The sequence below is a fragment of the Macaca fascicularis genome, chromosome 2, assembly GCF_037993035.2.
Source record: "Macaca fascicularis isolate 582-1 chromosome 2, T2T-MFA8v1.1".
NCBI classification, from domain to species: Eukaryota; Metazoa; Chordata; class Mammalia; order Primates; family Cercopithecidae; genus Macaca; species Macaca fascicularis.
In genome coordinates this window covers 170,700,984-170,773,072 of record NC_088376.1, presented here as the reverse complement: position 1 = coordinate 170,773,072, position 72,089 = coordinate 170,700,984, and the positions used below count along the sequence as shown (strand labels likewise).

The following is a 72,089-nucleotide window of genomic DNA, read 5'->3' as shown; positions in this document are numbered from 1 at the left end:
CTGACCTCGTGATCCGCCCGTCTCAGCCTCCCAAAGTGCTGGGATTACAGGCTTGAGCCACCGTGCCCGGCTTACACTCTTTTTTCAAACTTTCTTTATCCATTGTTTAATCTATCATTTTTAAACACTCCATTTAATATAGTTTTTACATACCGCTAAAATAGACAAAATTACTTTCTCTTTTTAAAAAAACTACATTTCCATTTCTTTTTATAACCCTTTTAATAAAAACACATTCTCTTTTTCTTATATACTTTGTGTATAGAATTGTTTCTCTTATATCTAGTAGTTTTAATTACAATGTTATCTCTTAGTAACACTTATTTTTATTTTTAGTGAAAAACCTAGTAAGTAACAAATTTTAATTATGTACTAGATGCAGAGTCCAAGACAATGAACAATGTCTGAGGCTGGGCCTTGACATGGCCCTACAGGCTCAAATCTAAAGACACATTTATAGGCAAGTTAAGTAAGTATCAAAAGTATTAGACAAGAAAAGTTTTATATCTAGCAGAGACAGTATCTGACCTTCCTTATTCAGACCAAATGTCTACATTAAATTTTAAAGACACCTCTGTTTTATTATACCAATAATTTAAAAACTGTCTTTATTTACTAAAGATTATTAAAGTCACATACACTAAAAGACATATTTTTATTTTCCTGATAAAATATTTGATTTAAGCACTTTCTTTCTCCAAGCCAGTTATACAGTTCTTTTTTTTTTTTTTTTGAGACGGAGTCTCGCTCTGTCGCCCAGGCTGGAGTGCAGTGGCCGGATCTCAGCTCACTGCAAGCTCCGCCTCCCGGGTTCACGCCATTTTCCTGCCTCAGCCTCCCGAGTAGCTGGGACTACAGGCGCCCGCCACCTCGCTGGGCTAGTTTTTTGTATTTTTTTTAGTAGAGACGGGGTTTCACCGTGTTAGCCAGGATGCTCTCGATCTCCTGACCTCGTGATCTGCCTGTCTTGGCCTCCCAAAGTGCTGGGATTACAGGCATGAGCCACTGTGACCAGCCCAAATGTTGTTATTTTATCTTCTATTTTATTGAGTTTTGCTCTTGTCTTTGTTACGTCCTTTCTTCTACTTTCTGTAGTTTTGATTTCCTGCTGATTTACTAGTATCTTGACATAGAAGCTCTGATCATCAATTTTCTGCCTTTTTCTTCGAATGTGTGGATCTAAGGCAACACATTTTCCTTTGTTCACTTCCTCAGCTATATATCACAAGTTTTGATATGTCACATCTTCATTGTAATTCTGTTCAAAATATTTTCTAATTGGTTTATCACTCTTTTTAAAGCATGAACCTCCAGAGCTTCCAATTGTGAGACTAATGCGTATTTGTCTCCTTAGCACTGAGAGACTATGAGAATTTTTTCTGAGCTGTTGAGAGATTGAACTTAACTCTGTGGTTTTTTTTCTCTGCACAAAATCAGAATTCGGTAATGTTTTGAGGGGGAAGGCAGCTCTATGCGTGAGTTTCTTCAAGTCTTCAGTTTTGTTACTTTAGCCCAAGAAATCACCAAATGCTCTTTTGATTTATTTGTTGCTCATCAGCAGAGTTCTACATAAGGTCAAAGCTGGATTCTTACAGATATCAACAGGTATCCTCAGAAAAAAGGTGTTGGCAGCTTTTCACTGCATGAATTCAACACGCTTTTTTAGAGTTTTTAATCTCTAGGCCGCCTTCCTAGAGATTTTTATCTTCTAAGAACCTTAGGTCTGGAAAAATTCCACTCTGACTTCCTGAGATATTGATTTACCTTTTAACTTCCCACCATATCAGATTTGCAGTTCAGCAAGATGCTAAGGGAGAAATTGGCATGTGTCTGAAGCTCTACAAAGTCTTCTATTTGTCCCTCCGCTCACTCTAGGGCTGCAAGATTCCAGAAAACTCCAAGGGTTTATCTGTTTCCTGATTCTCAACTTCCAACCCACAAAGGACTGACAAAAATAACCCCAGGTTGTTGCTGCTGACTCTCAGCTGTCCTCTGAAAGACTCCCTCCTCTCTGTATTTTACTCCCTCTAATTCTTCTTGGCTTTTCAGTTGTCTGATGCCTTTAAGTAAATTCTTGTGTCATTAATTCAGCTTATATTATTATTCTCAATAGAAGTATTCTCCTCCTGCAAACTACTCCATCTTATCTAGAAATGAAAGCTTTGAAAATATAATTCTAATTTGTCTTATTTTTGTATATTTTGACACCTTGAAAACACACACACGGAGGCATACACCTACATATATACATGTCACTTAATAGATTTTCCAAAGCCCTTCTTTCCTATAGCAGGAAAATTAAAAATTTCACTTTAACTTCCTATTAGAGAATAACCTAATCAGATGCCCTTTTCTGCTACCATGTGGTGTCAGGGAAAATTATTGGAATTTTTTCTCAACCAACAAAGAAATTGTGGCCTTCTGCCAATCTTAACATACTATAGCAGAGGACTGAGGAAATCAATACTTTTGAAGATCTCAGGAGAATTATTTGCTCTTATCATTAAATTATTGTGCCCACAATCACCACACCCTTAGTTTAGATCAGTTAGTAGCATTCTTACCATGAGTAAAATTTATGAAGGACTTTCACACTGGAGAGTTGAGAAATGAGAGAAAAAGAAAAAGAGGCAGGAAAGAAAGAAGAAGGATGAAGACTCTAAGAGAATAGGGGCTTCCCAGTCTTCAAATTAACACAAAGTTACAGGAATAGTTATAGTGTCATAGTGTCTCCTCATGATGTTGACATGCATTTAAAGTGTTGGGGGTTTATGTAAGGTTGAGTGAAAGTTACGACATCAACTATTCTTCTCAAATTGGAGGGCCTGTCAGTGGGTACAGGAAATGGTACTGTGAAGTTTTGTAAAATGTTGGGAGAAATATCTGAGAGGGATATGTTTCCTATACTTTGGCTTCATATAAAAATTTGGCCCCGTCTCTACTAAAAAATGCAAAAACCAGCCGGGCGAGGTGGCAGGCGCCTGTAGCCCCAGCTACTCCTGAGGCTGAGGCAGGAGAACGGCGGGAACCCGGGAGGCGGAGCGTGCAGTGAGCTGAGATCCGGCCACTGCACTCCAGCCTGGGCGACAGAGCGAGACTCCGTCTCAAAAAAAAAAAAAAAAAAAAAAAAAAAAAAAAAAATTTGAGGAAGACCAGTCTTAGGCATCATATAAATCTAGCATGACATACTTTTATATTCAATTTTGTTTCTCCTTTTTTTTTTTTTTTTTGCCTCAGCTGTATCTGAACTAAGAACTGAACCCCAGCTGAATCTGGACTTTGAAGATTTTCTTAGCCTTAATTATTCATCTGTGAAAAAATCTGCTCCTCAAATATCTGTTTTCCCCTCATAAGTATTAATTAACTCACCAGAGGAATATCTTGCCCAGAATCCAAATGGCACAATAACTGTCATGAAATACGCACCATCTCTATGGAGACTGTGAGGTCCCTGGTACTCCAACGCCGGATTGTGTACATGAATCATCCTCTAATGAATAATGAGAAGATTGTTCCTCTTTTAGTAAAACAAGAATGTAAGTAGAAGTGATACATCAGTAAGGAAAAATATTTATTTTTCTTCAAAATCCATTACCAGAAGTGTTTGTATACGTCACGTATTTTTTAATATGTAAATCAGTGTATTATACATGCATGGTGAAATGAATCAAATAATGAAGGCACCTCTACCCTGGTCCTGCTTCCCGGGGCAACTGTTCTTATATGGCAAATGTTAAATTGATCTACATTATATGATCTCCACTGAATTTTTGCCACAATTGCTGAAGACTGAGCTCTTCTTACACCTTCTTCAAATTTTCCTCCACCCTTTTCCTCCCAATATAGCTTGTTTTTTCTTTCCTGCTTACTTCTACAGCTTTGAACAGCCTTGCCAAACCTGTTTTTTGTTTGTTTGTTTGTTTGTCATCCACCATACAATTTAGGGAGAAAAAAAGCAAAAAGTTAGGTAGACAGCTAAGGCTAGTCATTGGAGAAGCAGCCTGAAACATCACAGCTACAGGCACAAGTAGAGCAACCTGGAGAAAACTCAGGCTGCAGCTGCACAGATAAGGAGGCAAGGTCCAGCATAGAAGCCTTTTGTTCTTTTTGTGATTGGTGGGATCCCAGGAAAAAGTTACCTCCCCTTTTCAGACATAGACATGGTGGGCTCCATGGGTGCTTTCATGGGGAGGGGAGGGGGGCTTACCTAAAACAAACCCACAGTTATACAAACAAGAGAAGCTGTGCTTTGTGCTTACCTAGAGACAAATCTATAGCTGCATAGATAAGGGAAGTTACACAGACAGCTGTACAGATAAGATAATTTGCTCAAGCAGCTGCAGAGCTGACAGGTGTTTCTTAAAAAAGCTTCTGAATTCAACTGTAAAACAGCAGCCCACTAGGGCTCCCCTCTCTGTTGCCGAGAGCTTTCTTCTTTCACTTATTAAATGTTTACTTCAACCTCACCCTTTGTATCCATGCTTCTTAATTCTCTTGGTGGCAAGACGACAAGCTTGGATAACACCTCAAACAACAAGACCACTGACCATTGACCCGGTTTCAGAATGTCTCTCTTAGTTGCCCATTTCTCTTTGCTCTCCTTCCTTCCAAGCTCTGTCACCTATATTTATCTTCTGTTTTATAACAACCATTTAATTATAACAATAATTAAACAGGGTATAATTTCCTCACAGGATATTTCTAACAGTAGAAGCCAATAAACAGTATTTAAATAATTGTTTTCATATTATAGCAAATAATCTTTTAAAATTAAAGTATTTATTCTCCATATAGTCACTGTAAATACTGATATTTTGGGGTTTTAATCTACCACATTACTATTCATTTTCTATTATCTCTCACCTGTTTAATGTTCTTTTCTCTCTTTCCTTGATTTTGAGTTATTTTTTTAAAATTTTATTTCCCCCAATTTTTAATTTATTAACTAATTTTTAGATAAGATTTCTTTACTCTTCCTTTAGTGGTTGACTTGGGCATTATGAGATATATCCTTGTTAAAATTACTTATTTATTTATTTTAATTGACAAATATAATTGTACCTTTTTATGGGGTGTACATAGTGAAGTTTTTTGATACATACGAGGTATAGCGATCTGATTAGGATAATTAGCATATCCATCCTCTCAAACATTTATCATTTCTTTGTGATGGAAATATTCAATATCCCCTCTTTTAGCTATTTGAAACTATGTAATATATTGATGTTAAACATGGTCATCCTGTAGTGCTATAGAATACTAGAACTTATTCCTCCCACCTAGCTAAAATTTCATAACCTTTAAGGAATCTCTCTCTATTCTCCTTTCCTACAACTCTTCCTGTCCTCTAGTATCCTCCTTTCTTTACTTCTGTGAGATCAACTTTTTAAGCTTCTGCATATGAGTGAGAACATGTGGTGTTTAACTTTTTGTTCCTGGCTATTTCCCTAAACATAATGTTCTCTAGGCTCATCCATATTGCCATAAATGACAGGATCTCATTCTTTATTATGTCTGGATAGTATTTCCATTGTGCATATATACCACATTTTCTCCATTCATTCATCTGTTGTTGGACACTGTGGTTGATTCCTTATCTTGGCTATTGTAAATAGTGCTGCAATTAATGTGAAAGTCACCAGCCACAGTGGCTCACACCTGTAATCCTAGCACTTTGGGAGGCTGAAGTGGGCTGATCGCTTGAGTCTAGGAGTTCAAGACCAGCCTGGGCAACAGAGCAAGACCCTGCCTCAGTAACAAATAAAAAAGTTAGCCAGACATGGTGGTGAGCGCCTACAGTCCCAGATACTCAGGAAGCTGAGGTGGGAGGATTGTCTGAGCCTGGGAGTTTGAGGCTGTAGTCGGCCATGATCATGTCACTGTACTCCAGCCTGGACAACAAAGCAAGACCCTATCTCAAAACAAAACAAAACAAAACAGCCAACATGAGAGTGCAGAAGATATCCCTTCAATAAACAGATTTCCTTTCCTTTGGATAAATATGAGCATAAAACACAAGGATCCATTGACAAGCCAAACAGCCTTCACCATTCTCTAGGGTTAAAGAATAATACATCCTCCCCTTCCTACTTCAACAGGGGATCTAAGACAAACTTTGGAGCAAATACTCTTAATTCCTTTATCCTGCAGCCTAGAGTTTTGGTGACTATCTTGCCATGAACTATACAACTTGAATATATTAATGAATTACTAGGAGCCCAAAGAAGGTATCCCAAATACCTAAAAAAAAGTTTTTCTGGCTTATCATAGAGCTTTAAATCAATAGTAGTCTCATCCCTGCTCTTTCTACATACCATACACTTTTAATTTGAGCCTTATAGTCCAATACATTTTAAGTTCTATACTATGATCTTCTGCATTTTCAAATTAATGGGCACATTTCAGGCTTCAGTAAGTTATGAAAAACATGCACCTGTTCCACTGAAATGTTTCCTCTTTTGTTATGGCCCTATCCTTTTTAAAACACGTGTTGTAAGAAGACAAAACGAGTTACACAGTATCATACTCCTCTCCATTTTCCTAATTACTCTGGTGATTTCCTCTGAAAAGTGTAGGCATAATGAGTCTAGGGTCTTTGTATCTGTCCCACTTTAGATGACAAGCTTCATAAACAAAGCTGTAACAAATTTCAGTATTAACTATGGACTAACAGACTGGTGAATATCAGTATATCACTTGGGCAAATCAAACAAGATTTATTTATCTGCAGGACATGTAAGGAAGTTCATAATCAGAATATACAGGAAAGTGATCAGAAATATTCTTTTGTGTGTGTGTGTGTGTGTGTGTGTGTGTGTGTGTGTGTGTGTGATGGAGTTTCGCTCTTGTTGCCCAGGCTGGAGTACAGTAGGGCAATCTCAGCTCAGTGCAACCTCTGCCTGCCAGGTTCAAGTGATTCTCCTGCCTCAGACTCCCGAGTAGCTGGGATTACAGGTGCGTGCCACCATACTTGGCTATTTTTTTGTATTTCTAGTAGAGACAGGTTTTCACCATGTTGGCCAAGCAGGTCTTGAACTTCTGACCTCAGGTGATCCATTCGCCTAGACCTTCCCCGACTCATGAGATTGGAATATGCCAATTGAATAGCCTATGTATCTTCCATCAATCTACTAGCTAGATATCGGTTAATTTTACTTCTTATTGAAATACAAATGTCAGTAAAGAAGTTATCAACTAAGAAAATGATTATTCCTTGCTTAGTTTTGTAACAAATATTAGGAATATAAATTCCTAATTCTGCTGAAATTCTCATATAAGCCTTCTTTTTTATGTTTTGTTGTTATTGACTTTAAGGATGTGTTCATATTTTACCGCCAAACTCTTCACAGTCATCCCCCTCCACCTATTTAGAATGACTATGTAGTGTCTTCTTGAGAAAGACCATTGGTAAAATCTAGAAACCGAGACAAAATGATGTCTGAGCAGTCAAAGATAAATGGCACAACCAGATTATATGTACTCTCTCAATAACATTGTAGAGAAGAACTACTAAAAAAGATTTCTCTTTTCCTTCAATGGTAATGGAAAATTCAAAGCAGCAAATTTAAAATGAGTAAGCAGGAAAATTACAGCAGTCTGGCAATTAGGAAGAGGAGAGAGAAAACGCCTATTGTGAGAAGACCTAAATATGCAAAATGCAAAATATTTCACGTTAATGTTAGCAAAAACGTAAGGGCCAAAATAAAGTGTATATGTTCATTTTTATATTGTATCTAAGAAGAATTATTGACAATTAAAATGATGGCTTTTTGTTAATTTTAAACTGCAATAAAAAATGTACATTTTATTCAGAGGGCTACATGAAGACATGTCACTAACACAATTTAGTTACACTTTGGTCAAAGTAGCTATTTTTTAAAGTGTTGATTCCTAGGCACTCCAGTGAAAATGAAACTTGTTTCTCACTTTTTCCACTTAATCATGGTGTATCTTTGAGTGATTCTCTTAACATCACTGAGACTCCGTTTTCTCATCTGTACCTAATAACTGCACTTACCCAGATAATGTGAATAAATGCTCCCTATTAAATGCTTATCACGTTACTTAATACATTCATCTTGAATATTTATTATTATTATTATTATTATTATAGATTTATTTTCTGAGGTTATTCCAAACTCTTGAAATTCCATTTTAGTAATATAGTCACCAAGTGACTACATTATATTTTATTATTAAACTTATTTATAGATATATGTAATTATAAATTATATATAATTCTTAATAAAATTATTTTATTATTTATTATATTATATTTTATATTATATTTTGCTTAACCATTTTTCTTGAGAATGTTAAGAGTATATTAGATGTTATATATCTTTGAAAAACATGTAGGAGTTTGAATATTCATTAGTTTTTTTTAATAAAGTGGAATATGGCAAATCTCATATAGTATTAATTTTAATGTCAAAGAGGCAGTGGCAAATCAAAAGAGCATCACAGATTAAGGGTATCAAGAGGGCAATACAGTGTATAGAAAAGAAGTATAGTCACAAAGAACGTTTCTGATTTGTGTTTTTCAGGTACATCTAGTTCTTCTATTTGTCTACCTATAGGTGCACTCATAACATTTTAATTTATTTCATGCGTTGTCATCGTTATCCTCTGTATTGCTCTGAGAAAGATGTTACCTGTTTGTGAAAAAAAGGATGAGTGAAACAGGGCTAGTTTCAATCATTAAAAAAAAGAAATTCCAAGGGCTCTGGCAAGACCCGTCATGAAAAGAGTTGTTATGAAAAAACTTTTTTCCACATGCTTGGTAATTCCCTCACTGAAGGATATATCTTTGTTAAAGTGATAGTTTACTCTGGAATATTACAAAGGTAGGCTGTTAGTTATCATTAATACTTACGGTAAATTGAGTTTAAGAGTCTTTACTGAGGACAGATTTTTGCACGAGAGAATATGGATCACAGACAACTGGTGGAGAGGAAGCTCATTAAGAGGTAAAAAAAGGTAGAGATTGGAAGGAGATTTTTCAGAGACTATTGCAGTAGTCAAGATGAGAGTTGATGATGGTCTGGACTAGAGTAGCAGCAAAGGGGACTGAGGGATTAAGTTTGGGATGGCAAGATTTGCTGAAGGAACAGCTGTGGTAAAAGAGCAAAATGTAAGAATTGTTCTGATGATTGTTTGTTTTTTGGTGTTAGATGAAGAAAACTTTTACAAATATGGGAAAGATTAGAGGAAGAACAAACTTTGGAAAGAGAATCCAGAGTTCAATTTTGAACATGTTAATTTTGAAATGCCTATTTTACATCCAAGGGAATAGGTTAATTATCTCTATATATGAATCTGAAATAGATGGAACACATAAGGACCAGTGGTTTAAGTTTTAGAGTATAATGAATAGACTCTCCAAGGGGACAAATCATAGGTTATGACTCTCACTATTATAGAGTGGAAATAATATGCAAGTTCTGTAATTCGAGTATTTTCATGCCCAACGAAGCATTTGAAAATATACTTTGGTCAATCTCAAGAGAATTTGAATCTGAATCTCCAAATGTTTTACTCATAGCATACTCTTACAATGCACTGCCATGAGGGGGAGTGTTTGGGCTGTATTCCTCTTATGGGTATATTAATGTCGCTATATCTCTAGGTCACAGAATGTGTGAACCAATACCTCATTTGAGACAGCCTCACATGGAGAACGTAAGAGCCATTCTCTTCTCACATACAGGTAACTGGCAGGTTTGTGAATTTGTTACTGTTATTTTGTACACTTCAAATTTAAGATTTAACCTTCCAAATCAAAACCTGCATTTGGTAGCAACAATTATTTTAGAAATAAATGAAAACAATGATTTGGTTAAATATATAATCCAATTTCATGAATTACTGGTTTCCAATGAGGTTGTATTAATATTAATGTCTTTGAATATTTCTATTCATTCCCTGATTCAGATCCCCTCCCAACATCACCAATTGAATGATGGTTTTGATTTGCATTTTTTCAGATTATTAATAAGTATGAGTATGTATTCATATATTTGTTAGCCACTCAAGTTTCCCCTTCTGTAAGGTTCTTGTCTACATTTTCAAGTAGTGTCTGGTTGGCTGTTTATATTTGCAAATTTTTTTTTTTTTTTTGAGACAGAGTCTTGCTCTGTCACCCAGAGCTGAAGTGCAACGGCACGATCTCTGCTCACTGCAACCTCCGCTGCTGGGGCTCAAGCGATTCTCCTGCCTCAGCCTCCTAAGTAGCTGGGATTACAGGCGCCCACCACCACGACTGGCTAATTTTTTGCATTTTCTTTTTTTTGAGATGGAGTTTCACTCTTGTTGCCCAGGCTGGAGTGCAAAGGTGTGATCTCGGCTCACTGCAACCTCTGCCTCCTGGGTTCAAGTGATTCTCCTGCCTCAGCTTCCCAAGTCGCTAGTATTACAGGCACCCGCCACCACGCCCAGCTAATTTTTGTTATTTTTTAGTAGAGAAGGGGTTACGTCATGTTTCCAGGCTGGTCTCAAACTCCTGACCTCAGGTGATCCACCTGCCTCGGCCTCCCAAAGTGCTGGGATTACAGGCGTGAGCCACTGTGCCCTGACAATTTTTTGTATTTTTAGTAGAGACGGGGTTTCACCATGTTGGCTAAGCTGCTTTCAAACTCCTGACCTCAAATGATCCTTCTGCCTCGGCCTCCCAAAGTGCAGGAATTACAAGGGTGAGCCTCTGCACCCGGCCAGAAATTTTTTATATCTTAAATTCTTTACATACTAGATATTGATTACTTCTTCCTGTTTGGCATCAGTCTGTTACATTTTTCAGTTATACCATTAGGGGAACAGAAGTCTTTAAGGGAAAACCAAAAGTCCACTTTTTATGGATAAAAAGTGGATGGATTTAACAATGTTAAGTCAAACTATAAATTGTTAATAAGTTTGAGTTTGGGGCACTGATGTCTTTATAGTGAAATTTCTTTCAGCCACAAATATATTATCCATTTATTCAAGTCTTTCTAAATGTCTTTTAGGAAGGTTTTACAATTTTCTCAACGTAGGTGCAATTTTTGCTAGGTTAATTCTTAGGTACTTTTAATTTGTTCACTATAATTAATGATATTTAAAAACATTTCTAGCTGGTTATTAGTTGTTTAGGAACATTTTCAGATTTTTTAAGTTAACCAATATTTGGAAACTGTGCTAAACTCTGTATTTAAGTTTTTCTGTTGATTTTGATTGTTTTTCATGAAGTTGATTATCTTTCTTACAACTAATGACAGTTTTGCTTCTTTCTTTCCAATCAACACCTCTTTTTACATTTAATACCTGCAATAACAGTCACCTTTTCCTGTTTCCGATTTAAAAGACCATGTCTAAAATTTCCTTACAGTTAAATATGATATTTGCTGCAGTATGACCGCTAAGCATATTATCAAGGTTAGGAAATATTTTCTTATTCCTATCTTCTTTGATTTTATGATAAATATGTTGTTGAACTTAAGAAATAATTTATTGGTACTTGTTGAGATAATCATGAATTTTTCATAGCAATTTACTAATATGATAAATTATATTGACAGTTTTCTAACGGTAAGCCATTTTGGAAATTGTTCTGCTTTATATTTATAAGTAAAAGAAGGCTATAATTTTATTTTCTTGTATTATCCTTTCCTGGCTTTAAAATTAAAATAACTGTAGCCTCAAAGAAAGATCTCAGTAATTTTATAGTTCTCCCTTTTGGACATGAATAAGACAGATCTATTCCTCAACAATCCTGCAGGTCTGTTATTTATTTATTTATTTATTTATTTATTTATTTATTTATTTTGCAAAGCAAGTCTTTGATTTGGATTTACTTGCTTACTAAGTTATTGGCCTATTTAAGTGTTAAAGTTTTGTGGCCAATTTGCCACTTTCAGAAATTTATTCGTTTTGTAAAAGTTTTCATATGACTGTTCACAATATTGTTTTGTTATTTTTGCTATTTGTTGCATCAGTATTAGTTTTCCCTTTTCATTCTATGTTGTTACTCTGTATTACAGAAATAATTTTCTGAGTGTTACATGCCACCAGGTTGATCAATTAATCTCTAGAAAAAAATTTATATGTATTCTATTTGTGTTCCTTTTTATTGATTTCTGCCTTTAGTTTTATTGTATTCTCCTTCTCATTTTGTTGAGTTCCTTGTTTGCTTCTTTTACTCAATATTGACATCTGGTATAGTTAAGGTGATATATTAATTCTAAGTGCTCCTTTAAATCTGTCCAATAATTTTAAATTATGTAAGCAAATTTCTTTAATACAATGTTTATGCTTCATTATGGCTGGGAGTTTTTCTCCTTTTGTTCACCTTTCTGTGTCCCAAGTCTCTTTTAACCTAAAAACGTTGTTTTTAAGCTTTTGGTTTTTTTTTTTTGAAATAGGGTTTCACTGCATCACCCAGGCTAGAGTGCAGTGTCTTGATCATGGCTCACTTCAGCCTCAACCTCCTGAGCTTAAGCAATCCTCCCATCTCAGCCTCCTGATTAGCTGAGACTACAAGCATGTGTCACCATGTCCAGGTAATTTATTTTTATTTTTTGCTAGAGAGAGGGATCTCACTATGTTGCCCAGTATGATCTTGAACTCCTGTCCTCAACCGTTATGAAATTGATTGCTTAACTACATAATTTGAATCTGGATTTTAAAATAATAAATGTAAGATTTTATTTTAAAAATTAGAAAATAAGATTACGAGAGGTGAGGAGAATTATGCTAAGGTATACGTGTTGGGAAATTTGAGAAATTGACTTAAAAAATACATATGTATTGTCCTTAGTAAGTTAGGAGAAAACAGCAGAATAATAAAATATAACTCTTAATGTAGCAAAAGAATATTTAGCCTAATGAAAGATAAGACAGAAGAAAATATACTAAAATGAAATATAAACAATTTAAAAGTCCTATTATATCAATAATTACAACACACAGGCCGGGCACGGTGGCTCAAGCCTGTAATCCCAGCACTTTGGGAGGCCGAGGCGGGCGGATCACTAGGTCAGGAGATCGAGACCATCCTGGCTAACACGGTGAAACCCCGTCTCTACTAAAAAATACAAAAAACTAGCCGGGCGAGGTGGCGGGCGCCTGTAGTCCCAGTTACTCAGGAGGCTGAGACAGGAGAATGGCCCGAACCCGGGAGGCGGAGCTTGCAGTGAGCTGAGATCCGGCCACTGCACTCCAGCCTGGGCGACAGAGCAAGACTCCGTCTCAAAAAAAAAAAAAATAAAAAAAAAAAAAAAAAAAAAAAAAAAAAAAAAAAATTACAACACACAAATAGGTTAAGTCTGGGTGCAGTGACTCACACCTGTAATCCCAGTACTTTGGGAGACCAAGGTGGGAGAAGTTTTTTTCCAAGTGTGTAGTTAATATTTCTCTAATAGAGGAAGGTTAAAAATAAAGTGATAGGAAAATATATGGGAAAAATACATGTAATAGAATGATATACATATGCTTATGAAAAGACATGTATAAGAATGTTTATAGCACCACTGTGAAAAATGCCTCTAATTTGAAAAACAAAGAAATGTTCATTAATAGAAGAATAGATAAATAAATTGTAATATACAGTATTTATAGAATAGGATACTATACATCAATGAGAATGAATAAGCCACACTACAGGCGATAACATGGATGAATTTTTTAAATCTACTGTTGAGTAAAAAACCCAGACACAAGTGAACACATATGCTATGATGCCTTTCATATAAAATTCAAAATCAGGTGAGCCTAGTCTATGGTATTAGAAGTAGGAGAATAGGTCAGGTGCAGTGGTTCATGCCTGTAATCCCACTGCTTTGGGAGGTGGAGGTAGAAGGATCATCTGAGACTAGGAATTTCAGGCCAGCCTGGGCAACACAACACCCCATGTCTGGAAAAAAAAAAAACTGGGCATAGTGGCTGCACATCTATCATTCTAGCTCCTTAGAGGCTGAAGTGAGAGGATCCCTTGAGCCCAGGAGTGAGTTATGATCGCACACCACTGCATTCCAGCTTGGACAACAGAGTGAGACTTTGTCTGTAAAAAGAAGCAAAAACAAAACCCCAAAGCTTTGTCCTAGCTCCTTATGAGAGGGTGGTAGTAGTAAAACAAAAGGCTTCAGGAGGTGAACATTTGATGCTTTCTTTGTCCTTTTTTTTTTTTTCAAGAGCCAAGAACTCTGGAAGAAGAAGAAGGAGGAGGAGAAGAAGAAGGAGAAGGAGAAGGAGAAGGAGAAGATAAAAAAGAATCCTCATCATTAATGCAAGTGGAAGGAAACTCTTCACCAAGGAATTGATCACATCACGAAAGGTGAAATCATTACGGAATTGATTGCTTAAATATATAATTTGAATCTGGATTTTAAAATAATGAATGTAAGTTTTTTCTTAAAAAAAAAAAAAAAAAAAAAAAGAAAGTCCATTGGTTAAATTCAGCTTGAATCCTCTGCCATTACATCAAGAGCTAACAGTTCAACAATTGATCTCACAACCTCCCACCTCATTTCCTTTCTCAGTCCAGGTAACAGGAAAAAAAAAATTTTTTTTTTTCCAAACACTTTCTCAGTTTCCCCAGTGGTCACCTTTGAAAAGGGAAAAATGTGTGAAAATAGGCAACGCTGAATATAAACCACTTAATTCAGCCTCCGCTCCTGTGAGGGCGTGGGGGAAAGCCAGTGGAAGAGGGGCTAGAGAGGAGGAAGAGGCGGGAGGTGCGGCGGGGCACAGGTGACGCTCCTCCCGCCTCCCAAGCAGAGCTCCAGGCGCACATCCGCAGTCAGCCACCTCGCGTGCGCCTCCAGGAGCGAGGATGGAGAGGCTGGTGAGCGGGACCGGGGCTTGGGAAGGAGGGCGAAGGGTGGATGATGTCGAGCCGGTGGCCCTGGGGCGGGCGGCGAGTGGAAGGCGCGGAGCTTCGGCTCTCGCCACAGTCCGGTCCGGGGACTTTATCAGTGGTGTTGATGGCAGCGCTTTTCTCTAAGCGCTTTACCTTGCTGATTAGCGGATTTTGCCTCAAAGGGTGGTTTACAGGCCGCTGCTGGCGTCCGGATTCTCCATTCCAATTCCCTGAACAAAAAGATGCGCCAGGCCGGGGCTCCGGGGGCTCTTGATCGCGCTGGCAAGGCTGGCGCATCCTCCGGGGGGCTCGGCTCGGCTCACTGGCTCCAGCTCCCAAAGCTGGGGAGGCACAGCCTATTTTCAACTGCCCCCAAAAGGGAATGAGAAATGCTGTATTGGTTCCATGTTGGCACCAAAAGCCGCGGCGGAGATACAGATTTCCAGGCTCGCTCTCTCCGGGAGAGCTCCAGCGTCTCTTTGTTAGCCCCTTTCTCCCTCCTAGCCCTTGCCTGGGGGAAGCCATGAAGGATCCGTTAAAGCTGAAGCTACACTTGAGAGAGCTGAAATGCTCTGTGATCACGATGCTTTGAAGGGTTAACCCCGGGTATCTAGAGAAACAGACATTTTGTTTATTCGGAACCAGCTTACAAGACAAAAAACGGAGAAGGTTTTCATATACCCTATTGGTATATGAAATCCAAATACAATGGTATTGGTATAAAAATCCAAATACAATGAATGCCTCAAGACAATTTTTTCATGTATGGTTTGTTGGCAAGACCACATAGCCAATGATTTCACTGTCTTTCTTAACAAAGGAGAATGGTGGTCTGTGAGCTATGCTCTACTGCAAGCTAGATGCTGTTAATCTTCTTTATAACTATCCTTCTAAAAATGAATTATTACCTGGTTTTAGACATAAACAGGCGGAAAGGCTAATATTTCCAAGTCCTTGTGACTACATGTGGGGTCATGTGGATTTGGACATAGAAACTTGCTGAGGAAGAGGCATGAATAGGGGTAATGTAGCTGCCAGGTGGGCAGCTGTCTGGTAAGACGCAGGTTTTTGTGAACCCTGGACTGCATGGCAAGGGTTATAAGTGGGCTTCTTTGTTTTCGGGACTGTAGTTCCCACTATGTTATTTGATCGATTAATATTTTTTGGCTATCTAACACGTATTGGCGTTTACTATAACCTAGGCTCTATACTAAGTGCTTTAATTGCCTAATTCTCATAATAACTCTGAGATAAGAACAACATTTATTTAGTGCTTATTTGTACTGGCAGTATTCTAGGAGCTTTATATACTGCTTCATTTAGTCTTTTTAACCATTAGATTGGTACTGTTACTCTTCCGGAGTCTCAGAGAGGTAAAATGATTTGTTTTGCTCACAAATCTAGTATTTGTTTTAGCCCAGGTCACCTCCCTGTAAATATATAAACACTGTTGTTTTCAGATTGGTCATCTTTTCAGTTATTCTGCATGGACTCAAGAAAAAAATACTGTAAAATAAAAATACGTATCTATTTAAGAGTAAGGCTTTCCTTCTGATTTCCTTTGCCTCAATCACTGTGTTTTTGTTTCTTAACATTGCTGGCTCCCAGTCCACGATATGTGGTTTGGTATGTGTCTGCTTTCTCTCTCGTCCTAAAACACAGATTTTCTCTATGAGAACTTGTGCATTCTGCATTCTTCATCATGGCCTCTGCTAGAGCCTGGATTTCCACGTCAGAGAGAAGCCTAATGGTTGAAAAAAATATCACATAGAATTGGAATGCCAGTATCTGTCTCCACAATTGCCTTAGCTGAAAATAAAACAAAATGTGTTGGGTGGGCACTGGCAATGGAGCCTGAGGAAACATTTGGCCTGATTTTTTCTGACTTTCCTAGATAATTATATAGGATGGAACAGTCTCAGTAATACTGAGAAAATTATTGAGTTATCTCTGCTCATTTCAAACCAAAGCCTTTGTGAGTATAATGCCCAGCAGTGAATGGGCAGGGTGAGCAGGTCTTTGTAGACTGTGAGTATGTGTTCAGGAAGCTGAATCATCTTGGATTTCTCAAAGAGCAGTAACTATGTTATTAGTCTTAGACCTGTGAAGACAGGAAGAGAAGTCACAAGGAAGGCATAGCATGCTTATGGTATGCTTGAGTATCGAATAATAAAATCTATCTGCAAAGAATAATTTGTCCTAATGGCACCTTCAGATGATATAATCTTGAATTCTCTGTAGCCTTAGAGATGTAAAGAAAAAGCAACTTACGTCACAAAGATCAGTATCACTGTGTACTATGATGCCACTGCATGGGGTCTAGGATGAGAGTCTAAGTGACTGGTTCTCTCTAGCTGAAGACAAGAAGACGCTCAGGTATGTGGTAGCAGTTGGGATAGGCCATGGGGAGGTGAGACATCATTCCTTCTAAGACATCTATCCTGAAAGATCCATCACAGGAACACGATAGTGATGGAAACTCCCTGTCTCTGGCAATTAGAGTGGGTGCTGAAGATGAGCGCTTTTCCAGCATGCCAGTCCCTAACATGATGCTGGCTCTTCACCCAGACGATGACAGCTCTGGTGCTCAACACACACAACCACCTCCAGGGTACAAGTTGTCCCCAAGAGAGCTGAGACAATATTGGCTCCAATTTTTATCATCTGATTGATCTCCAACCACAGACCCTGACCAGGACAATTGGGGGCCCTCTCCTTATAGCTCCACTCCTAGGAAAGATCACCATTAATGATTACCAGGTAATTTTCTACCCCTACCTATGAAGGGACTTGGTTAGTAACTTCTCTTGCTAGAGGAAAAATGAAGCTTATTATATAAGATTAATGTTTGTGAAACACTTGTTATTTGGAATTGGTTTGGTACTTCCTTTTGAAATTTCCCTCATTAAGTTTAGGTCATGGCTGTTTCATAAGGAAAGAAAAGGGCATGATTGACCAGAATTAAAATTAACAAATCCATTGAGTAGGAGGATATTAGAATTGAGTGGCGCCCGTTGGACAGGAAAAGGAAGAGAAATCCTTGTGGTAGGTAAAGGAGGAGATATTTAGATCCTTGAGAACTCTGTTCCCCCACCCGCTGCTCCTGAGCCCACAGGAAGAAGGCTATCACAAGACAATAAAAATCCCAGAGAAATTGAAAGGCAGAGAGACACAGCTTGGAGTGTTAAGGAAAATGAACTCCAGCAGGGAAGTCATTGTATCTAAAAGGAATGGCAAAAACAGGGCTTAGTTAAGGCAAACACTGAGAATGAGGGGATGGGATTCCCACAGGTGGAATACCACCCTTTAACAATCATCCTGACTCTAAAGCAAGATCATTTAAGTGATTATGGTCCAATAGTCTAGAAATAAGCTTCAAATTATAATAGCAACAGATGGGGCTAAACAGGAGCCAATAAGAACACATAACGAGAAAGGGATGCCCATGATGGGTTTATTAAGGAAAAAGTGGTCAGGACATCCTACTAAGGCAACAGGATTCAGTAGATATTGAGGTTCTTGGGGCCAATGAGACAGGCGCAGAGAGACTACCACTTTATGGAAGACTGTGATCATACTGCTAAATACCACGAAAGAATACACAGAGCCAAATAAGAGACTGTTTCTAGTGAAACAAGCAGCCAATGTCCCAACCTCAGGAATTTAACTCAGTCTGAGAAAGAATAGTAGTTTCAAAATTGTCAAGTCTGCTTTAGTATTATATATTTTTTTCACTGACAAGAGAGAATGAAAGATTGATAGCTGGGAGAGTGGTGGTGGGTGAGGGGTGTTGGCAGGTAGTAAGCATGCTGGAAGCAGGGTCTCAGGGTGTAGGGTATATGGTGGGTCTATTTGGGAAGTAGTTGTCTTCTCTCAAACTGGAAAGCAGATGGGTGTGTTCAGACAAGATCTGGAAGCTGTGGCATGGGGGACAAAGGGAGATAGGACCCCTTTGGCCCTGGAGGAAGAGGCATGAATTTTTTTGGAGCACTAAAAGTTCCAAAAGACCTAAACAGAAAGTGCTTCAGAAGAGGAGGATCTGTATAGCAAGATGACTGTAATCAGGCTCATAAAAGTAAGACCTTACATAAATACAAGTGAGGGGGAAGACATTTCATGTAGGAGGAATGGCTCAAGCAAAAATACCAAGGCGGGAAATTGCGTGGTGCATTTAGAAGTAGAAAAGGCTAGCTGGCAGGGAGGGGATACATAGGAAAGCAATGGAAATGAAATTGCAAGAATGAAAATAGGCTAAGAACTTTGAACAATTTTCTCTAGATAGCTAGGAGCTGTAGAAGAGGATGACATCTTGTGCAAAGAGGAATTTAAGGAAAATTAATCTGTTGATAGTGTGTAAATACATTAGCTGGATAGTAAACTAAGTTAGGGACTATATCTGCCTTATCCACCATTGTCTCCAAAGCACCTACCATAGTGCCTGGCATGAAGTCAGACTCAATAGAGATGACTAATAATAAAATAAATGAAAGAAGTACAGTTGTCCCTTGGTATCCATGGGGGCTTTGTTCCAAGACCCTCACAGATACCAATTGGTAGATGGTGCAAGTCCCTTATATGAAATACTGTAATATTTGCATATAACCTATGCATATCTTCCCATATTTATAAACTCATCTCTTAATTATTTATAATTCCTAATACAATATAGATTCTATATAAATAATTATTATGCTGTATTATTTAGGCAATAATGACAAGAATCTGTATATGTTCAGTGCAGATGCTTTTTTAAAAAATATATTTTCCATCTGTGGTTACCTGAATCCATGGATACACAACCCACAGATACAGTGGGCCAACTACATTGGCAAAAGTTCAGTTGCAATAGAAGACAAGACTACTGCACAAAACACCCAGTGTTATGAGCTGAGACTAGGGTGGTAAGGAACAGACACTTCACATGGGTAGCAAGGAACAGACACTTCACATGCGAGAATCTAATGTGCATAGTGACTAATTACATATCTAGGTAGGGGAAAAATGAGGCATCCTGGATGACTTGAGTGCCTGGGAGATAAAAGTCCAAAAGAGTAGCTGTTTTTGGGTAAAATGATGATTAATTTGATGTTACTCATAAATTTAATTATTCATCATTCGTTCATTTTTGTATTCAACTGACAGCATCTTAGGCAGAAGAAAAGATAAAAGAACTAATGTAGGAAATAGCTTGGTAATTTCAACTTATTGAAAGAATGGTGAAGTGGAGCTTGGTGTGCAAGATGGAAAGTACAGTGACATGAGATTGGATAGCATGTTTGTAGGTGCTGAGCTGCAGGTAATGACGGATGGGGTCATGCTTTATTACTAGCAGAGCTTCTAGACAATGACTCAAAGGCTTTCAGAGATTCCTTGGCTCTGTGGACACCTGTTTAAATGCTTTTTAAATACAGCTTCAAAATTGAATTTAACATATTGTTGCAGGGCAATGAAGCAGGGACTGCTGTGTCAATATCTTTGGTCATTCATCACAACAATGATTTAGTCACAGCAATAACAACGTACTTTTGTGATGATGTGTCAATTTTTTTTTTTTTGAGACGGAGTCTCACTCTGTCGCTCAGGCTGAAGTGAAGTGCAGTGATGTGATCTCTGCTCACTGCAACCTCCACCTCCTGGGTTCACGCCATTCTCCTGCCTCAGACTCCTGAGTAGCTGGGACTACAGGCACCCGCCACCACACCCGGCTAATTTTTTGTATTTTTAGTAGAGACGGGGTTTCAGTGTGTTAGCCAGGACGGTCTCCATCTCCTGACCTCATGATCCACCTGCCTTGACCTCCGAAAGTGCTGGCATTACAGGCGTGAGCCACCACGCCCAGCCATGTCAAAATTTTTAAACCAACAAAACTTTATACATAGAGGAGGCGAGATGGTGTGGTAATTATGGTTATGAACTCTGAAACCAGACTGCATGGGCTTAAACCCCTTATCTGTCACTTCATAGCTGTGTGACCTTGGGCAAGTTACTTAACTTCTCTCTGCCTCATATTCTTTATTTTGAAAATGATGATAATAATAGTGCTTCCTATATAGATTTATATGAAATATTGGATGAAATACTTTGTCTCAAGTGCTAAGAACAGTGTCTAGTACATAATAAATGTTCAATAAATGTTAGTGTTAGTGGTTTAGTAACCTTATGCAAAATATAAGTTGGAGTATTATTTTAATGTATCATCTGGTGTGTTTTTTTATTCCAGTACTTTATTTTTGTCCTCTGGTCTTTCCAATCAGACAGTTAAGTATCCATTGCCTTACAGGAGGAATACTAAGCAGAAAATAAATTTTAGTTTCAAAAGCCAAAATTTTGCAATACCAAGAGCCTTGGCATTCCAGTTTCAAATCACTAAATGCTAAAAGACCAAGGATATAATGTTCATGCTAGAAAGGGTTGATTGGATGAATGCAGCGTGATGGAGGAACCAGCTTTTCTGGTTCAGGGAGATAAATATTTTCTAGGCTGGGACAGCAAAATGGGACTGATTGATGTCTATGCTCAGATACCAGTTTGCATTCCCAAAATAAGGCCCTGGGCCCAGGCCCCAGACAAGGGAAGTTCAGGACACTGGAAAATAGAACCTGCAAGTAGTTGTTGAGATCCAAGAAAAAAATAATACCTGTGTCTCACAGTCCCCTAAAGAGACTGTAGGAGGCAGCATGCTTGTCCATCATGGCAAGTGAACAGTAAAACATGTTCAATGGGAATTTAGGCAGAAAGCCTTGTAGAATTTCCTTTCATCCAGCACAAGGGGAACCCAGGGACAGCCTGGAAGAAGATGAGCGAGCACCAGCTCATCTTGTGAGCAATAATTGCACAAACTAATGACAGTGATGACTTGAGGGGAACACAGCCATTTTAGCAAATGCAAGCATAATAGATGGTAGTAATTAGTGATTAGTAGTCCTGTCTTATAGCTTGGCATTTTGTGAACCCCCAGGAATGTAGATGCAATGCTGGAGATTGGGACAATTATGAGGTGTTGTGGTGGTGAGAGACTGAATTGACAGAGATTATGCGACATTGATTGGAAGTAAATTCTTACCTCTAGTTGGAATAGTAACATGAAATAAAAATAAAGTTCAGTTAAAAACAGATAAAAGTTATATTTTTTACTCATTTCTATTCTGAAAAATAGAAATATAGAAAAAATATAGGAAAAAGTTACATTTCTTGCCTTTGCCCCTTAGTATGAGCATACATACAGACCAAATGAAAGGATTCATGGCATTATTGCAGAGAAAAGTTCAACTTTCTCTACCCTGACTTACCGTTTTATCGAAGGGTGATGCCCAGAATAACATTCTCTTTAATCCTCTCATGATTTGTAAGAAGGTCAAGGATTTCTGCCCAGACACATGAACATAAGGCAATGAAGGAAAAAATTAAAGCCAGTGCTGGTGTTTAAAACATGCAGTTTATGTATAAGACTTGCAGAATTGGCCGGGCGCGGTGGCTCAAGCCTGTAATCCCAGCACTTTGGGAGGCCGAGGCGGGCGGATCACGAGGTCAGGAGATCGAGACCATCCTGGCTAACACAATGAAACCCCGTCTCCACTAAAAATACAAAAAAATTAGCCGGGCGTGGTGGCGGCGCCTGTAGTCCCAGCTACTCGGGAGGCTGAGGCAGGAGAATGGCGGGAACCCGGGAGGCGGAGCTTGCAGTGAGCCGAGATCGCGCCACTGCACTCCAGCCTGGGCGACAGAGCGAGACCCCGCCTCAAAAAAAAAAAAAAGACTTGCAGAATTAAAATCAACCTCAACAAAATTCAAGGCAGTCAAATAATGTTCCTGAAAAGTGGTTGCCTGCTGAGTTACATTTTTAATATTAACAGATGTGGATTTTTGGGGAAGTGGATGCTATCAAACATTTGTATTCTCAGCATTTTCTGTATTTATTTAAGGCAGTTTGTAAGTGATCCTATGTCTTTGAGACCTTGCTCTTGATAATGGTGGCTTTAGGAGCAAGGCCCCAAATTGCCAGGGATTGCTATTGTGTTGGAGCCATGCTGCTGCTTTTCCCTCCTCATATCTTGAGCATGCTTTGTTATTTCCTCCATTTATAACCTCTAGTTCTGCTCCCACAAAACCAAAGTTCTCTGGGGGGTAAAAACTTAGCTACACCATTCCCTGAAATAGCGATTAGCTTGAAGCTTCCTTGGCTTTGTCCAAATCCAAACCCCCATTTCTGTACTTTGCTTTCTGTCTTCAGGTGATCAGGATGCCCTTCTGTCATCTGTCTACCTACAGCCTGGTTTGGGGCATGGCAGCAGTGGTGCTGTGCGCAGCACAAGGTAAAGAAGCTCAGTTCCCCTGCTTGGAGCCCAGCAGACACAATTTCTGGGGTGAAGACATTTAGCCACTATTGTTTGTGCTGTGCTGGTTCCATTTGTCTGCATGAATTATTTAAACATGTAGTCTGCCTGGAGGAGTGAGAGTGGTTCTTTCTGCTTTCCACATTTTTGTTTTCAATGTTGAAGCACGCTTTGATATTTAGAAGCCATTTCCACAGTAGATGAAACAGACTTATGAAAAATATCCTCTATTTTAAAATGTCATTTTCCACTTACTGAACTGAATTACAAAAAATGATTTCCTGTGTTTTTAAAGATATAGGAATGCTTGAATTCAATCTTTTTGGAAAGTAATCTGGCAGTAAACCTTACAATTGGGTGTGTTACCTTTTTACAGAAAAATGTAGAAAACAATGAAATATAGAAGTTATATAGGCTCATATTACCTGTTGTATAACAAATTTGGCTGTGCCATCTACTTATCTACCAAAGTTCCTAGCTCTTCCTCCTCGGTTCCTCGGGAGGCCACACTCACTTTACGACTGGCCTTTTCATCACTTGCAGTGTGATGTTGCTCAGCATCAGCCTCCACAGATGTGGCTGATGCTGGTGATGCTGGTGAAGATCAGGTGGGCTCATGCCCATCTCCAACTCTGGTCCACAACGTTCATCACGGGCCTTATCAACTGACCAGAGGAATCTAAATTAGATTCCATAGAAGTAGCAAAGAATTGTAAACTTCCTCTAAGTGATTTCTTCCATAATCAAAAAGAAAAAGAACTCATCTAAGAGTTGAACTCTAGCTTTGAGTCCCCTTTCACTCTGCCTTCTAAAAGTAATAATTTCTTCAAATCTCTGGTCTGCAAAATCTCAACAAACTTTGAAGAAACCTCAATCCTAGCAACAGATAGTTTCCCAGAACTTTTCACATCTTCCAAGAGTACACATCATTTTTAGTTTTGAATTATGCAATACTCAGGGGTCCAGCCTGTATTTGTTATACCCATCTTTCATTCCCTGATATTATTGGGGAGTTGTTTGTTTGCTCAGTCTTCTTTTTTTTTCTGCTTATACTTGGCAACATTTTATCCATATTATCAGTCTTTAAAAACAAGTTTGGATGCTTGTGATCAAGTTTATATTTTGTGTAACATTTTATTAGTTAGAGTCTTTATCTTTATTAATTAACTGCAATATTTGAAAGGGAGGGTAGGAGGTTTGGAAGTAAGTGTATTCATTTTTCAGTATCTCTTCTTTTCTATTAAATGTTGCTAGAATTAAATATGTTTCTCTGAGAACTGTCTCCTCCCTTCCTTCCTTCCTTCCTTCCTTCCTTCCTTCCTTCCTTCCTTCCTTCCTTCCTTCCTTCCTTCCTTCCTTCCCTCCCTCCCTCCCTCCCTTCCTGCCTCGATCCCTTTCTCTCTCTCTCTCTCTTTCTCTTTCTTTGTTTCTTTCTTTCTACAAAATTTCACACTGTCACCCAGGCTGGAGTGCAGTGGCACAATCTCAGCTCACTACAACCTCTGCCTCTCGGGTTCAAGCAATTCTCCTGCCTCAGCCTCCTGAATAGCTGGGATTACAGATGCCCGCCACCACACCTGGCCAATTTATGTATTTTTAGTAGAAACAGAGTTTCACTTTGTTGACCAGGTTGGTCTCAAACTTCTGACCTCAAGTGATCCACTCACCTCAGCCTCCCAAAGTGCTGGGATTACAGGCGTGAGCCACTGCGCCCTGCCTGTCTTACCCATTTCTGTAGAATTTTAACATATTATGTTTTCATTGTCATTCAGTTATAATAATTTATGATTTTTTCTATGCTTTCTGGTGTACCTAAGACTTAAAAGAAGTATGTAAATTTCTAATTTTATTGTATTATGAACAGTGTTCAAGGCCATACATAGGGTAGCAACTTTTTTGTAGCCTATTTTGAGTTCAATTTGGAGGAATGTTTAATGTTTTTTTGAAAAGATTATACATCCTTTCTTTGAGTAAAGTGTGTGTGTGTCTGTGTGTGTCTTATTTTTATTCATTTAGTATGAGTTACTGGGTTTGTAAAGTTTATTATTTCTCTTTCATTGTATTGACTTTCTCAGAAGTTTGCCTATTTGTTATTATGTTGAGATTTTCCATCAAATAATCTATCATAGTATGAGTTGCTAATATTGGAGAAGGGAAGAAATTTATATTTATACACACACACACACACCCCCAGAGATCTACATACATATAAAGTATATAGTATATATAATATAAACATATAAAACATTGATAATATTAAATACCTAAAGTGTATATATAAATATATATTGTTTTTCAACTTTTATTTTCTTTGTGACATGGAATTACGTTGTCACCCAGGCTGGAGTACAGTAGTGTGATCTTTGCTCATTACAACCTTGAACTCCTGGCCTTAAACAATCTTCCTGTCCTTTGCTCCTGAGTAGCTGGGACTACAAGTACATGCCACTATGGCTTGCTTATTTTTACATTTCTTATAGAGATAAGGGTCTCATCTCTTGCCCAGGCTGATCTTGAACTCCTGGCCTCAAGTGAGTCTTCTGCGTTGGCTTCCCAAAGCACCGGGATTACAGGCATCAGCCACTGTACCTGGCAGTTTTTCAAATTTCCTATTTAACTTTTTTGCTTTAATAATTGTTTAAATATATTAAATTGAAGGTTCTCAGTATGATTGTGGATTTAAATTTTTTTCTTTGTAATTCTATTAGTTTTGCTTTATATATTTCAGAGTTATGTTGTTAGGTACATAAAGATTTATGATTAATGTAATAGATCTGATTTTAGATTGTTCCTTTCAAAATTTTGAAAAACACTTTTTTTCCCTCTTGCAGTGCTTTTGTCTTCCCTTTTTTTTCTCTCCTTTTAGAAGTCTTATTGAACTGATTTTGGAACATTTAAGTCTACTCATTGAATTTTTCCTTAATCCCTTCCATATTGTTATCTCTTTGTGCTACATTCTAGAAGAATTTCACAGCCTGTTCTTACTGTTTACTAATTTACTCTTCTACTGAAGAGTAGAAAACTCTTCATCCGTTTTGCTAAGTCAGCCAAGCTGTTGCAATTTTATATTTCTCATTTTCTATATCTCTAATTTCTACTATTCATAATGCTTTTATTACACTTTTATTACACTTACGATATCACATGTATTCATGTCAAATTATTTTCTTATGATATCTTTATTCATTTTGTATGAGTTATTGGGTTTGTAAAGTTTATTATTTCTCTTTCCTTGTATTGTCTTTCTCAAAAGTTTGGCTATTTGTTTTTATGTTGAGATTTTCCATCAAATAATATATTATCATATGAGTTGCTAATATTGAGGAGGGGAAGAAATTATCACCATAGCATTTAGTGAAAGCAGAGGGTGTGTAAATTATTATTTGTGTGCCAAAATTTCAAGATCCTCCAGAACATTGTCCCATACGTCTCTTTACCTATGTTCCTATATACACTCTTACTTCCTGGAGGCAGACACCTCTGTTCCACCCACTTCCTTTGTAGAATGTGTTATGTGTGTGTGTTTATGTGGAATGCATAGGGCTGCTCCATCTTCTTTACTTAAAGTGGTCACTCTGCCTGTTATCCTTTGGCCTTTTCCTGCTCTTTGCTTCTACTTCTGCAAGCATGGACGAGATTGTTGAAGCTGCTATCCTACCTGGCAGTTTACATCTTCAATCTCATTGTACTTACTTCGCAATTTACAGAGATTATTCACAATTTCTTGTAACTGAGAGTTGCTTTCTTGTTTTTCCACTCTGCTACTATTCTTTAAAGATTGAACAAGCATATTTGAACCTATATATTTCTCTGGCATCATGTAAGAATGTAAATAGATGTTTTCTTCTTTGCATTTTCTCTATCTTTTCTATATTTGACATTGAATATACTTTTTATTTATAATCAGGAAAAAGTGTATGCGTATTACACTCTTTAAATATAAATGTTCTTTTATGATTCCATAGTGCAAGTGGTGACCCAGGATGAAAGAGAGCAGCTGTACACTCCTGCTTCCTTAAGATGCTCTCTGCAAAATGCCCAGGAAGTCCTGATTGTGACATGGCAGAAAAAGAAAGCTGTAAGCCCAGAAAACATGGTCACCTTCAGCGAGAACCATGGGGTGGTGATCCAGCCTGCCTATAAGGACAAGATAAACATTACCCAGCTGGGACTCCAAAACACAACCATCACCTTCTGGAATATCACCCTGGAGGATGAAGGGTGTTACATGTGTCTCTTCAATACCTTTGGTTCTGGGAAGATCTCAGGAACAGCCTGCCTCACGGTCTATGGTGAGAGTCTCTGAGAATCATTGTCTGTGTCTGGAAATACTATTTCCAAGAATGTTTGGAACATAGCCATAGTGCCCAGTTTTTCAGGATTTTAACCACAGAAAAGGTCATGAGAAGATAGCCTTTCATGTCTAGTATAGCTGTGTTTATGATTATTTGGAGAGTTCATGGGGCTACACTGAGTTCTTCAGCTGGAGCTATCTTTTCTCTGAGGGATCCTGCTGTCAAAGGAGAAATTTGAGAACAATGGTGAGGGCAACAAGTTCTCCGTAAGCAGTGATATGATTCAGACTTAGCTTGCCACTAGCAATCATGTGACCCTAGAAGGGTCCAATCCACTCTCCTCTGGAGTTTCATTGTCCAGACAATAAGTGTGAAATAGATCATTTCTAGGGTCACTTACAACTTCAACTTTTTGGATCTAAGGACAGAGACAGATTGGACTAGCCTTGAGGCAGTTATGATTGTCCTTCTCATTTTGCTTGGGAGGATAGCTCTTTCAGGATTGATAAAGGTACATGGAGCAGAGTCTTTTCATACCTAAAATGATGCCAACTAAAGATATAACTTGGCAATAGCATTCTTTTAAAATCCAAGAGGCTTAGTTTGATGAGATTCCTTTCTTCTTAACTTACACACAGCTGAGGTGAAAGATTAGGAAGTGGAAATAAGAGATTACTTTGGAGCATGGCACACATGGCAGTAGTTTTAGGGAGTAGAGGACAAACTTACGGTTATTAGGAATATTAAAGTGAGAGTTTAATCATGCCAAGAATATTGTCCGCAGGGAAGAAAAAGCTTAGTAGATGAGAATGCAAGGGAGACAGGAATGCTAAAAGAAATCTCTTTTACTTATTTTGCCTATAATGAGTCCTCTCTGTAGAATCTTATGTCGTTGCTTTCTTGATTTCCACTTCTTTCATTCTCTCTTTTTCTGTCTCTCCTCCCTGTCTCCTTCCTTCCTTTCCTCCCTCTCTGCCTTCCTTTCTTCTTTCCTTCCTCCTATCTAATTTTTCTTCTTTTTTTTCTTATGTCATATTTTTATCATTCTGTTCCCTTTTCTTCTCTTCCTCTTTTCCTCTCATCTTTCTTTCTCTTAGTCTCCTTCCTTCACTCATAGACTTTTGTATTTTTTTTTCCTGAAAACCAGACGCCTCTGAGCTTTAAAGCTAGTAATTCTGTTCTCTTCCACACTGACCTTTCCAGCCACACCTTATACCTTTCATGTAAGCCATTCTTTGATACACCATAGGACCTCAAAACTCAATCTGGCCCATCAGCCATATTCATATTTTTTCACTTTTATTTCCCTTCCTCCAGTGCTCACAGACATTAGTGATCTCAGCCAGAGCCACAGTTCCACAGCCCTACTTCCCCCAACCCACTGTCATCTCCCTGCCTCTTGAACCTATAAGCACAGCCCAGGCTTTCAGTTAGCACTGCCATTTAATTATCTTCTCGGCTCCAAAGCCAACCACAGAAAGACAAGTTTACATTTGTTTAGAAAAGAAAAATTCTATATTCTAACAAAAATGAACTCACTGGTCAGGGGATTTTCAAAAGAGTACAGGCTACAGCTGGCCTGAAAACAGTTTTCTCATGAGCTAGTTATTTTTTCTTAACTTAATCAGGTGATTTCCAATGCTCTTCCAACAGTCATTTCTAAATTTTTATGGTTCTTAGCTATGAATTCCAAATTCGCATTTTGTGTAGCTCTTCCAAAAAGGGATTTTCCAGCTCTCCTCCATGCATCTAATTCATTGGTCCAGCTCCAAGAAGAAAATGGCTATCTCTAAGCAGTAGCCTTTCTATGGGCTCTCTGTTCCGAAACTGCCCTAGTGCCTCTAATAGGTACAGGACACATGTATGGCGGTGCTGCTTGGTGGCTATTGTCAAGCCACTTAAGAGGAATACCTAAAAGAAGGCAGAGATGCTGCATTGCCCCTGGAAGAGACCAGAATAATTAGGACTGTTTGGGAGAGAAAAGTATCATCTGACTTCTCAATACTCTATGTCCATCTGACTAATTCTGCTACAGAAAAATTATAGAAAGGGTCTTTCTCATCACAGGTTTGTACTAGGCCAGTCTCCATCCTGCAGATCAGAAAATTAGACACAAGAGGAACTGGAAAGTCCCCAATTTGGGTAGGATATGCCACACTATCTTTCCAGCCTCCATTATCTTTCTATAAGCATATTTCCCTCATCTTTCTGAGGAGACTGCAGTGCTCAGACCAGGTGCTTAACTAATAACAGATTGTATTTGTTTTTTGTCCCAGTACAGCCCATAGTATCCCTTCACTACAAATACTCTGAAGACCACCTAAACATCACTTGCTCTGCCACTGCCCGCCCAGCCCCCATGATCTTCTGGAAGGTCCCTCGGTCAGGGTTTGAAAATAGTACAGTGACTCAGTCTCACCCAAATGGGACTACGTCTGTTACCAGCATCCTCCATGTCAAAGACCCTAAGAATCAGGTGGGGAAGGAGGTGATCTGCCAGGTGCTGCACCTGGGGACTGTGACTGACTTTAAGCAAACCTTCGACAAAGGTAAGAGAAAGTGAGCAAGGTGGCTGTGGTTGTGTCTGTGTGCACACACCTGGAAGGCAGTGAATGTCCTGCAGAGGTTTCAGCCTCTTAGCACAAGAGCTATTTGGAGAAAGAATGGGGCAAATAAGGAAAAAAGAGAAACAGATGAGGAAACAAGGCAAGTTTTGCTTTTATAAATGTGGTTCATTGCCCACATACCAAATACTGTTGCTGAGATCCATTCATTTATTTATTTCTTCCATTCTACTAACATGTAATTAAGTCTGTTCTGGGCCAGACTTTGTGTTGAACATGAAAAATGCAACGATGAATAAGACTCAGTCCCTAAGCTTCTAGTCTACGAGGGAATAGAGATAAATGGATGGGCAATTGTAAAACTGTGCATTACATTCTCCAGTGAGAAAGCTGTGATGCACCATGGGAGGACTAGAGGTTGGGAAGGAGGGGCTCAATCTGCGGGAGATTTGGAAGGTTTCCTGGAAGAAGTGACATCTGTGATGAAATCACTGTATAATCTACACTGTGAAAAAGGGACCTCTCTGAAGTGCTTTCATCACCCATTTAGCAAACTACCTCCTATCCGAGTCCCCTTTTGCTTTCTTGTGTTTTTGTCTAAACTACTGTCTCTGGGCCTCATAGATACAAGAGGTGAGAATGATAGAGGAGAGAATAAAGGGAGCAGAGATTATAAAGACAAAAAGTTTTAGCAATGGTAGCCATGTCTTTTCTCTGTGTAGTTTTGAAGCACTGACTCTGGATGAAGCAGTCAGTAATAAGCCTCCTAAAAAATATTACTCCTCTTTTTTGGAGAAATTATGAGCAATAAACTGGAAAAGCTTTCTACACCCACCTCTTTAGTGCAGTGGCCTTTGGAGTCCCTGAAAACTCAGACTAATCAGAAATTGGATATTTAGGTAAATTTGGTCAAAAAGACTTGCAGTGTTGGATTTGGATATTTGTGAAGAGATCTTCAGATTTAGCCATGGCCAAGAGTATATTTCCCGGAGAAACAAGAACCTAAAAAAGAATGTCTTTTTTTTTTTCCAAGAATGCCAGATTTGACTTGTATCACTTACAGTGTTTATATACCGCTTCTATAATGTTTGTTTATTCTGTGAACGTTGACGAAAAATCTTCCATGCTCAAAGCATTATGTCAAGCACTGAAACTGTAGAAATCAGACAAATCCCTGTCTGAGGTCTGAAGTGTTCAGTTAAATAATGATGTGACGAATCCCATTACGGAGGTATGGAGAAGATGCTAGAGACTCCCAAATCAAGGAGTTCCTCATTTGCCTTTGCATTGCAACATGACACTGAGGAACTGATATTTAGGCTGAGTTGCATTAAAGACATAGATAAGAAGAAATTTAATAAAAACTTAGAGATGAGTTATCTCTGGGGGTTGAAATCATGAGATTCATGTTTTTTTCTTTATACTTCTCTGTATTTTCCACAATTTCCTCAATAAACATATATTCTTTTAAGAGACAGTATGGCAAAGAATATGTGCTTTAGAGGCAAACAGACTTTCAACCAAGCCTTGGCTATCCCATTTGTTATTCTGATTTTGATCTCAGTTAAAGTCTCAAAGCCTCAGTTTTCTTTAAATCTGTTAGAAAATAATAACTCTTGGGATGTTCTGAGGATTAAATAAGTTTAAAGCTCTTATTACATAGTAGCCAGATAAAACATGTTAGCTATTACTAATATCTAAATATTATTAAAATAATATGAAGTCATGCATATAAACCTACACATGTATGTATTTAAGGATAATTTTAACTAAAAGCTCGACTCTATTGCTTTATCACTTTTTGCCTCAACAATTTCCTCTGTGACATCATTTTCCTTTTTCTTTCTTCTATATCTGTAGGCTATTGGTTTTCAGTTCCACTATTGTTAAGCATTGTTTCCCTGGTAATTCTCCTGGTCCTAATCTCAATCTTACTGTACTGGAAACGTCACCGGAATCAGGACCGAGGTGAGTCGTCATAGGGAGTTCAAAAAATGACATAAATTAAATTTTATTTTTAATGACATTTAGTGAGTCATTTGAAGTTATAAATAAGGGAATGGCAATAATGTATTTTGTTTGTTGTTTCCAAAATACAGAAATGTTGATACTGTTTAAAAATGCGTCAGGGCATTTTCTTGCAATTGGACATTAAATTGGACATTTCTGCTTTTTGTTTGCTAAGATAACTTAAAAGCTAATTAAATCAAACAATGGTGATAAAATCAAAGAAAGAAGTCTGGCACCCACGCAAGGCCCTTTCCACTCTTTAATGAGAAGGACAATCTCTTCTCTTTTTATAGCACTTCACAGGCCATCTGCCCATTTAAGAGACTGAAATTGTCCAATTATGGTCACTCATTAAGTAGCACTTTCTGTGTTATACTCCCACGATGCCTCAAACACTATCAGCATCATGCAAGTGATCCATGCTTACAGTAACTGTGTCGTGTCGTTCTGCCCTTCTAGACTATAAATTTCTCTTTATCTTTCACAACTACCACAGCATCTTGTATATACCAGGGGCTGAATAAATGTTAATTTACTGAATGAACTGACTGACGACAGAGAGAATTTTTAAGGTGATTTTTTTTCAATTCCTCTTCTTCTATTGTAAATTCAGTACCTCATAAATGTCAGTCTAAGATATTGTGAGAAATTATAAAACAAGGGACACTATAAAGCAAGAGGAGTGAGCTAGAGACGAAGAATGAAATGTCTTTGGTTTCTGAAGACAGTGCATAATTTATTGAAGTGAATACAAAGCTGCAGTTTATGTTTTGTGTAATGGGAATTTGCTAGGGTGAAAGGGTAATGTGGGAGTTCCCTCCATTTCAGATGGCTGAAGTATAGGGGTCAGAAAGAAAAAGAGTTGGCTTTGATTGCTATTTTAGACTTTGATTAAAACTCTCACTCATTTTTTCCTTTCATTTTATGTTTTATAGAAATGTTTCCTTTAGTTTTATATTTTTATGTTTTTGTTCATGTTTCAAGTTTTTGACCACTTTATTTTGCATAATCCTCCAGATTAATTCTTGTAATTTATAAAACACACAAAAAGCCTTCAGTGTCAGTGGCCCCTTTGCAAAAGTAGGTAAAGGTATTTGTTCTGTCCAGGAGAGAAGATCACAAATCAGTTAATCTTATTGCACATAATTATTAGCCCATGGAACTCGTAAATGCTCCACAGAAAAAAAATCAAAGGCAGAAGTCTGTTTGATTCTACTTTATCCGGATATTTTTCTTTTCCAATTAGGAAACTGAAGCTCAGAGAGGAAAGCTGACTTCCTTCCATAAGTTCATACAGTTTTTTAAGAGCAGACTAGGACTAAACCCTGGTGCCCTGACCTTTGCCAAATGTTCTTCCTGTCATTACTGATGCCCCAGTGTCTTGACTTGAAAGGCGCTATTGTCATCAGCGGCATTCACTTAATCTGTGCTTATTGTCAATACCCTTTTCTTTTGGAAAGTGCAAGCAGAAAAGTATAAAGTATTTAAATTCATTTTTAAAAGTCCCTCTTGGGCAAAAGTCTTATAATGCAGTCTTCTCAAGCCCGAGGTAAATTCTACTGGAAAGAGACATGCAAAATTATTACCCTTGTTCATTAAGCATGTCTTGGATTTTCTGGGAAATAGAGTCATTCAATGCCAATATCCGATTCTTGAAGCAAAAAGAGTCAGCTTATTTCTCTGCCCAAGTTTTTTCTCACTTATGAAATAAATACCTGAGCCTATGTTGAGTCCTGTACGCATCAGGATTGCCATTGACTGATGATGTCTTCATGACAGATGGCCAATTGAATTAATTCCCCTGAATGTTCAGTGGCATATTTTCAATGACTGGATTTTTGACTCATTTCTTTTCCATTTGTATTGCTTATAAAAGATACCTGAGGCTGGGTAATTCATAAAGGAAAGAGGTTTATTTGGCTTCTGAAGGCTATACAAGCACAGTGCCAACATCTGCTTCTGGTGAGGGCCTCAAGCTGCCTCCACTCATAGCAGAAGGCAAAGGGGAGCCAGTGTGTGCAGAGATCAGATGGCGAGACGGGAAAACAAAAGAGGGTGCTGCCAGGCTGCTTTACCAGCTCTCATGGGAACTAACAGAGAGAGAACGCACTCGCACCAAGGGCATTAATCAATTCCCGATGGATCTTCCCCCTTAAACACCTCCCATTAAGCCCTACCTCTAACACTGGGGATCAGATTTCAACATGAGGTTTGCAGGGTCAAGTATACTATAAACTATAACAATTGATTTAGAAAAGTTTAACAGCCAGATAATTTGGCTTCATATACTTCAACAGCTAGTAAAACCAAGTGTTGATTATGCTGAAGCTTAAGTGCTCAGGGCTAAGCAAATACTGGTTCATTTAGACCAAACTTCAGGTTATACAAAAAGCTGGGACAAAGAAAAGAGAAAGAAGAGAAAATCATAGAAGACAGCGACACTTTTTATTTCTACAATTAACAAATTCTGGTTGATATTTTGTGAGGAAGGGGAATAGTCCTACACATTTGACTTCCATTTGTTTTCATTCTTACTTTTCTTTTCTTTCTCTTTTTCTTTCCATCATCTTCTGAAAACATAACATTTCTGAATGGGCAGGAAAACATGATTGGTCCAAAATAATACAAAAGTTTTGAACTTGGTGACCTCAAAAATGGTGATGTGAACAGAAAAGGAAAGGGAAGAGGTGGAACTGAGAAAGAGAGAGAGAGAGAGAGAGAGAGAGAGAGAGTGTGTGTGTGTGTGTTTAGAGTTTGTAAAAAAGCAAAGGAGACAAATGAATTAGTTCTTGAAATTATTGAGTGTGAGCAGACAAATAATTATCTTCATGTAGCTGTCTAGTAGCCAATAATAAAAATCTGGTAAGTAAGGTAAGTCTGTTAAGTAAGGTCAATTCTGTGTTGGGTAAATGACCAAAAGAAAAGTTTATTTTAGGTGATAATCACTACTCATTGCTCACAAATGTGTAAGCAAACTTACAGTTACTGATGTTACTTTTACATAGAAGTTAGACTACCATTACTTTTCTTGTGATCCTGTATAATGCCAGAGAGCATGATGTTGGTTTTTTCCAACTGTAAAGCAACACAGGCCATTTCTCTGTACCATTCCTGATAGAATTATCACAGTTACTTCCCAGGAGACTACCACAGTAAGACTAATAAGATTTCAAAGAATATTCTTTTGTCTTTCATGAATCCAGTACTTTACAACAGTGAGAAAAAATTAAAATTTCTTAGGGAAATTTTCCACCATCTCGAAATAGTTCTTTCTACTAAAACCCAGTGATTTCATAAAGTTGTCCCTTTCACATGTATGACAATGTAGTTAAATTTGGGGTTGAGAATAATCTTTTATTTCTCATTAGTCAACCCACCAACAATTACATGCTTCTCAGAAACAAACAATAAAAGAAACTTCACTTTGGGGCAGATCATCATAGACAATCACCCAGTTTTTAGGCAGCTTTATTTTGTTTGGTTTGGTTTTGTTTGCTTTGGTTTGTTTGAGTCAAGGCTGCTTTGGAGAACAACAGAAAATTTAGACAATCATGTAAAATTTATATGCCAAACTTCACTTTTTTTCAAGTACTAGCTAATCCATGTAGAAGTATATTTTTCATCTCCGTGAGCTGTATATTTATCTTGATTTGCTTCTCTTCACAATAACCTAACCTATGAATGGGTTCCTGGCGATGTATAGTAACAATGGCAAAGTTAATAAAACGTCATTTCCCGGGTAACAGAATGTCACTTTCTCCCATTTTAAGCTTAATACTTAATACAAACAACAAAGATGTTCAATAAACAGTTTGTGATGGTGTAATTTGGTCATTAGTTGAAAGGGGAAAGCAAAGAATATCTATTCCCCCCTCCTGAAATAACAACCTTTGCTTTGCTCAGAAAGCACTTTTGCTTCATATACAAAGGCTGTATGAATGGGTAGCCCTCTCTCTGGGCTGTGTGAAATAAGAATCTTTGTTTTGCTCAAAAAGTACTGGATGAATGGCACTACCCACCCCCACCCCAGTATCCTCATAGTTCCAGGAGGAAGGAATGTGATGCTTTACATGAGAAAAGCAATAGAGAATCTTGAATTCCAAGGCTATTTTTCTGCAAAAATTTTACAAATTTTGCACGATTTACCTATCATGCCAAGATGACATACATAATCTTATCACAAAACCCTTAGCAAACAGATTCTTAATGCCTGGACATTCTTGCCTGGAGCTGTTCTTTGCTGTTCTCTCTAACACCTAAACCCACATGGGCGTAGGTGACTCAAATTTTAAGTTTCCGTCTATATGTGGGGAACATCTTTAGGAATCGAGACATCTCAGTCTCCTGCCCAATAATTAAGTGCGTGTTCAGTCCTCAAATGACATACTCATTCCCTTGGCTTTTTGGCCATGGGGCTGCTTTAAGGAGATTAGCTATCAGTACCTGTTAGATTAATTAATGAAAAACAGAAAGAATGAGAAAATCCCCCAGCTGAAAAATCTTCTAACATCTCTGCTCCTTTTGCATTTTAGCTTGCATATATCCTTTACCTAGTGTTCATTACCAGCTTGTTTTCTTTGGAATCGTCATGCATTTCAGTAGTATGGTCACACCCATGTACTAATAAGCTTGCCTCTAAACAGATCCAAGACCCTAGCCTCTACTAACAAAAGAAACCTACTGTATGCTATTTAAACCGGAAAAGACTGGGCCACTTAATGAAAGTACTCAACATGGCTTACAGAGGGGGAAACATCATAAATGCTGTATTAATTTTCTATTGCTCCTTTACCAAATTATTACAAACTTAGTGGCTTAAAACAACACACATGTATTATACTGCAGTTCTGAGGTCAGAAGTCCAACATGGGTCTCACTGGGTTTAAAACAAGGTGTCTGCAGGGAGACGTCTATTCCTTTCTGGAGGCTCTAGGGGAGAATCCTTTTTTTCCCTCTCTCTCTTTTCCTGCTTTTAGAGACTGCCCACGTTCCTTACCTTGCATCCTCAAAGCGAACAAGGTCCAATTGAGTCTTTTTCACATTGAATCACTCTAAATCACTCTAAATCTCCTTTTTCTCTTATAAGGATCCTTGTGATTACATTGGGTCCTACTGCATAATCCATCTCAGGGTCCTTAATTTAATCACATCAGCAAAATTCCTTTTGCCATGTAAAGTTACATATTCACAGATTCCTGGAATTAGAATATGGATGTCTTTGGGGTGCCATTATTATGCCTACCACAAATGCTAAGAGGGTGTGGGAGTGAGTTGCTTGGAGTGACAGCTGTTTGCCGACCTCCCAGTGGAAGCATTCTCTCTCTGTAATTCCATAGCCTTTGCTCTGCTCTTGGCAACTCTCTATCAAAGAACTTCAAAACCTGGTCAGAACCTCTGACCAGGCAAGGCTTTATTTTCCAAGATTATATTTTGTCTCTCAAATCTGTAACGCAAAAGCATCACTTCTGCTTTCCCTTGTTAATTTCCCTTGTTAGTTATCACTAACTGTAATATTACAAAATCACTAACTGTAATATCACAAAGACTTTTTTTCCTTAGAATCTCACTTCTTGCATATTTCCTGCTTCTCCCTGTTTCCACCTTTTCATAGAGGAAGCAATTCTGACTTCCTTTGTCTTAGTCATAAGCATCCCGTAAACACAAGTTCACAGGGAACTGTGAAAGTTCAAAGTGGGAAAATTCTATTCCTCACTCTGTGTAGTGATAGTAGGCATATAACCAAATTGGTCTTTCCCCATTTATCATAACTTATTCAACTGGGAATTTCTCAGTCCCTAATACTTGCAGAGTCACGTTATGAGGTCATTATAGATTTTAGGAGCCTCAATGCTTTTCATTTCATTTTCAGAATTCTTCAAAATTCCCATTTATAGGCCCTAATTGATTTCAGCAGCCCATATGCAGTAGAGCAGTTCTTCCACTAACAATTTTTTTAAAGACAGAGCTAAATATATATATATATATTTGATGAAGCATATTAAGTAGAAAAAAATGTTAGAAATATCAGAAAAAAATTAAGAAACAAACATGTGTTCAGTACAATTTAATTTGAATAATTTTAATCTCTAAAAATAACCATATTGTAAAAAAAAAATACAATTTCTTCTAGTAAATAAAGAACAAATGAGATTTTGTACTACAAACACGCAAGACGCATTTTGCAAAAATCACAACTTCAGTGTTACATTCCGCATTTCATGAGGCACAATTATGAAAATTTATGAACGAGAGACTATCAAAAGAGAGCCTCTTGCCCTTATCAGTATTCAAACTAGATAGAATTTCATGATGACTGACCAATGCTGCTAGCTCAGAGTCTCTGTGGATACTAGTGTCACGCGCGTCCATGTGAAGAGACCACCAAACAGGCTTTGTGTGAGCAATAAAGCTTTTTAATCACCTGGGTGCAGGCGGGCTGAGTCTGAAAAGAGAGTCAGCGAAGGGAGATAAGGGTGGGGCCATTTTGTAGGATTTGGGTAGGTAAAGGAAAATTACAGTCAAAGAGGGGTTGTTCTCTGGCGGGCAGGAGTGGGGGTCGCAAGGTGCTCAGTGGGGGAGCTTTCTGAGCCAGGATGAGCCAGGAAAAGGACTTTCACAAGGTAATGTCATCACTTAAGGCAAGGACTGGTCATTTCCACTTCTTTTGTGGTGGAATGTCATCAGTTAAGGCAGGGGTAGGACATTTTCACTTCTTTGGTGATTCTTCATTTACTTCAGGCCATCTGGGTGTATACATGCAAGTCACAGGGGATGCGATGACTTGGCTTGGGCTCAGAGGCCTGACAACTAGTTTATAAATTCTCCAAACTTCTCCCATTTTTATACAATAAAAAGAAATGCTAGCCTTGTATTTTGAAAGCCCTTTAAAGAGTTCTCATTAAATACCTTTGGGATTGTGTACACAATTTTCTTTTAATGTTTTTTAAACTATTATTATGAATTTTTGTTTTATTTTTTAATTGAAAATAGAAATTGTATGTATTTATGGTGTACAACATGATATTTGTATATACGTATACATTGTAGAATGGCTAAATCAAGCTACTTAACATGTGTATTGCCTCACATACTTATTTTTTTGTGGTATGAACACATAAAATCTACTCTGTCAGTAATATTCAAGTCTACAATACATTGTTATTAACCATAGTCACCATGTTGTACAATAGATCTCTTGAAGTTATTACTCCTATCTAACTGGAATTCTTTTCATCTTAACCAAGGCCACATGAAATAATTGAGAAACTGAATGTGATATTTATTTCTACAATATTTCTCCTTCAAGAGTTTAAAGTTTTCAACTGTTAATTCTGGCAAGAATGATAGCCAATGACATATAAAATTGGTTCTTTTCTAGTTAGTCATTTGTATTTGCAATAATGAACAATTACTTAGTGATTTTGATCAAATCCAGTTCCTTACAAATTAGCTGAGTACCTTTGGACAAGCCATTTAACTTCCCTGTGCCTCCCTTTCCTCATTGAGTAAGATGGGGATAATAATTGTAACTGTAGCTCATAAGAATGTTGTGAAGATTTAAAGGGGAATACATACAAGTGCTTAGAAAAGTGCCTAAAACGAATGATACGCTAGAACGCTGGCTTGGGAGGAGAGGGGTGGAGTGCTTATTTGTAGCTTTCGCCAACTTCTGTGAAGTAAATGTTGCCACTGCAGCAAATTTCAAGCTACTAACAATTTAACCATCAGCATGAGCCAGTAAAGCTCTGGCACACCAATGTGGCAGTGTAAGTTTCTAGCAAATGTTCATTTTTATCATTACTAAATCTAAGGTCCTTTTTCGTTTTATCGATGTATATTTTCATGAATTGTACAAATGTTCAAGGAGGGACGAGTTTAAAGAGATAAATGGAGGGAAAAACTTAGGAATTGTAGCAGTTAGCAAAGCTTTGAGGAAGATTTCAGAAGTTATCTGAACCTGTTTGGACACGTGGGCATGAGTATTTGGAAGGGAGAAGAACACATACAGTAAGTCTTAATGTCATCAATAGGTTCTTAGAAACTGCAGGTTTAAGCAAAATGGCATGTAACAAAACCAATTTTACCACAGGCTACATGATAGAAACAAGACTTAAGTTCCTATGGCATATTTCTGGTCTCAAAAACATCACCAAACTTTTAATAAAGACCAAAACGTTTCTAATATTAAACATTGAAATAAATGTGAGCTATGCATACATTTAAGAAAGAGTAACAAAAACAAGTGAGATAATTATTTACTCAGTGATTTCAGTTCAAGGGCGTGGGTGGCCAGAGCCTATCCTGGCAGCTCAGGATGCAAGGCAGAAACTGCCACCAGACAGGATGTCATCCCATAGCAGGGGGCATTCAGACACACACACACACACACACACACACACACACACACACACACAGAGTTACGCAGACTGGGACCATTTGGACATGCCAGTTTACATAACATGCAGTACATGTTTGGAATGTGGGGGGAACTGGAGTATCCAGAGAAAACCCTTGCAGACTTAGGGAGAATGTGCTAACTCCACACAGTGGCCCTGGACGGGAATCTATTGTTTTTCTCATCAACATTATAACAAGATGTTGTGGAATGAAAGGATGTTGTTGGAGGACCCGCTATATAAGTCATTTCAGTAGTAGTCTTGGGAGAAATTTGTGGGGACCCAGTGGGGAGACAGAATCAGAAAATGTGTGTACTAAAAACATGCAGATACTGAAATGAACTTGTGATGCCTAAATGAGCTTGTGATGCCAAAAACTGATTTCCTGCTAGTGCAATCGTATCTCTTTTTGAAGAAGAGAAACTGTTTTGGTTAGAAATTTTTTTTGTAGGAGTGTGAGAAGAAAGTACTCAGTGAAGCTAGTGCAAGTCAGGGGTAGAGGGAGGACAGTTCCTGTAAGGATGTGTATAAATGGATTTCCAGAAAACTCAACTGCCACATGTCAAGAAGGGCAGCTCTGAAGGTACTTGTAGATTGAAAGCTGCCCTAGGTTCCCTATCAGCACTGATTCATGAGTTTTGCATCTAGTTTCTCCTATTCTTAACACAACTTGGCTGCTCTGTCTTCTCTGCAATAAACAATTTCTTCACTCTCTATTCCATATGTTTTAAACTTATCTTATTATTTTTGTTCCCTCATACATTGCTTCATAGATTACCCAATCCAAAAAGAAAGAAAACAGAGAAAGAAAGAAAAGCGAGAGAGATAGAGGAAAGAAAGAAAGAGAGAGGAAAGAGAGAGAGAGAGAGAGAAAGAAAGAAAGAAAGAAAGAAAGAAAGAAAGAAAGAAAGAAGGAAAGAAAGAAAGAAAGAAAGAAAAAGAAAGAAAGAGAAAGAGAGAAAGAAAGAAAACGAAAGTATATTCCTGAACCACATGAAAACACAAAGAATCACATTCTCTACGAGTGTCCTGTGTATTTGCAAATTAACCAGTACTTCAGGTAGTCCTTAGGTATTCTAGAGTTTAGAAGAATCCTAAAAGGTTTTGCTCTGGCAAGGGCTGTGAGTAAAGCATGGCCTTTGAGGCGACGGAGGGAGATAGAGGTAGATATGTAGAAACTTTATTTTAGAGAAAGGAAAAACTTCTTCAGACCAGATACAAAATCAAGTAATCAACCATTCAAAGTCAGGCTTAATTTAAGAGCTTTTTTAAAACAAACAAACAACAACAACAAAAATATATACTAGTGATCTTTAAAGGAAACCATGCTATCATTTGGATTATTATTCTGGATTCCAGTCAGTGGTTAGGTCATATAAGAATTATAAATTCTGTTATTGGTAATGGTTAGTTCAAAATGCATAGTCTTACCACTTAAGGAAAACAGTACTTAGATTTCAGAAGATAAAACTTTGTAATTGGGATGAAAGGAGGGTATGGAGGGTGTTCTTAAATATTTAAATGGATGTTCATGAGACAAAAGGACTAGACCTAGAAGTTATTACATTTAATTCTCACAGCACATTGATAAGGAAAGTATTTCCATCTGATAGATGACAAAACCAAATTCACAGAAGTTCAATTCATTCATTTAATAAGTATTTATTAATAATTTCTAACATGCTTGGCATTGTAATTAGCACTGGTTATTATACTATAATGAACAAAACAGGACCTTGCCATGTTAATGGAGATGACTGGTTAGGGGGACAGGCAGAGAAATGACAAGTGAATCAACAAATAAGGATACTATTCAAACATGAAATTTTGCACAAGGAAATAATATAGAATAATATAAAATATAGCATGCAATGAAAGAGGATAACTTGAAAAGGATAACAGTTACTTTGAATTTGTTAGGGAAGGCTTCGCTGAGGTAGTGACTTTTAATCAGAGACCTGCAAGGAGAGAATAAGCCAGCCATGGAGGAGACAAGCGAAGAGTGGCTTTTAGCAAATTAATTGCAAATGTGAAAGCTCTAAGGCAGACAAGTCGTTAATATTTTACAGGACGCAGTGGCGCACATCTGTAATCCCAGCACTTTGGGAGGCCGAGGTGGGCAGATCACCTGAGGTCAGGAGTTTGGTACCAGCCTGGCCAACATAGTGAAACCCCATCTCTACTGAAAGTATGAAAATTAGCCAGGCATAGTGGCATGTACCTGTACTCCCAGCTACTCAGGAGGCTGAGGCAGGAGAATCACTTGAATCCAGGAGGTGGAGGTTGCAGTGAGGAGAGATTGCGCCACTGCACTCTAGCTTGGTTGACACAGCGAGACTTCATCTCAAAAAATATATATAGCTTTTATCTATATCTATATCTATATCTATCTATAGATATATTTTAGAGCAGTGTTACTCCAAATATGGTCTGAGGATGGTTGCCCATCCAAGAAGTGTTCTTTACTAGTCTGAAGCAAAATAAGTACGTAATTGAAAATAAATGCTTATATTTTATGATAAGAATTTGACAGTAATTTTACATCTGTTAAATCTAATAATTTAAAAATGAATTATATTATGTCTATTATTTTATGTCATTTTTCTAGTACTTCATTTTTACTATTTAAATTGAAAAGTATTGAGCCATGTTGGGGAAAGATGGTCTTTCCATGGTCCATTGATATCTGATGTTAGAAATATTGGCAGGATCTAAAATGTGCAGAACTTTGCAGGTGCTGGTAAATAATTACCTAAGATGACACAGAAAGTGAGAGGTGGTGCCAAGATAAAATTCCAAGTCTTTCACGTCATCATCTACGTGCCTTGAGAGGCTCCCAGGCTCCCAGTATGTGCCAGAAAGCCATTAGCCCTCAGAAAGGCCTCTACTTCATGACCATTTCTACCCTGACATCCAGTGAGTTATTATCCATCAGAAACAAAGCTTACAAATGGAATACATTTTGATCATTTGGAATTTTTGAACATGTTCCTTTACTTGTAATCTTTGGTGATTGGCTAAATCATTATTTCCTAGGATTACATATGTCCTTTTATTTTTGTTTTGGTTCTGTTTTAGTCTTTGTTTTTTAGAGATAGCATCTTGCTATATTGCCTGGGGCTGGAGTGCAGTGGTGAGATCATAACTCACCACAGCCCCAATCTCCTGGGCTCAAGTTATCCTCATGCCTCAGCCTCCTGAGTAGCTAGGACTACAGGTGCATACCACCATGTCCAGCTATTTATTTTTATTTTTTGTAGATACAAGGTCTTACTATGTTGCCCAGACTGGTCTTGACCTGGGCTAAAATGATCCTCCCACGTCGGCCTCCCAAAACACTGGACTTACAGCCGTGAGCCACTGCATCCAGTCTACTTTTGTTCTTGTAAATAGTCGTAGTCCCCTCACCTCATACTGGGTCAGAAATGTCTACTTCTTTATCTTTGCCAATGAATATACACTAGAATAATTCTGTGTTTCTTAATCTTTCTATTATTTATCTTCTTAAAATATATTATGATAGAATTTATAAGTGTCCAAAGTTAATACCTTGTTTCTCTTTTATCCAGAGCCCTAAATGAGTCACATAGCACCCTGAAAGTGATTCCCTGGTCTACTTGAATTTGACATGAGAGAAAAGCAGGAGGAAAAGGGGCCATTCTCCAAAGGACCTGAAAGAGCAAAAGAGGTGGGAGCGAAAGCCTTAAGGATCCCACGACTTTTTACTGCCATCTGAGCTACTCAGTGTTTGAATCCCAAGAGGAAGTCATTTTACCTCTCAGGTCTGTTGTAGGACTTGATTTTGTAAAGCAATGCCATGTTATGTGGTTGAAAGAGCACTGGACTTAGTATCAGGAGCACTGAGCTCACAGACTGACTTGGACTCCTACTGGTGGGGACCTCTGTTAGTCACTTTACCTCATCCAAAGTATAAAGGAATTGGACCAAATAATTTACCACATAGCTCTAAAACTTAATTTAAAATGTAATTCTAGGAAAAAAAAAAAAAAGGGAATAAGCAAAGAGGAAAGAAGTGAAAGAGAGAGAGAAGAAAGAATACAGAGAGATGACCTTTTGCCTTTCTGTTGATGTTATATCCCTTCTTCCTATATTCTTAGGTCTATGAGTCTGTTTCCCCATCATTGGGTATCTAGTCCACTTCCTGCTTACTGCTTTGCTAATAGCTGGCCTTGCTAGAATCATTGGTTTCACTGCTGTTCTTCATGTGCTTCTGTGAGATTTACTCCAACAAAAATAGGACTGAATTTATTGTGAAGTAACATTGGCAATCTTAACTTATTCATTTAGCTTACCTATTTTTATAGCTGGATAAATATTGTTAGTCTTAGAATAGCTCACATTTTTTGAGAAGCATGCTTTCCCTGTCCATTTGTCTTATAACATGACCCAGCCCTATTTTAAGTCATTCTAAATTCAGCCTCATATAATGAAAATACATTATGAAAACAGATGTTTAGGAGATTTCCTGTATAGCAGTCAGCCAATTCATATGCTTTGTCTCTGCTGACTTCTGTTGCCATGCATTAACTTTTCACAATAGCAGAGGAGGCAAATATGAGCATACAATCCCTTTGTTCTAAAGATATTGTTCCAGCTAGTGGAATGATGTTGAATCTTTAATAACCGTGAGACCAAATTAGTTGCTTTTTCAGTATCTTTTGCTTTGTCTGTGTCTATCCAGTGGCCTAGGAATTAAAGTGTAAGTTGTTTTCACTGTTATATTGGATATTTATATATAGAGAGAGCGCGCAAGATTTTCATGTGTTATTTAATTCTGTATTGTTTCTTATATTTGTAGTAAAATATTGAACAATTAAAAGTGTTGGCTCCAAATATTTGGCTTATGATATTCTCTTGGGAAATGTGGAAATGAATGATAATCCTTGTCTTTTCCCATGATATGTAAAACCCTCCCCTCCTCTCTATCTTCCGCCTCCTAAAAGATGAGTTGATGCTTCTGACTAATCACAAAAACACAAATCAGATGTCTGGCCAGTGTGAGCTCCTTTGAGTTGGTACCTATGTCCTTTTGACATGACCCTATCAGCTCTGCAGCACTTCCTTATATATGTTCTTTTGATTTTGCTTTTAAATACCAACCTTTGCAGACTGATTAGCTCATATAGTTTTGAATTTAGTGGGAATCATCCCCTTGTATTTTTCTGTATTTCTAGTATCTCGGCTAAATTGGCACTAGATCAGGCAGAATGACTTAACGCAATAGTTCTCAAACATTTTGGTCTTAGGACCCCTTTACACATTCAAAAACATCATTGGGGATCCCAAAGAGCTTTTTCTGTAATGTGAATTGTATCTGTTGATATTTATCATATTTGAAATTAAAACCGATAAAATTTAAATACAAAAGTAGATAACCATATATCCTACTAGCTATCAGAGTGATGCCAACGTCATACGTCATACAGCTTCTGGAAGACTTCGGGAGCACATTTATTAGAGAATGAGAGCGAAAAAGTCAAATAATTTATTGGTGTTACCATGACAATAATTTTTTGATTATGTGGACCCCCTGAGATGGTCTCAGGGACAATGCTAAAGACTGCTGATTTAAAGTATAGGCAAAGAAGAAAAACACCTATGGCAAGATGTCATGAGTCTTTTTCAAAGGAACTCCTTGCTAAACATCTGTCTTCATGGTACCTAAGCATTTCACCTTTTAACCAGGACTTTAGGCCATTGCATTACTGAGAGCTCCTCCTCAAAATGCAGAGACAGCTCAAAGACTAATTTTTATCTATTGTTAATAATTCAATTTAAATTGGCTTATTAAATGGCTTTTCAGTTACTTTTCAGGATGTTGAGATACTTGAACTTAGGATAGGTATGTTTGATGGGGAAGACTTGGGAGGTTATAGAGAGATAAAGAGGAGAAGCAAAGGGTAATTGAGAGCATGCTGAGAAGGTGGCTCCATGTAGAACACCACAGCCTTGCTTTCTCCTCCATGTCTCCTGCCCTCTCACAGTGGGGGGCTGCTCACCAGCCCTCCCATACTTACCCTAAACTTTCAACTACTGGTGCTTTTTTGTATTTGTGAATTAGAAAGAGGTAGCTTGGGCTTTGCGTAGTTAAGCAGTCTGGGAAAGTTATAAACTTTTGAGTCCCTTAGAATAATTCAATCATGTATTTCTCTTATCTGTAGAAATTTAGAAAAATTCCAGGGTAGTGCAAACCTGCTTAGAGAGAGGAGAAAACAGAAGTCTATTGCGCTTAACTGAAACTGAAACTGCAAATGAAGGGTTTTTTGGTCGTTTTATATTTTCTTTTTGGTGGTTTGTATTCCTCTATCCATGACTTGTTAACAATCCATAAATCTAGGTTCAAAGAGTACAAAATCCATATTTCTACTAGGAATCATAAGGCTTCGATTAAATAATTTTTTTTGAACTTTCTTCTATGGCTATTCTGAGCTTAGAGTATTTTATTTAATTTTTGTTGTAGAGACAGGGTCTCACTGTGTCACCCAGGCTGGAGTGCAGTGGTGCCATCATAGCTCACTGCAGCCTTGAAATCCTGGATTCAGGTGATCCTACTGCCTCAGCCTTCTGAGTAGCTAGGACTACAGGCACGCACCACCATGCCTAGCTAATTTTTAATTTTTTATTGAGATAAGGTCTTACTATGATGTCCAGGCTGGTCTCAAACTCCTGGCCTCAAACAATCCTCCTGTCTTGGTCTTAGCTGGGATTAAAGGGGTGAGTGACTTTGCTCAGCCTTTGCGTTTTAAAATAAAGCTTCTTGGCCGGGCGTGGTGGCTCACACCTGTAATCCCAGCACTTTGAGAGGCCAAGGTGGGCGGATCAGGAGATCAGGAGATAGAGACCATCCTGGCCGACATGGGGAAACCCCGTCTCTACTAAAAATGCAAAAACTTAGCCGGGCACAGTGGCAGATGCCTGTAGTCCCAGCTACTCGGGAGGTTGAGGCAGGAGAATGGTGTGAATCCGGGAGGTGGAGCTTGCAATGAGCCGAGATCTCGCCACTGCACTCCAGCCTGGGTGACAGAGTGAGTCTCCGTCTCAAAAAAATAAAATAAAAATAAAAATAAAATAAACTTCTTAAATTATTTCTTCGCAGCAGTAATATTTTTATTTTTGTTCGTTCTCAACATATTCCAGATTTGATTTCATCCTCCCCTCCGCATTTGCTCAGGCTGATTCACTTGCACAAACTTACATAGAGCAGTGATTCAATCCAAGCAAGCCAACATTCACACAGACGTCATAATCATTTGTCTTGTGACGTCCTGAAGGTAATTAACCCCATTTTTGTAGGTGTGAAAAATGAGCCTTCATACTTTTCAGTGACTTTCTTCTGGTAGCACTCTAAATATGTTTTTGGCTGAAACTCCAACTCAGAAATCCCGGCTTCCTGTCTAGTGAACTCTCTTTTCTCCCCACCCTGCAGTGATTTATGTCAGTCTTACTTGCCAGCATATCCTGTTTGTTCTGTCATTATATTCAGAATCCAGCTCCTACCTCCAGTCTTCCACCTGGCCCAAACCATTATTATTTTCTTCCTAGATCATTGTTATTGCTTTCTAATTAATCTTCATGCTTCTGTGTTCTTCCCCTTTCAGTCTATTTGAAACATAACTGTTCTAAAATATGTCAAGTCAAATCACATAATTCTCCTGCCTAAAATTTCCAAGTGCTTATTTCCAATTCCCATCTCACCTAGAATAGAAGCCAAAGTCTTTACATGGGCTATAAGGCTCTAGACAATGGGGCTCGCTGATACTCTCTGAAATCACCTTCTACTATTCTCTCTCCTGATCACTGGTCTCCCTGCTATTTCACCAACATTTCAGACATGTTTCTATCTCAGAGCCTTGGCATTTCCTCATCTCTCTGCCTGGAATGTTTTTCCTGCTGGTACCTTCATGATTCATATGCCTTTTCTCCTGAAAAATACTCCATAGATACCCTAAAGATACTTTAATACTTTTAACAGGACTCATAATAGTCTAGATAGTGGGACACTCATCTCAGAAAGTTGGAACTCATAAAGAGAGAGAGTTGGGTGTTTCTGGAAGTAGCTTTTATGTTCCGGTGCAATTAGAGAGGCACTGAAGCCCAGCTGCTCAGGTGAAGCATTTCAATTACCACATGATTCTGGATCTGGTTGTGTTTAGCTTAGTATCTAGTAAGTTCCTTAACTTGTATACATGTTAGTTTATTTTCTAATAAATCAGACAATATTGTAAATACAGTCAGCCCTCCCTATCTGTGGGTTCCATATTTGTGGAGTCAACCAATCACGGATAAAAAATATCTGAAAAAAAAAAAATACAAGAATAAAAATAAAAACAATACAGTATAACAACTATATGTATATTATTTACACTGTAATAGGTTTATAAGTAATCTAGAGATGATTTAAAGTATGTGGGAAAATGTGCATAGGTGATATGAATATACTAGGCCATTTTATATCAGGAACTTGAGCATCTGCAGATTAGGTATCCATGGAGGTTCTGGAACCAATCTCCTGAGGATTCCGCAGGACAACTGCATCACCTTTTAAAAAAAGTCAGGTGATGGCTTTAATTAAATGATCTTAAGTTGTATATTGATTAATAGGACAGATGACTCTTAGGCAAAAAAACATCAGGAAGCACTAAAATTTCAGCAATGAATTGGAAAAACAGTGAGCAGTGTGATGGAAACACATCGATTTTACTGTGTACCTTGAAGAGTGGGTAGAATTGGCCTGTGTTTGTGCAACATAGCCTAATGATATCTTGTAGTTTATTTCCCCTTTTCACTTGTCTCAGTGGGCCAAAGCTGTAACTACCTAAACGTTGTTGCAGTTACTCTATGAAAGGAGATGTTTTATCTACTTCATCTTGGAGCTAACTTTAATTTCCAGAGAACTTGGAAAGAGAGAATGTATTTCTTGAGAGAACTCCAGGCCTAACAAATTGATATTGTATTTATTTGACCATGTCCTATCTTCGAAGTGTCATCAGAAGCCACCATTTGTATAAACAAAGGTTAAGTAACAGTTTGAGACCTAGTGTCACAAGATTTGACTAGCACAAATGCCCCTAGGTAAACCGAAACTCTTGATGGAAACCAAATAACATCCTATGAATACCTGAGGAAGAAACTGAATAAGAATCATGGAAGCAGGCTGGGTGCAGTGGCTCACGCCTGTAATCCCAGCACTTTGGGAGGCTGAGGCGGGTGGCTCTCCTGAGGTCAGGAGTTCGAGACCAGCCTGACCAACATGGAGAAACCCCGTCTCTACTAAAAATACAAATTAAATTATCCAGGCATGGTGGCATATGCCTGTAATCCCAGCTACTCGGGAGGCTGAGGCAGGAGAAGCGCTTGAACCCGGGAGGTGGAGCTGAGATCATGCAGTGAGCAGTGAGCTGAGATCATGCCACCACACTCCAGCCTGGGTGACAGAGCGAGACTCCATCTCAAAAAAACAAAAGAAAAAGAATCATAGAAGCACTAGAAGAGATTTCAGAAATGAAGAAACTGAGGCCTACAAAACTCAAATAACTTACTCAGATCACAGAAGCCTCACGTCTTCACCAGACAGATGAGAGAACCAGAAAGCAGTACCACTCATTGTTTTTACAAAGACAGATCTGGTTTGGTGCCCTGGCTCAGCTGAGAAAACCATTTCCTAAGTTTATATATCTATATTCAAGACCTGAATGCTTACTGGAACCCAAAACTTTCCTGAATCACTTTACCTTATGTGAGATTCAATGTTCCCATCACTGGTGTTTGATGTCCCTCCAACTACTTTGGCAGTGAGAAGGTACTCATCCTGTTTGAGAGAGTATATGCAGTTTCGACATTACACTTTATTCTAGAAAATCCCTTTTCCATTGCATAGATTTCCCTTGGCTGGAGTTGTTTTGTTTTCAACAGCTTGTTTTTCAGTTTTGGATCTTGAGAAGAGAGAGTGAGAGAGCCCATAAACAAGTAAGAGAGTATTTTTGCCTGGGGAGGGAAACGTTTCCAGATACATCGGGTTAAAAATAACACATCAAAAACCATGAACCACTCATTACAAAGCCAGACTTGAATGAATTTCCATTCACTCTCATGAAGTTTCAAAAGCTAAACATATTGGAGAGAATATTTCAACACCAGTGAAAACATGAAGAGAAAGAAAACAAGTAACTTTATATAACTGGATCACAGTTTTTGTTTTATTTAACCAAAAGATGGAATACAGGTGCTGATACTGAGAGGTGACAAAGTGCTAGCAGCCCTTGCTAGCTCTGGGTGCCTTCTCGGCCTCTGAGTCCACTCTGGCCGTGCTTAAGGAGCCCTTCAGCTCGCCGCTGCACTGTGGGAGCCCCTCTCTGAGCTGGGCCAGGCCAGAGCCAGCTCCTTCTGCTTGCGGAGAGGTGTGGAGGGAGAGGCCCCAGAGGGAACCGGGGCTGAGCACGGGGGCTCACGGGCCAGCGAGAGTTCCGGCTGAGTGTGGGCTCCAAGGTCCGCACTCGGAGCAGCCGGCCGGCGCAGTGAGGGGCTTAGCATCCGGGCCAGCAGCTGCAAAGGGTGCGCTGGGTCCCCCAGCACTGCCTGCTGGCTTGCGCGGCACTGGAATTCTCGCGGGGCCTCAGGCGCCTCCCCATGGGTCAGGGCTCAGGACCTGCAGCCTGCCATGCCCAACTCCCCACCACCACCACCCCGCCTCATGGGCTCCGGCGCAGCCAAGCCTCCCTGAGGGGCACTGCACAAGCGCTGAGGAGTGCAGGTGCACAGCATGGGGCTGGCAGGCTGCTTTCCCTACAACCCGTGCCTGAACCACAAGGTGAAGCCGCATGGGGACTTGGAGAACTTTTATGTCTAGCCAAAGGATTGTAAACGCACCAATCAGCACTCTGCGTCTAGCTCAAGGTTTGTGAACGCACCAATCAGTGCTCTTTGCTGTGTCTAGCTACTCTAGTGGGGACTTGGAAAACGTTTGTGTCTAGCTGAAGGGATTGTAAATGCACCAATAAGCACTCTGTGTCTCGCTCAGGGATTGTAAACACACCAGTCAGCACCGGGTCAAAGTGGACCAATCAACTCTCTGTAAAACAGACCAATCAGCTATCTGTAAAATGGACCAATCAGCAGGATGTGGGTGGGGACAGATAAGGGAATAAAAGCAGGCTGCCTGAGCCAGCAGGGTTAAGTCGCTTGGGTTCCCTTCCTCCGTGTAGAAGGTGTGCGTTTTTGCTCTTCACAGTAAATCGTACTGCTTGTCAGTCTTTGAGTGGGTGCTGCCTTTATGAGCCCTAATGGTGACCGCGAAGGTCTGCAGCTTCACTCTTGAGGCCAGGGAGACCCCAAACCCACCAGAAGGAAGAAACTCCAGACATATCTGAACATCTGAAGGAACAAACTGCAGACACGCAATCTTTAAGAACTGTTAACACTCACGGTGAGGGTCTGTGGCTTCGTTCTTGAAGTCAGGGAGACTAAGAACCCACCAATACCAGACACAGTATTATTAGGTGAAGGTTATGATAATTTTATACTAGATATATAATTTTCTTATAAATTTTATGTTTTAATGAATAGTTTTCATTAGAAAGAGACACTGCATTCCTCCTCATTAGATTACGTGTTTCTGCCAGTACCGTTTATGTTGATCAGAACAACAGCATGTGTCTCACAATAGATAGCATTTATGAAGCACCGTTTTAGACATCTCACTGTACTGGGTCCTGAGAGGTATTTGCAGAGGAAGACACTACTAAAAATCCTGGTTCTGGAGAAATTAAATATTTAATAAAGGATAAAATAAATCTACCTGCACGTATTCATGAAGTACTATCATGAATAGAAAATGACATTCAGAAATATGTCATTTGTTCTCTTTCCTTTCTTTGTTTCTTGCTTTCTCTTTCTTTTTCTCTTTCTTTCTCTTTCTCTCTTTTTCGTCCCGTCCCCTCGACTCCCCTCCCCTCTCTTCTCCTCTCCCCTCTCCCCTCTCCCCTCTCCCCTCCCCTCCCCTCCCCTCCCCTCTCCTCTCCACTCGCCTCTCCCTTCTCCATTCCTCCTCCCTTTCTTCTCCCTTCCTTTTCACAGAGCCTCGCTCTTGTTGCCCAGGCTGGAGTGCAGTGGCACGATCTCAGGTCACTGCAACCTCTTTCTCCCGGGCTCAAGCGATTATCCTGCCTCAGCCTCCCGGGTCAGCTGGGATTACAGGTGTGTGCCACCACACCCGGTTAATTTTTGTATTTGTAGTAGAGACGGGGTTTTGCCATGTTAGCCAGGCTGGTCTTGAACTCCTGACCTCAGTTGATCTACCTGCCTCGGCATCCCAAAGTGCTGGGATTACAGGTGTGAGCCACTGTGCCCAACCAGAAATATGTTTATTATAATTCTGTTTATACTTTGATTCCACATAATTACAGATGTAATGAGTGCTGTGATATTTTGGATATGGATAATAGGGAATAAAATGGGCATATGTTAATCGTTGTTGAAATTGATGCCCTTGTAGTCTCCTCTTCATTTTGGTGTATGTTTGAAAATCTTACGATCCAAAGTTTAAAAAATTACTCATGTCTTACTTTGCTAAGCGAGAACACTAGTAGCTCCTCTTTTTTCACAATATATTCAACTCTGCCACATTTTCATCTGGTTTCCAAATAAAATATTTTCTCAACAACCTTGAATTCCATTACCGTAGACTTCTATCAATGAAAATAGAATTCCAAACACTCTGCACTCAATCATTCATCAAAGCGTGAGCGTGAGTGTTAAAATGAGTATACAACCATTATCTTGAGAAGTATCATAGTAGGAAAGAGCTGACAGAAAGTCCAGGTACTGATGCAGTTTGGATAAGCAAACGGAATATAGTTTTGAATTTAGAAAAACAATAAATGTGGCCAGGATACATAGCACAGAGGTTTCCAATAGTTTCTCTTACCAATTGGTGTGACGCTCTTGACCACCAATGATTTATCAGAGGATACACTATTGCAGACAATCAAGTTGAAATGATACTCTCTTTATGCCTCTGGCAGCATCACTTCTTCCTTTATGACCAGACTATTCCTGCTCGTAACTTGAACAGCATGCAAGTGGGAGGTCACCCATCTGGGCAGGTGCCTCATAATTTCTGGAGTTATACTATACACCACGTAATTGTAAATCTTTTAACACATATTTTGTTTATTATCCTTAGAAACTCCAAGCTATTATAGCCTGTTCCTAACACATTTTTAAATTCTGTTCTGTTAAATCAGATGTAGTAGTCATGCCTTTACACTCACTCCTTGGCTCATTTGACAGTGATCCTAAGGGACAATTGATGAAAACACAAAATCCATTTAATGGGCATTTATTCTTGAACCATGTAATCTTAGCCCATTACAGAATTGCTTATACTCCTTGCATTTCTGGAACAATGCTACAACAAGCATTTTCAGGCATTGTCAACGTATTTGCTGAAAAATGATTCTGAAGTTAAAGTACATTATACTTCTTAGTGTTCCAAGTGAAAACCAAAACTAGAAAAACCATTTTCCTGAAGGAATTGGCACACTCTTTCATTTAAAAAAAAATTTTTTAAGTTCCGGAGTACATGTGCAGCATATGCAGGTTTGTTATATAGGTAAACATGTCCCACTGGGGTTTGCTGCACCTATCAACCTATCCCCTAGGTATTAAGCCCAGCATGCATTAGCTTTTTTTCCTAATGCTCTCTCCCCTCCACCCAACTCTCCGCTGACAGGCCCCAGTGTGTGTTGTTCCCCTCCCTGCGTCTCCTTTTTTATTCTGATTATACACAATCATGGGTTGTGTAATGATGTTTCTGTCAATGACAGACTACACATTCAACAATGGTCCCATAAGATTATATAATGAATCCTATTATATAGGCTGAAAAAATCCTATCATCTAGTGATGTCATAGCCATCATAAGGTTGTAGTGCAATGCATTACTCACAACATTTGTGGTGATATTAGTGTATACAAACCTATTGTGCTACCACTTATATGAAAGTATAATACATACAATTATGTATAGCACATAATACTTGATAATAAATGATTAAGTTACAGGTTTGTGAATTTACTATAGTATACTTTTCATTGCTTTTAGAGTGCACTCATCCTACGTTTAAATATATAGTTAATTGTAAAACAACCTCAGGAAGGTTCTTCAGGAAGTATTCCAGGAGAAAGCATTGTTATCATAGGAGATGACAATTCTTTAGATGTTATTGCCTCTGAAGATCTTTCAGTGGGACGAGATGTGGAGGTGGAAGAGAGTGATATCGATGATCCTGACCTTGTGTAGGTCTACGCTAATGTGTATGTTTGTGCCTTCATTTTTAATAAAAAAATTGAAAGAGTAAAAAAAAATTTTAAATACAAAGTGTTTATGCAATAAGAATATGAAGAAAGATAATATTTTAGTATAGCTGTGTAATGTGCTTGTGTTTTAAGATAAGTGTTGCCACAAGAGTCACAAAGTTAAAACAAATTAAAAAGTTTATAAAGTAAAAAAGTTATAGTAAGTAAGGTTAATTTATCCGTGAAGAAAAAAATTATTTTTATAAATATAGTGTATCCTAGGTGTACAGTATTTTTTAGTCTACAGTAGTCTACAGTAATATCTTAGGCCTTCCTATTCACTCACCACTCACTCTCAGACACCCAGAGCAACTTCTAGTCCTGCAAGCTTCATTCATGGTAAGTGCCCTATACAGATGTACTATTTCTAAATCTTTTCTATCATATTCTTATTATACACTTTCTGTTTAGATATGTTTAGATACACAAATACTTACCATGATGTTACCGTTGTCTCCAGGATTCAGAACAATAATATGTTGCACGGGGTTGTAGCTTAGAAGCAATAGGTTATACCAGATAACCTGGGTGTGTAGTAGGTTATACTATTTGGTTTGTGTAAGTATACTCTATGATGTTTGCACAATGACAAAATCACCTAACGACACATTTCTCAGAGCACATCTCCAATGTTAAGTAATGTGTGACTATAAATGACTAATTTTTCCTTCTTGCGTTGATCGTCAAGAAGCCAAGGTCCGATTAAGATACTTCTTGCTGATTATTAAAAATAATACACGCTCATTATAAAAAATGTTAAGTACAGAAGAATAAAATTAAAGGAAGTAGAGACATAAAAAATATTAGTCCATTACCCACCATCCAGAAAAGTCACTATTAATTTGTTTTAAGAGCCAAATATGGTACTCAATCGATGGAATTGTATTTACCATTATGGTTGACAGATGATTGCTCACATTTTCTTGGTACCAATATTCCCAGTTTACAACTTTTTAAGTATATGTATTTTGAAACTGCTTCAAGTTACTATGCTGAAAATAAGGGGCAATCAAAATTAATCCTTAAATAAACAAATATGGTGGAAAATATGAGGCAAGCAGTTCCAAGTCTGGGTTTCCTGGCATAATAATCTACCCAACTATGTGATTGTGAGGATTCATCAGATAAGTCCCTGGTTACACGTAGAAAACTGTAAAGTGCTATAAAATAATAATAATTAAAGCAGCTAACATTAATTATCACTTTACTCTTTCACCAGACACAGTGTTGATTGCTGTTCATACCATGTCAATTAATATTCACAACATCTCTATAAAAAGGTACCCTTATTTCATTTACAAAGAAATGGCAATAGCAAACCCTAGAGGCTCGGGAAGGGTAAGTAATTTCTTCAGTTATAAAGCCAGATATTACTAGATGAAAAGAATTTTGATGTGTTAGAGATTTTTGAAGTGATCTTAATTAAAACCTCTTTAAGAATGTCTCCAGGAAGTAAGACCTAAAGTCCAGCCTTTAGTCATTAAACAGTCCACTTCACTAGTTTGTAAGGTAATGAAAGAGTAGACTGAGGTCGTGTTTGGGATTAGTATAGCTATGTAGAAATATCATTCCTCTATTAGAAGAAACAAATAAAAGTGAGAAAGACATCTAACTGATCTATTCAAAAGTTCGATGGAAAGCAATGAAGCACAGAGAATAAATGAAGAATCCACTTCAGGGAGCTGAAGAAGGAGGGAATGGAGTGAAAAGAGAGCTGCTTCTAACCTGAGATAGGGTCAGGAGGTAAGAACTCCTGGTTTCATCACGTGGTTGAGCATTCATTTCAACTAATATTTATTGAGCATCAATTATGAGAAAGGTACTCTGCTTGGCTCTATTGATATAAAATAAATAAGACAAGATTCTTTCTCTAGAGATGCTGTGGGAAGTCGTCATATAAACTGTGACAATGTTGGACTACAGGATGACAAACATTCCAGGCAGACAGAGCAGAATATGTAGAGGCAGGAGGTGTGGAACGCCAAGTGAGGCTAAGGAAGGGAAGCATTAGGCTGGAGGTTAGGGTGGGCAGTGGAGAAAGGAGCATGCAATGAACTGGAAACATAGGCTGGATTCACACCACAGAAGGCTCTTCCAATATAGGAAGTGTGCCTTTGCATGTTGACCCTGACACTAAAAGGATGTGCGATCTAATGTTAGATGAATTCAGTTGAATTGGTGAGTATTTCCCTCAGTCAGATACCTGACTCTGTAGACTCAGGGTTATTCTAAAGACAGAAATTTGATATATTTCATTCTGGTCAATGGTAGGCTATATCAAAGGAATAAACAAGGAAATTTCTTGGTTTTGCCATTGTTTCATAGCACAAAGGGGACAGAGGAATTAGGTGTTATATTCAGTTTCTGTAATTTTTGTTTGTTTTATTTTACTTTTTGTTTATTTTATTTTTGTTATATATTTATTTACTTATATTTTATTATATTTTATACTCAGGGGTACATATGCATGTTTGATACACGAATATATTATGTACTGTTGGAGACAGGACTTCTAGTGTACCCATTATCCAAATAGTGGATTTCCTGTTATTTTTTTCCACATTGAATTGTATATGGGACCCCATCAGATAACAGTAAAATCATTGAGCTAAGAGGCCTCAGAACTATCATGTCTGACCCCTATATTTTACAGATGAAGAAATATATTTTACTCAAGATTACACACACAGATAATGATGCAACTTTGGTTTTGGCTGAAAGGTCTTCACGGGTGATTTCATTCAGATTCATGAGGAAAGGAAGCAAAAATTCTGAAAGAGTGTGAGGTGGAATATTGAGTTTCATTGCTTCATAAATCAGTCTAGATTGTTGTGTTCCTTATTCAGCTGCTCATGGGAATTCCCACTGAGGCAGTTGAAGTAGTTGAGAGAGAGGTGACTACGCAACAGGACTACATACACTGAAAGAATGGTCAGTTGCCCATACAACTTCATTTAATCCACAGGACCAGTATCTTCAGGCCTTTCTCAAGTCTAGGTTTATATATACCAATTCTGTTTGATGATATACTGTCGTTGGGAACGCCCGACTTTATGGGTGGGTGGATCAATCACACAGTTCATAATTACAGGCAAAAAGTAACTTGGTATCCCAGTGATCAAGCACTTCCAGGGCTCAATTGCAAGCCAAGAGCTGTTTCTCCAAAGGAAATAGTTTCGTTTTTCTGAAAATATGTAAGTCTTTGCTACAAAACCAAGGAGCTTTGAATTGTAATTCTTCTCTCTCTTTTTTAATTTTTAATTTTATTTATTTATTTTATTTTTTTATTTTTTGAGACGGAATCTTGCTCTGTTTCCCAGACTGGAGTGCAGTAGCACAATCTTGGCTCACCACAACCTCCACCTCCCAGGTTCAAGCAATTATCCTTCCTCAGCCTCTCAAGTAGCTGGGATTTCAGGTGCCCACCAACACACCCAGGTAATTTTTTTTGTACTTTTAGTAGAGACAGGGTTTCACCATGTTGGCCAGGCTGTTCTCAAACTCCTGACCCCAGGTGATCCACCCACCTCGGCCTCCCAAAGTGCTGGGATTACAAGCCTGAGCCACCACGCCAGCCAAATTGTAATTCTTCTGTTCAGACTTGCCACAGGCTCCTGCAGCATCCTTATTTGACAGTTTGAGCACAATCACATCTACCCATGCACCCTTTTTTATGGGATCCATAGGCCGTCTCCCTGTCTCTGCTCTGTTCCTTTTCTCTCCCCACACATGTGATGATTCACTTTACCCAAAAGCTTGAGATTTTGGCATTTTGTAAAATAAGAATAGGTTACTATTCTTTTTCCCTTGCCACATTCTTTTCCTGAGGCAGTGAGCAAAAAGACCCCACCTGTTACAATGCACAAAAGGGAAATGGTAATGAATACAAAGGAAAAATAGACGCTAACATTGTAATATTATTTTGGCACATGCCTGGAATATCTGTAACGTGAACCATTTTTTTCCTTAATAAGAACAAGAGGAAATCTAACAGCTATCTTCAATCATTGAAAAGGAAGTTCTATGAAACAGAAAATAGGTGTGTTCGTTGGAGGTGGTAGTGGGTTGAATTGTGTCGCCCCAAATATAGGTCTACATCTTAATCCCCAGAACCTATGAATATGATATTATTTCATAAGTGAGTCTATGCAGATATAATTTAAGAGTCTAGACATGAGATCATTCTGGATTATCCAGGCATGGCCTAAATCCAGTGAAAAGTGTCCTTATACGAGACACACAGAGGACAGAAGGCAATGTGACCACAGAAGCAAAAATTAAGAGTGATGTGGCCACAAGCTGAGGAACACCTGGAGCCACCAAAAACTGGAGGAGGCAAGAACAGACTGCCCCTAGAGCCTTTGGATGGAATGTAGTCCTGCCAACACCTTGCTTTTAGAACTGTGAGAGAATAAATTCCTATCATTTTCAGACACCATATTTGTGGTCATTTGTTATGGAAGCCATAGGAAACTAACACAAAGATCCAGACAGCAGGACTAGAATCAAAACAGAAAAAGTGAAAGATAAACTTTCTTATTATTGGGTCTGCTCAAGAGTGTGGGACTGAGTTATGAAATAGTTGGCTTCAGTAACTGGAGTTGGAATTCAGGGGTTGAATGATCAAAAGAGAGAGGCTGGTGACAGGGCTAGATCTTATCTCTTAAAAAAAGGGAGGAAGAGTGTTTATTGGATGGAACTGTAAATGTTTATAGACTCATGCTCTTATTTTATCAGATTTACATATTCTCGACCATAGTTTTTTGGAATCACGTCTCAGGAATTCCCAGATTTTACGCACGCTGTTGCCCATAACCTATGGCGGGGCTAAGAATACAATTAGGTCCAAACAGGAAGATTAGTTTCCAGGGAAGGAATAAGTCACGGTTGATTATGCCTGGAAAATAGGCTGGAAGCATCAGGCAGAGCTTCGCATCTGTGCAGCTATCTTCCTGCAGTTGATTTATCTAATGCTTTCTATGGTTGTGGACAAACAGACTTTCCAATGCAGAAATAAAGAAGCTGCCTTATTTATATTAATATAACCTCTTTCTTTGAACCTCTAGGCTGCCTGGGACACAAAATCACATAGTTTCAAATGACATTGAAGTCAGCTAAACAATTTTTCTTGCCATTGAGAGAGTAGAGAATTAACACTTTGAATCTAGTTAGGTTACCTTTTTAGATGACTGTTTAGAATCCACAGGTAGGAGTTCTTTTTTTTTTTTTTTTTTTTTTGAGACGGAGTCTCGCTGTGTCTCCCAGGCTGGAGTACAGTGGCGTGATCTCGGCTCACTGCAAGCTCCGCCTCCCGGGTTCACGCCGTTCTCCCGCCTCAGCCTCCCAAGTAGCTGAGACTACAGGCGCCCGCCACCACGCCCGGCTAGTTTTTTTTTTTTTTTGTATTTTTAGTAGAGATGGGGTTTCACCATGTTAGCCAGGATAGTCTCGATCTCCTGACCTCGTGATCCACCCGCCTCAGCCTCCCAAAGTGCTGGGATTACAGGCTTGAGCCACCGCGCCCGGCCACAGGTAGGAGTTCTTAACCTGGGCTCAGGGGCATGTAAGGGGACAACTTCATAGTCCCCTTGAAATTCTAAGCAATTTTTTGCTTTCTGGAAGGACTCTAGTGACCTCCATATCACTAAGTTTAATGACCTTTTTTTTTAGCTCTTCTGTACATGTCTCACATTAGACTCTTGAAATTCATTGTCATCTGTAATATGATGTGCTCTTGATTTTCCTCTCTTCTTTCCAGCCCATCCTCCTGTACTTAATTTTTAAATTTTGCAGTTCTTGAAAACTTGGATAGAGACTCTCTTGTTTCCTCATAACGTACTCTTTCCCTGTGTGATCTCATCCATGCCATGTCTTCAGTTATGATCTATATACTCACAACTCCAAAATTACTACTTCTAACTCCTTTGAGCTCCAGATATTTGTATCCAACAGTCTACCAAACATCTCCACTTGTTGCCTTACAGGCAACTCAAACTGAACAAGTCCAAAGCTGAACTCCTGTTCTTTCCCAGTCCCATGACTGGTCCTCCTCCAGTTTTCTCTATTACAGTGAAACAGGAGAGCTCCCTGATCCCCCTCAAAGGACAAGCGATGGGTGTGACTCGCCTGTTCAGTCACCACCACTCCTGAAACCCTTGTGGGAGGGGCAGCACACAGATAGGCAGGTGAAGGAGCCTAAGTTGAGTGTGTTACAGTGTGCCCTTTTAGCCTTGCCATCCACGAACGGCCTGAGTGTTAACCAGCTCAATGGACCCTCTGCCTTTCTGCAAGGGCAGAGGGGCAGTGTGACAGCTTTCTGTATCCTGAGCTCTTGTCCAGCATCTCGGAAGAATCAGGTCACACACGGGCTTGAATGAGGGGTTTTATTGAGTGGTAGAGGTGGCTGTCAGTGGGTTGGTTGGGGAACCAGAAGCAGGGAATGAAGTGGGAAGAAGATCTTCCCCAGAGTTTGGCCATCTAGTGGCTGAACTCTTCTCTGATCACCTCAGCTGGAAACCTCTCGGTGTTCGGACATTCCTCTTCTTTTCTCTCTCTCTGTTGCACCATTTTGCGGTTCGTCTGCTGTCTCCTCATCTTCTCATCTGCTCATCTTCTCATCTGCTCATCTTCTCATCTGCTCATCTGCTTCTGGAGCCTGGGGTTTATATCAATACAGGATAAAGGGCGTGGTGGGCCAAAAGGCAACTTTTTCGGCATGAAAACAGAAATGCCTGTCCCCATTTAGGGTCACAGGACTCCAGGCTTGAGGTAGGGGCCTTTGCCAGGGAACAACCTTCTTCTACCCAATGTTTCCTTGTTTCCTGTCTGTATCAACAGGGGATGGTGTCATCATCCATTTGGGCACAGGGTTGGCTAGAGGGACAGGACTAATAGGATAGGTGTATACATGAAGAGGAGTTTATTAAAAGTATTGACTCACACGATCACAAGTTGAAGTCCCACAATAGGCAGTCTGCCAGCTGAGGAGCAGGGAAGTCAGTCCAAGTCCGAAAACCTCAAAAGTAGGGAAGCTGACAATGCAGCCTTCAGTCCGTGGTCAAAGACCCAAGAGACCCTGACAAACCACCAGTGTAAGTCTAAGAGTTTAAGCTTTATAACTTGGTGTCCGATGTTCAAGGGCAGGAAAAATCCAGCACGGGAGAAAGATGAAGACTGGAAGATTCAGCAAGTCGGCTTCTCCCACCTTCTTCTGCCTGCTATATTCTAGTCTTGCTTGAAGCTGATTAGATTGTGCCCACTCAGATTGAGGATGGTCTGCCTCTCTCAGCCCACTGATTCAAATTTTAATCTCCTTTGGCAGCACCCCCACAAGCATATCCAGGAACAGTACTTTGCACTCTTCAATCCAATCAAGTTGACACTCAATATTAACCATCATGCACACAAGCCAGAAATCTGGCAGAAATGCATAATACTTCTCCATTTGTTTCCATCTGACGAAACAGGGCTTCAATCAAAGCCTTATTATTGTAACATCCTAAATATAAAATATACATCTCTGCATCTCTACTGCTACTGCCTTTATTCTAGACATTATCATCGCTTGTCTGAAATATTGCCAATCCATTCTTTACAACACACTCAAGTAATCTTTCCAAATTCTGATAATGATGTTACATAACTCTGACTCATATTCTCCAATGGCTTCCACTGTTCTTAAGATACCTAAGATCTGTAAAAGGGTCAACAGTCTGGCCTCTAGCCACTTTGTCAGCTTCATTTGATACTATTTCCTCTGACTCTGTGTAATTCACTCGTGATGACTGTGTCAATTATCTAATGCCATGACTGTGTTGTAAGCCACCACCAAATCTCTGGGGCGTATCACCACCAGGTATCACTCATGTATCTAGGATTCTACTGGGGATTTGGGGATGAGAGTTTGGTCACTGAAAGAAAATTATCTCTATTTCATGTTTCTGCCCTCCTCCTGCTTTTTGAACAACTTTGCAAAATTATGTTGACATCAGTTTCTTTTGTAATTGTCAACACAAAAAAAGATTTTACAGAATCAAATTTTAGAAAATAACTGCAAAATAAAACAGAAATTTTTTTAAGGAGAGAGGAAGGAGATGATGCATTTGCTATCCCTTTATGAGCCAGATACTGTGCTATAAACTCAACTTATATGGCTTTATATTTGCAATGAATCTACAATATTGCATCACTATTCACATTTTACGGGAGAAAACTAAAGGTCCATAGGATTAAATAAATGCAGTTCTTGAATTTCACAGTTTGATATATATAACCCACATTTTCAGTTTTCCTTTACTTGTTCTTTGTCACACTTTTCAATCTCATGTTGAAATTTGATCCTTAATGTTGGAGGTGGGGCCTAATGGGAAGTGTTTGGGTCATGGGGGCAGATTTCTCCTGAATAGGTTAACGCCCTCCCTTGCGGGTGAGTGAATTCTCACTACTTTAGTTTTTGAGAGAGCTAGTTGTTAAAATTAGCCTGGAATCTCCGCCCTTCTCTTGCTTCCTCTGTTGCTATGTGATCTCTGCACATATCATCACCCCTTCACCTTCTGTCATGAGTGGAAGCAGCCTAAGGCCCTCACCAGATGTGGGTGCCCAATAATGAACTTTCCAGCAATCAGAATTGTGAGCCAAATAAACCTTTTTTCCTTTATAAATTACCCAACCTCAGGCATTCCTTTACAGCAACACAAAATGAACTAAGATATTCTTTACCATGTTTTTAAATGTGGTAGTAAAATTAGACATGATTAAGAGACCACAGTCTTAGCAGGATATTCCAAGAATGGACACCTTTGCTTGAACTCCGCTGAGGCCCAAGGCCACTCTACTGGAACATATGCATTTACTTCTTGTCTTCGCCTCTATGGCACACTTATTTTCTACCTTCTCTTCTCCTTTTCTCTCTTTTTTTAATGTCCAGACTCCACTTTATATCATAGGTCTCCCAGACATCGTTGAGGAGGCTATAGTCCATTAAGTACCTATCTTCCAAACTGTCAGAAATGCTGAGAATTCTCTACTGGGCTTAATGAAAGATAAACAGCACAGATTTCTAAGTCTGAGGAATGCAAGATAGAATCTCAACTCTGCCATTTTTGTTTGTTTGTTTGTTTTGAGATGGAGTTTCACTCTTGTTGCCCAGGCTGGAGTGCAGTGGTGTAATCTCCAATCACTACAACCTCTGCCTCCCGGGTTCAAGTGATTCTCCTGTCTCAGCCTCCCAAGTAACTGGGATTATAGGTGCCTGCCACCACACCCAGCTAATTTTTGTATTTTTAGTAGAGACAGAGTTTCACCATGTTGGCCAGGCTGGTCTTGAACTCCTGACCTCAGGTGACCCACACACCTCAGCCCAGCCTCCCAAAGTGCTGGGATTATAGGCGTGAGCTGCCGCACCTGGCAACTTTGCCGATTATTAATCTGGTAACTTTGAAAACATTTTCTAACTTTCTTCAGCCTTAAATTTCTTATTTGAGGAGAAAAAAAAGATGTAATATCTTCCTGTTTGAGCCTACTGGCCTTCAAATTAGCTGCAATTAAATTCAGAGCGAGGCGTAGAGGTGGGGAAGCAAAAAAGTAAGGCAGGCTTGAAAACTCTACGTAAGAAGTATATCTAAGAATATTGTGTATGTCCTGGAAACAGAAGTCACTGGGAGGAAAATAGTATAGAAGCCTTGTAAGTTTCTGAGGAAACTGGATTGCAAAAGAAACCACAGGCATGACTAAAAATGTTTGATTGTTTAAGACACTGAAACAACAGCTAGGCCACCTCTTGAATAAGCAGCTAATGAACATACTCTGTAATGCCTGTTTCTGTTCCCAATCTTGTGTTTGGCATAGCCCCTAAATATATGTCTGTTCCCTCCCATATTGTATTCCCACCCTTAAGGACAATTCTATTTTCTGCTTCTAAAGATTACGTCCCTAGGTCTAGGAATAAATTGCCACTATCCATGCTTTAGGCCTTTCATTCTGGCAGGGGCTGCAAGAATCTGGCTGCTAGCAGAGCCCAACAGTGTTTGGAGAAAGAAATCCCTTAATCACCATGGTATAACTAGTGAGGTTACTTCTCTTCCATGAAGACATTCTGCCTCTCCTCTCTGATTGACTCATCTGATTCTCCTAGTAACACTAGTCCACCCTAGAAATGACAGCATTTATTGACACATTATTTACACCATTTACTCCTTTTTTAGTCTTTTGAACACTCATTGTGCCACCAAGAAAACTCTTCAGGCCTTTGATCACAACTAAAAGTCAGAGTATATGGTCTGACTATTACTTATGGGGACTTTATGTGGAATGTTTTTAAAGGGTCTGTCAGCATAGACAGGTAGCACATCTGTCCACAGCATGCTTTTTTTGGGCCTCTGTGTTTTTTTTTTTTTTGTTTTTTTGATACGGAGTCTCTCTCTGTCGCCCAAACTGGAGTGCAGTGGGTCAATCTCGGCTCACTGCAAGCTCCGCCTCCCGGGTTCATGCCATTCTCCTGCCTCAGCCTCCCGAGTAGCTGGGACTACAGGCTTCCCACCACCATGCCCGGCCAATTTATTTTTTATTTTTTATTTTTAGTAGAGACGGGGTTTCACCGTGTTAGCCAGGATGGTCTCGATCTCCTGACCTTGTGATCCACCCACCTCGGCCTTCCAACGTGCTGGGATTACAGGCATGAGCCACCGCACCCGGTTGATTCTCTGTGAATTTTTGACAAGGTTTGCTTGGTGCTTTGGTTCTGATGGAAAGTACATATTTCTGCTGGCATGTCAGAGTCCAGGGTAGACTGGTTCACAGTCCAACCCCTTCACATCCCAGGGCATCGAGGTATACATCTCCCTTAAGGAGTGGAGAGCAAATGGAAAAGGTAAGGAGGGAAAAAAAGCATGTAGGAAGGGAAGAGAAAGAGAGAAAGATCTGTAGTTCCCGTCCTGTGAGTCTCCACTGGGCGCATACCTGCTTCTGCATGGGGAAAGCCTGCTAATGTGCTCCACGATGCTGTCCTTTTTCTCATCCCTTCACCCAGCCTACTTTCCCATTACAGCCTTTCTTCTATAATCTACCAAACAGTAGCCAGGTCGGGTTCAGAGGAAGATAAAAAGCCTGGAGACGTATGACTGTGATCTATAAAAAAATCCTTTCTATACACATAAGTAATTGGGGTAAGTCAAATAATAAAATTACACATTTCCATATGATTCTCTCAAGCATTTAAACATCATAAAACTTGCCCTCATATATTTAGTAAATCTGATTATCTTAAATATTTAAAATTAATTGCAAACATCATGGGTAAAATCTTCCAGTGTTTTACTTAAAATCATCTATTAGGTTAATTTCTCAAATATTTTTAATACAAAGCATATACAAAGCAGTATCGATTTTTTTTAAATTTGTTACATTTGCATAAAAACAAATTATGCAAAAATGACAATATCATATCCTTTTTAAAAAATCATCTAAGTATTTCTCTTTTTTTGATATAGCCCTGAGTTTGCAAAGTCATTTAATTAAGTAGGACAGAATTATCTTTCAGTCCCACCACTAAAGCTGAGATTATTCACTCAGAGTTGTTGGTCAGAGATTTGATAACAACAGTATGGATTTGGGGTCACTGATCACGGGCCAAGGAATTAAAATCTGGAACATGTGGACTAATGCAGTGTACCTTCCAAGAAAATTCAGCTCAGGTTTATAAGGAAAATCCCCTTTCAAGAGTTCTGCTATTAATGGAGAACTCACTGATATCGTCAATTTACTATATGACATCAATTTTTGCCATCTTTCAAATTTTACCCTGACACAAATTCTGTCATAATTGCCTATAACATTTTATCACTTGATTGGATAGATGAATATGCACATCCAGATTAGAATCTCTTTGCTTCCTAATTAGAATAAACACAGTAGTGTAAGATTCTATATTCTATGGCTTAGCAAACACGATTCCATTATTAATAGCTAGTATTCTGGTCTTATTATTTAAGGTAGGCAAGGCTGGAAATGAGAACATAAATTCAAGCAAAGTTCAAAGAAACCAGTTGTATGAACTTCATATGGCTGCTGTAACAAAGTACCATGAACAGGGTTGTTTATTGTCTTGTAGATCTGTAATAGAGAAGTCTGAAATCAAGGTGTCAGCAGCACCATGCTCTCTTGAAATCTGTAGAAGAGGATCCTTCCTTGCTTCTTCCTAGCTTCTGGTGGTCCGCAGGCAACCTTTGGTGTTCCTTAGTTTGTATATGCATCACTCTAGTCCTCCATCTTCATACGAAGTTCTTCTTGTGCCTTTGTGTCTTCACGTGGCATTCTTTTCATAAAGATGGCAGTCATATTGGATGGCACCCTACTCCAGCATAATACCATCTTAACTTAATTACACCTGCGATGACCTATCTCCAAGTCAGGTCACATTCTGAGTAACGGTTTGGACTTCAACATGTGTTTTTTGGAGGAAGCAGTTTGATCTCTAACACCATGATAAAATCAATGGACTGTAGATCCTGGTAATGTTAAGCAGTTTATCAACCTTGGCATTATTGACCCATTGCACTGAATAATTCTTTGCACTGAATTATTTGTTGTACTGGAAAATTCAGGTCTGTCCTATATATTGGGAGATGTCACCAGCATCTTTGGACTTTACCTGTTAGATGCCCGTAACACCCTCTTGGTGTGACCACCAAAAATGTCTTCAGACATCTCTAAATACCTCCTGGAGGGATGGGCATCAAAATTGCCCTTAGTTGAAAACCACAGATGAAAGAAAATAAATAAAGAAAGGCACACATAAAGGAAAGCCAGAGTTGGAATATTGGAAGAAGCAAATAGGAAAAATAGGAAATTCTCTTATGGCAACGGGAAGTGTATAAATGAGGTAACAGAGAGGTATTAGTTTGTGTAAGAAAAAGATTAGGATATGATTACAGGAGTGAGACAAGTGCCTGATGTAGGGTGAAGACTGAGTTGGTAGAGGGGAAAAGGCCTGGGAATTAAAAGGACCATATGTGTACACATTGACATAGCCAATAATTTTATCACAGAAGTAGTTTTGGAGGCTGACAGTTAACCAGGAACTAAAATCTTCAAGAAATGTGGGAGGCAGGGGTGATCTGGGGAAGATGAATGACTATAACAAAGAGAAGGAGAAGGTAAAATATCTGATTATTTGAGATTCAAGCAAGTCCTTTCATGGAGTCAGAAAAGACAGCAGCCTAGAAGTGGCAATGGGGGACAAAAAGGACACCCCTTCCTCCCATGCCTATGTCTGGATCCAGTGATACCAAAAAAGGCAAAACCACTGCAGGGGGCTGCAGGGGACACTGTCCTCCCAGGGGCACCAGGTTCAGTTAGTGCAAGAAGAGGTGAAAGTGAACCTTTAGAAAAAAGTTGAGGCCACAGAGAAGTCTGCTAATTATTGGAGTTCCAGGGAACAGAGTTGAAGGAGTTCAGTGGTTGAGGATTGGTGAGAAGCAGGATCAAAACCAGGAATTATCAAAATGAGTGTAAGGAGGAATGAGCAATTTCCTAAGAATCAGTTCTTGGTTTCTGGCAATGACTGACATAATAGGTATAAAGACATATTAGGTAATGATGACAAAGCTGGTGTTTTTGAGAGAGGAGGGAGGAGGGATCTTGCCAGGAGCACGCAAAGTTTAGGGGCTCTCTCTTAATCTTTGATGGTGGATTTTTCAGGGTCATTTTTCACTGGGCCCTGAATGACTGCTTAGAGGAAAGCAGGTTTTTGCCAGCAAGATATTTAAAAAAGAAAGAAAAAAAACTTGAGTGTTGGAACCTGAACCCTCTTGAGTTTGTATGCCAGTTCTCAGCTCTGCTACAAAGAAGAAGGGAAATGTCTGTCCTTTTTTTTTTTTTTTTTTTTTTTTGAGACGGAGTCTCGCTTTGCTACCCAGGCTGCCATGCAGTGGCTCCATCTCAGCTCACTACAACCTCCGCCTCATGGGTTCAAGCAATTCTCATGCCTCAGTCACCAGAGTAGCTGGGATTACAGGCCTGCATCACCAAGCCCAGCTAATTTTTGTATTTTTTAGTAGAGACAGGGTTTTGTCATTTGGCAAGACTGGTCTTGAAGTTTTTTTTAATCAAAAAAGTTACTGAAATATATACTGAACGGTCTGCTGAGTTGTACAGACATTAATAACTCAGTCACATTTTAAATCAATGTTTTTCGCACTTTCACATAACCATGGGAAGAAATACCTTTTATGGCATAATCCAAAGTACATATTTGTGAGCATTTTATTAATAAATACTTGCCCTTATTGCATGTTATGCACACTGATAACTTATTTATCATATTATTATTTTGTGTGAGACAGGGTCTTGCTCTGTCACCCAGGCTGGAATGCACTGGCGCAATCACGGCTCACTGCATCCTGGACCTCCTGGGCCTCAAGAGATCCTTTTAGGTGCTTAAAGTTCTTGAGAAAATCCATTATATGAAATTGTGACCATAGCTGGAAACATTTATAGGAATATAATTAACCAAATACACAAAATACGTTTAAATATTTAGAAGCAATCATATTATTGGGCTTAGACAGGAAGGGATAGGCTAATGCTAGTGTTTTGTGTAAAAGCAGTTGGGTTTATGATCAGGACTGTCCTTATCTACGAAGCTACTAACACCCAAGTCTTGAAGGAAAACATAAAGACCAGCTGTCAGTCTTTTGGTTGTATTCCAACAAGAAGGCCCAGAAAATGAGAACTCTTTTTCTGATTGGTTCTATCAATGCTTTGTTCCTGAAATCGGGAAGTACTTTGCCAGTAAGGGGCTTTTTTATGAAGTTAGTTTGATAGTGGACAATGTCCCTGGCCACCTAGAATTCTATGAGTTCTACACCGAAGGCATCAAAGTGGTCTATTTGGCCACGAACTCAGCATCTCTAATTCAGCTTTTAGAACAGGGTTTCACAAGGACCTTTAAGGCTCATTATTCACGGTAGTCTATGGAATGATTGTCAGCACTAAGGAGGAGAATCTTAACAGACAGCACATCATGAAAGTTTGGAAGATTACCCCACTGAAGATGCCATTGTCGTTACAGAAAATGCTGTGAAAGCAATCAGCCCCAAACAAATAAATTTTTGCTGGAGAAAACTGTGTCCAGATGTGGTGCATGATTTCACAGGATTTGTGGCAGGACCAGTCAAAGGAATCTTGAAAGAGATTGTGGAGATGGCAAAAATGGTGCGGGGATGAGAGGTTTCAAGATATGAATCTTGAAGAAGTTCAAGAACGCATAGGTACCACATCAGAAGAATTAACAGAAGATAACCTGATGGAGATGAGTACTTCCAAACCTGTGTGAGACAGTGAGGAAGTGGGCATAGGAGAAGCAGTGTCAGAAAACAAATTGATATTAGACAATCTGGCAGAAGGGTTACAATTATTTAAGACTGCTTCCGACTTTTAGTACAACATGGAGCCTTCTATGATACAGGCACTGAAATCAAAGAAAATGGTGGAAGGATTGGTACTGTATGGAAACATCTTTGGAGAAATGAAAAAGCAAAAACAGAATTTATGTATTTCTGGAAAGCTACACCAGTGTACCTGCCGCTCCTCCTTCCATTTCTTCCACCTCTTTCAACTCTGTCACCCCTGAGACAGCAAGACCAACACTTCCTCTTTTCTCTCTTCCTCAACCTACTCAACGTGAAGACAAGGATGAAGACCTTTATGATAATCCACTTAATGAACAGTAAATATATTTTCTCTTAGGAATAGCTTAATAACATTCCTTTTCTCTACCCTACCTTATTGTAAGAATATAGTATATAATACACATAACATATAAAATATGTGTTAATTGAGTGTTTATATTATCAGTAATTCTTCCAGTCAGCAGTAGTCTATCAGTAGTTAAGTTTTTGGAGAGTCAAGTAATATATAGATTTTTGACCGTGAAGGGAGACAAGGTCCTTAACATCTGCCTTTTTCACGAGTCAACTGTATATTTAAAATATGAAATAATTTAAGCTTATATATAGTACCTAAAAGTTTATACACATTTTGTTTGTGAAATACATATATATAGGCCAACCAAACAATAACCAAGGAAAAGCTGTGCTTAATTTAACCAAAAAATGTTTACATTTATAGATTAATACCAAATGTTTTTCAATTATGTTTAAAAGCTTAAGAAAAGCAAAGTTTTCCATCTATGATTGTAGTTGAATGAATGTCAGTGACAACACAGAGTACTGTAAGTATTGTTTTCTGCACACAAAAGCCTCTATGAATCTTTTCCAAAAAAGTCCAATTGATGTCACTCTGGGACAGAGCCAAAAAATCTTTCTGGGGAAAGTAATGCTGAGATCAAAAATAAAGAATCTGAAAAAGTGAGCCCAAACAGATTGAGACTGAATAGAAGAGAGGGATAACGTTGTTCAGGAAACTGCAAGAGCTTTAGTCTTGAAGCATGAAGGATAAAGCAGGAATTCATAAGGAGGTAGATGCCAAAACTCCTTAGCTGGGAAGCTATGTAACAGTCAGCTAAAAAATAACTCCCCCAGATGCCTCTCACTTTCAACACACATACTCGGTATGGTAAAAATAAATCTCATTGGCTGCTTCTTCAGATCGCTTTTCTGTGGAGAGGCCTTAGAGGGCAGTGCCGCTGGGAAACAAATAAATCTTTTGTTTGTGCTTTCTTCAGCAGAGCCTGGTGCTAGCTCTGTGGCTTGGGAAACAGAGCTCGATTGTTTCTCTCTCCTCATCCCTCTCTTGTTAACCAAATATGCTCATTTCCTGACAGTCAGTGGTACCATGTAAGGCCTCCTCCCCTCTTCTGCCCTCCAGCTGCAAGGCTTCCATCTGAGTTGAGGTCAACAGATGAGCAGGAATGAAAAGAAATGATCAGGAGGAAATGTTTCGATGGAATAAAATGTAAACTAAGTACACCTCTGCCCTGCCACTGGTGGTTCCTGGGGGCTCCTCCTCCTGCCTGGCCACAGGCATCTGCTTGTTCCCAACTCAAGGCTTTCACATTTGCTGTTTTCTCTGCTTCAAATGTGAACCTTCCCTGTCTTGTTTCCTCCTGTACCTCCTGTGCCCAAAACAGTATTTTCACATAATAGCCACTGTGAGAACACCCTGTGGACGCAAGAATGAAAAGCAGGAAGTTTGAGAACATTATTTCAGTGGCTTCTTCGGCATTCTTCACTTTAGTCCACCCATGGGGCAGTGAAGACCTTCCTGGACAGAGCCAGACTTGTGTTAGCCTCAGGAGAGGCCTGGCTGGTGCCCTTCAGAACCCAAGGCAG

General features: G+C 38.9%; 1 protein-coding gene across 18 annotated transcripts; it reads left to right on the top strand.

Moving 5' to 3' along the window:
• The first annotated feature begins 14,059 nt into the window (after positions 1 to 14,059).
• Positions 14,060 to 45,279, top strand: CD200 (CD200 molecule). 18 transcript variants are annotated; one of them, XM_065539199.2, is made up of 7 exons: positions 14,060 to 14,302; positions 23,058 to 23,190; positions 27,126 to 27,452; positions 29,732 to 30,004; positions 31,880 to 31,987; positions 32,526 to 32,601; positions 43,995 to 45,279. In XM_065539199.2, exons 2-6 carry the CDS (start codon positions 23,067 to 23,069, stop codon positions 32,558 to 32,560), a joined length of 867 nt encoding a protein of 288 aa, XP_065395271.1. In that variant the 5' UTR covers positions 14,060 to 14,302; positions 23,058 to 23,066; the 3' UTR covers positions 32,561 to 32,601; positions 43,995 to 45,279. The 18 variants fall into 18 exon arrangements, 16 of the variants coding, with proteins under 16 accessions (XP_065395271.1, XP_065395274.1, XP_015301920.1 ...); XM_065539202.1 differs by lacking the exon at positions 14,060 to 14,302 and adding an exon at positions 14,744 to 14,812 and having other exon boundaries at positions 23,058 to 23,139; positions 29,737 to 30,004; XM_015446434.3 differs by lacking the exon at positions 14,060 to 14,302 and adding an exon at positions 14,744 to 14,812 and having other exon boundaries at positions 23,058 to 23,139.
• The last annotated feature ends 26,810 nt before the right edge of the window (positions 45,280 to 72,089 follow it).

What these genes read in the sequence shown, in the direction of transcription:
- CD200 (XM_005548169.4), top strand. An exon ending in CAGCAGACACAATTTCTGGG is followed by an intron (nt 23,191 to 27,125) that starts GTGAAGACATTT and finishes ATGATTCCATAG; the next exon opens with TGCAAGTGGTGACCCAGGAT. An exon ending in TAAGCAAACCTTCGACAAAG is followed by an intron (nt 30,005 to 31,879) that starts GTAAGAGAAAGT and finishes CTATATCTGTAG; the next exon opens with GCTATTGGTTTTCAGTTCCA.